The 72,089-nt window shown below is 38.1% G+C and overlaps 3 protein-coding genes across 3 annotated transcripts; 2 read left to right on the forward strand and 1 right to left on the reverse strand.

Annotated features, from left to right (window-relative positions):
• Positions 1 to 2,017: 2,017 nt before the first annotated feature.
• Positions 2,018 to 20,710, reverse strand: LOC139729601 (palmitoyltransferase ZDHHC6-like). The gene is made up of 10 exons (XM_071640529.1): positions 20,656 to 20,710; positions 17,298 to 17,553; positions 16,183 to 16,274; positions 15,204 to 15,369; positions 14,190 to 14,333; positions 13,373 to 13,426; positions 12,433 to 12,591; positions 10,982 to 11,023; positions 9,824 to 9,969; positions 2,018 to 2,952 (listed from the first exon to the last, which is right to left on the reverse strand). Exons 2-10 carry the CDS (start codon positions 17,544 to 17,546, stop codon positions 2,808 to 2,810), a joined length of 1,197 nt encoding a protein of 398 aa, XP_071496630.1. The 5' UTR covers positions 17,547 to 17,553; positions 20,656 to 20,710; the 3' UTR covers positions 2,018 to 2,807.
• Positions 20,711 to 20,925: 215 nt separating this feature from the next.
• LOC139729672 (protein LTO1 homolog) lies at positions 20,926 to 25,276 on the forward strand. The gene is made up of 4 exons (XM_071640598.1): positions 20,926 to 21,039; positions 23,777 to 23,962; positions 24,603 to 24,717; positions 25,164 to 25,276. Exons 1-4 carry the CDS (start codon positions 20,960 to 20,962, stop codon positions 25,230 to 25,232), a joined length of 450 nt encoding a protein of 149 aa, XP_071496699.1. The 5' UTR covers positions 20,926 to 20,959; the 3' UTR covers positions 25,233 to 25,276.
• Positions 25,277 to 46,645: 21,369 nt separating this feature from the next.
• LOC139729673 (uncharacterized) lies at positions 46,646 to 59,350 on the forward strand. The gene is made up of 2 exons (XM_071640599.1): positions 46,646 to 47,150; positions 54,997 to 59,350. Exon 2 carries the CDS (start codon positions 55,834 to 55,836, stop codon positions 56,584 to 56,586), a length of 753 nt encoding a protein of 250 aa, XP_071496700.1. The 5' UTR covers positions 46,646 to 47,150; positions 54,997 to 55,833; the 3' UTR covers positions 56,587 to 59,350.
• Positions 59,351 to 72,089: the final 12,739 nt, after the last annotated feature.

Genomic DNA, 72,089 nt, shown 5'->3' on the forward strand with positions numbered 1-72,089 from the left:
ATTCTTATATAGACCAACTAATATGCCATGCATTATCATTCGTATTTTAACACTGTACACAACTAGTGATGGTAAACATTACACAGGGGCGGATCCAAGGAGGACCACAACCGGCGCATGCCCCCCCCCCCCTTTATTTTTTGTTGAAACAAAAGAAATAAAAAGAAAAAAAATGGGAGGGGTGCGTGCGCCCCCCCCCCCCTTTAATTTTGTAAATGCGCCCCCTCTATACGAAATTCCTGGATCCGCCCCTGTTACACCATGATCAACACTTTCAGTGGTACTGAATTTCTCCATAATTAATGTAAAGCATGCATATGAAAGACATTTTTGGAGAGTGGTGGATTATAAGTGGTCTCTAAGCAATGCTAATTATCATGTTGATTATCATGAGTTGCAGTAGTGTCATTATAATCATAATTATTGTGTTATCTTATGATGTATATTTCTAGAATTCAGAGCAATCAATCTGACTAATCATGATATCAAAAGAATCAAAGCTTCCTTCTCCACAGAGCTTTCCTTCATGCAGTGTGACATTCTTTTAAGCATTGAGACTTCAGTAATACTGACCACTGTTTGAATCTCAGAAAGGATCAAGGTTAAATCTCGTGCCCTTTTAAGTATTCATCAAAATATACTGGGGTAGAAATGTTACATCATAAAACATGCACCTAGTATTGAATTTTACATATTCAAATTTGTAAGTAATCTTCAAGGTGGACCAAAAATGGAAGCTAATTTTGTATGCTAAATTACTTTATGCAATACACTATAACACCAACACAAGTGAGAATAGAAAAATAGCTCTAACCTCCATCTTGTTTCAGTCGGGAAGCATGTGCAGTGATGCTATTCTCCATCTCTTAGATAAGATTTCAAACTTCAGCTTCATACATAGGGGATCAATCATTTACCATATTCAAACATTAATGTACATTTTGCTTCCTGCTACTAGTATATTGACTCAGGAAATGACTGGGGGGAAAAAAAAACGACTAGTGAGATCATAGCTTACATAAACCTATGCAAATGACTGATCCCCTACAACAGTGGCAGATCCAGAGGGGGGCGCACCAGGTGCCCCATCTTTATTTTTTGTGAAAACAAAAGAAAAAATGGGGGCATGTGCACCTCACCCCCATCTCCGAATTCCTGGATCTGCCCCTGCTACAATGTACTGTACAAGCTGTTGTTTTCGAGAAGATGTTATTTTCGCAAATTGAACAACAAGCGAAAACGTTGCTAGGGTAAGAGTGCAATCAAAATTTCCTTGGTGTCAATTTGCAAAAACAACATCTCACTAAAATGTCTGTGACCTCCTCATTTTCGAAAATATCTGTACATCAAAATAACAGCTGATACAGTATATGAACAGTATCAACAGTACAAATTGCAGTACAAGAACTGTGACAGTAAAATATTGTATTGATTACCAGGTGCTTGAAACATAAGATGGTTCAAATACTTACTGAAAAAATAAAACAAAACAAGAAACTGGGAAACATTTCAGAGGAAAACTTGCATGTTAAAGTGAGCAAACATGTCTTGCCAGAAGCCATGCAGAAACATGAATAATTACTAAGTCTGAATGGAATAGACATAAAAAGGCTTCAAGTCTGCAGAGTGCAAGGTCATCTCTACGTGCATGTTTTTAAAGTGTCACATGTGTTCTCTAGTCATAAATGTTCTCTTCAACGTGGCACGGGATTCTTCGAATGCCCATCCTCCTTAACACTCTTTTGTTTCAAATGTGGCTTTATCTTTTGTCTGTTATCTTTAGGTAAAACTATGATTACATGCATGAGCAATAGGGTCACTGGAAGAACTGGCACAAAAGACTATTCCTACATCAGCAACCAGCAAGACAAGTATTCTTTGTTTAAACATTTGCTATCAATTACAAAAGAATTTTTAGTGCATAGAAGTATGTCATAATCTTGTCCAAAATAAAAATGCACGGTATAAATCTACACATAACATGTAAAAATTCAAATTTGTCTATAAACTGTCAAAGCATTCATTTCCCTTCACTATATACCAAACCACCAGCACAGAATTGACAGAAAAATAAGAAATAGAAATAATCCAAGAGACCCAGATTCTCATGCTCACCCGAGTTTCGCAAATTCACCTTCAACACATTCTTTACTCAAGACAAACATAGCAAACAAGGGGAGCTTTGGGAGACCTCAATAGGGGCATGATGGTGTCCATATATATACACATATTCTATCACATTGGCAATAATACCAGCAAAGTCTGTAGAAAATTTGCAAGTTTGTAAAAAGTTTACCACAAGTGATGGACAATGCACAATAAACGATTACAAGAGCTCACATGAGCCTTTGGCTAAGTTGAGCTAGAAACCCAACTTCTATCCAACCTCATAAATTTTAATCTAATCTCAAGACTATCATTGAATATTTCAGATGTATCAGCAAGATACTTAACAGAAAATATATTTATAAAAATTATAATCTGCTGAAAATCACTTCTCATCAATTCTATATTGCCTATTGTAAGAATGCTTTTAAGAATGCAACGTAGCAGACCACACAAGCAAAACTACTCCAACAAAATGCTATTGCTCACACTCCTGCTACAGCAGCCCAGTTTGGCCTTGGAGGAAAATTACCTGCATACAATGACATCAAAGTGCACAAAATGCAGACTACCTTGGAGTTCAGCACCACACAATCAACGTTCTATGGAGTTTACAGACATCTTCATGGAAGGTGATGTTGTTTCAGAAGACAAGCACTGATTGGCAAATTTGGTGTTTCTCTCTCTCTTTCTAGGAGACCTCAGTCTTCTTTGGGTTTGTTTGTGCCATTGCTGCAGTTATCTATCACAAACTCCTCTGCACAGTTGCTTGGAAACCAGCCTCGGACACGCCCCTTAGCTTTCTCTTCGTCCGTTTCCAGCACCTTGTCACCATACAGCCAGTATCTACATGTACCACAACATCAGAAAGTAGAAAGCATTAAATACTAGTCAAGTTTTCAGGGGCAAAAAGAAGAATTATGCAAACCAAGAGTGATATAACATATTTAAACATGTTGAAATACAACACATAAAGGAAACTTCTGTTTTCATAGTTCTGTGCATACACCTTGCTGTCAAACACACATCTGCATAACGTACCAGCAAGTCTCTAAGCATGCCATGTTGATCAATTTTTTCTACACTGGGAAGATGGCCAAAATTGCACTACTAAAGCAACACAAAAGCTCCTTTCCCAATGGGCACATACCATACAGGTAGCTCCTAATGCAGTATAGTCCAGATTCTGGACGTTTTCTTATCATTACGCATCCACGCGCGCTCCACAGCTTATCGCGCTATCCCCTGTAACCGCTCGATATCGATGAGGGCGCCAACAAACCTGTCCGAAAAAAAACGTCCAGAATGGTTTGACAGTGCGTAGGGTCAAAAGTTCATATTAGGTATGCTGACGTAATGCCCTATCTCTCGCGAGCTCATTGCGTATGCATGAAAACTAAGGGATCGATCACAGAAAAGAGTTCTGTGGGATCGATCGATCTGCAGCCAGCTGTGTGCATTGCACCGTGAATACAGTGCGATGTACAACAATTACTAATTATGTGCACAGAGATGCCTGCATTTTTGCACAACACACATTATCACAATCAAAGAGCCAACTCTGTGATCACAATGCAATGCGAAACTCAGTACTTCAGTGATCCGTACCATGCATTGTTGCACAGCTGATTCGTGCAACGTTTTTGACTGGCTGAAAGTTATGGTTGCAGTCATCTAGGACCTACTTTCACGTTGTGTTTTGGACTTTGTTGTGCCCAGATTCGATGATGACTTGAATATTATTCTTGAGATTGGAAATGGCTAGCTACAAATCGCCAGCTCGCCGATGTATGATTTGTGATGTGCCACTTCTAACGTCCAAACACTACATAAAACTGCAAAGAACTCTGTGAAGGTCGTGAGATGTGGACCTCAAGAAAAGTTGGAAGATTTGTTTGGCGATGTTATTGTTGGTAAAGGGGATCAATATGTTTTTTTTTGGGGGGGGGGTTTTTTGGGTTTTTTGGGGGGTATTGTGCCAATCATGTTCATTAAAGGAAATAATTTTGTCATTAATTATTCTTCATTAATAATATTTCATGATGAAATATTCAGAAATTAAAGAAATTCTTTAATTGACATAGGCACTTGTATGCATCTGTTTTCAATATTATCTGGCCCACTAAGTAACAATGTAATTTTGGAATGTAAGCTCAGGGCTGTGAGATGTGGGTTCTATGAACCGTACTTAGCTATGGTATACAAGATATCAAGCATATTCAGGGGTGGAGAAGGTGAAGGGGATACATTACACAATTTGTAGTGCAAAGTTTTGAAGTACATGTAAGGAACCAGAAAATGCCTTTTTTGTTTGTTCTTTTCCCCAAATGTTAGTAGAGAGCAGTCTAAATTTAAAGAATTGCGCTAAGTTTGTAAAACTTTTATCATTTTATTACCACTTCATGTAGGGCCTACTGGGCAGTTAGACCGAAACTATTTGCTTTGATAAATTCTGTAACAGAGACAATCAGACCAATATCCCTGTTGTAAGAATACTCCGTCATTCAGTCTTTTGTTTGTTAGTCTTCATGATAATAAAGCTAAATTTAGTAAAGCAAGATGAAGACGCTTAAGGGCATTTTTGCTACAGAGATATTGGTAGATTGGTCTCCGCAATTACAGAAGTGAACAGTTTTGGTTGAACTGCCCTTCTGCATATGCATATATACATATATAATATATATGTATATATATATATTTTATATATATATATATATATATATATATATATATATATATATTTATATACATATATATATCCAATCATATCTTCCTTTTTTTTTTTTGCAAACCATACCTGTATTTGCTCAAAATAGTAGCTCCATGTATATATACATTATTAGATAAGTAGGCCTATTCATATCAAAAGACTGTATGACAGAGCAACTTGTTTGTTTCTAATTCACAAACATTTAAGGGGGATATCAGCATGAAATTATGCTTGGGAAATGTGTGGACCATGCACACAACACACACAAATGCATACACGCATGTGCACACACACACACACACACACACACAAACGCATACACGCATGTGCACACACACACACACACACACACACACTCACATGTTAGCAATTTGAATAAACCCCCTATTACAATTCACATCCAAATTAAAACATTGTACATATACTTTGTACATACAGCTGTAATCACAATGTAGTAGACTTTACTTTTTTTCCACGTTTTTATGGCGGCTGATTATTGGTAAATAAGTTAAGATTTTTTTTTTCAGTGTTGAGGTGTGGTCAGGAAATACGTCAATTTATCACTGTTGTACTTTGAAATGTACAATGTACAGTGTACATGTACATTGTACATGTGCAATATATGTTCTGTTAAATACACTGTGTAGTCTTCATCATTTCATGTCCAGTAAGAGCAGACAGCAAAGTGAAAACAAATGGACTACAAGTAGTGTAATTTGAACATATAATTTGTACATTTTTTAATCACATTACTTCTTAAGCCTTCATTATAAAAATTTGGCCATGCTGGTAAAACTGTTAATGTTGTACCAACTACCAAGGAAGTTTCAAAGCTAGCATCCCACTCCCAACTGCCAATAATGAGTTCAAAAAGTTGTCACTCTGGGAAGGAAGTTCAAAATAATTCCTCAGGTGTATAAGTGCCTTTAAAGTTGGATATTCTGTGCCACCAAGTACTCATAAGGAACTGAAATTAAATGTTCTATAGTTTCTCCATGCTCTTGAAATTCCTTCATTATACACTTTCATTTGTATACCTGGTATGTACATGTACAAGTACTGTAATATACAATACATTTACTGTATATTCATGATAGTTCATGATTATTGTTCAATAATAGTGCATTATTTCAAACAAAATACATTGTAAACTGTTTGACTCTGAATTTTGATGTCAGAGAAATAATATGACATGTCACATTTCAGTCTGATTACCATGTGTAGTAGACTCTCATTACACATCAAAAACACAGGATTAACACAAACTGGTTACAAGTTATGACAAAGAAATCTTCCTGGTCCCACTGTAGATTTTGTTTTTTCATTTGTTGTGTTTTACAACAATACTTGGTAAAAAAAAAAAAAATTGCTTCGAAGTTCAAAAAAAGAAAGAAAATAAATTCATTGCTACACAGTTCAAACTACAGGTACAAATGTTCATGTGCATTAACAGAACTAGTTTTATTTTTATCAAAATGGGCCAAAGAACATACTGCACTTCTCATGAATGATTTTGTATGTAAAGAAAGTATATGTAAACAAGTTCTTGGTAGTTGTACAACTCAAAAACATACCGTACACATGTGTACACTTGTATGTACATGTATGCATAGATGAATATGCGATGTACAATTACATGTGCAGACAAACGGCATAACAGTTCAATTTTCAAACACCCACCCAAACACCCAAAACACACAGCCCATCCCCACTTGGCATGGTCTGTATGTACATACGTACGTACATGTAATCCACTACATCACAAAAACACAACCTTGAACTAAAATATTTCAACTTTTCCATAATCTAATCACTTGTAATTACGATATGTACCCATCAACATGTCCAATGAAATGAAAATATTCGTGCCTAAAAAACAAAGTACAGTATGAAAAGTAGGTGTGTACAAATGTACATTGCAATTGCTTCTATGAATAAGAGCAAGGTACAGTAATTGCAGTGATAAAAAGAAAATTATTGTATATGTAGTGTAGAATTGCAAAAATTTAGGTGCACCAGAAACCATTGCACCAACCACTCACCATTACAAACCTTAAGGAGGAAAAACACCCACGGTGGATTCTTGTTTTAAAACAATCATATGAATTCTCTAAAAAACAATTTTCAAAGCCCAAAGGTACAAGCTACATGTACACGTGTATATGTAACATTTTTCAGTTTAAAAAACAAAACAATCTTAGCTACGATGTACAACTGTACAGCTGTACATGATTCTTCATGTTACCAGTATATCTGATAAGGCCTGAAAATTGAGTGCTTTTAAAAAAGTGGATATAATCGTCTAGATCACTTGGGCATCCACACAAAACCGTACTGTGTACGCTGCTTACGTCAACACCCAGGCCAGACGCAATGCTAGCTATCAGAACTCTGATTTCACCATCTGTTGCCAACATGCTGTCAACAATTTCCTTTTGGATATCAGTTTCCGTGTTCCAGTGGTACATATAAACTTATTAACATACCTGTGGCAACCTTCTGGAAGCAGTGCCATAAAGGTCGCATACACATTACTGCACATTTTTCTTATCATCCTTTCACAACATGCACCATGGGTCTTCAAGTCATCTGCCAGCCACTTGAACATTGTATCTAAATCTCTTGCAGCAGACTTGACAACATGTTTCATATTTTGCTTGTCCGGCAACTGATTTACCCACACATAATTGCGAAGACCAAAGTTTTCGATGATACCGCTACGCACATCTCTGGTTGCAGTGGCTGTCAGGGCAACAGCGGGACTGACTGACGACTTGAGTTTCGATCGTTATTCACCCAATTTTCCATACGCTGCTCGAAATGCTTCAAATTGGTTTCTCCAGATGCGCTCCCCCTATTTGAAAAATAAGAAGAAAAAAAACAGTAAGATAAAAAAAGGAACACTACATTGCACATAAGTGATTTTAATAATGCCTGCAGTCTCTACGATGCATATCACATAGCCATAAGACTGCATAATTTTATTCTATAGATGAACAGATATGAGTACATTTGCATACTGAAGCATGTTCCCATTTGAGCTTTTTCTCAATGTACATGCACATGAAGAATTAGTCTGTGGGCCACAGCGTGTGTCTCCATTGCTCCTCTGTGTAGAGGAGCAAAGCCGACGAGGCACAGGCTGTAGCTCACAGACTAAAGCTATGAAAAGGCAGTAGGCCTATGTGTAATTGCAAATAATGTATGCGAGAAAGTTACAGTAGTTACTGTACTGTACAAAACAATTAAACCAGTGCAGTTACGGTGTTAACAATTTATCATAATTACACAGGATTTAACTCAGTACACCTAGTAGGAACACTCACAAGATATAGTACTGCAGTAGAAGCCTGCCATGTGTTTACCCTACCCGGCCCAGAGGCCAGACATAAATAGTTTTACAATTATTTTTTGTTGTTCAACTAGGGGCCTACAGTTACAGTTTGTAATTCAAGACAAGAGACACGTAATGAAAGTTGCCTTGACGAATCATTTTTAGAAACTGGATAGATCTAAATTGATTAGCTTACCGCTAGACCGCTTGAGTCTTTCACTTTGTCACGCAGGCCAAGCAAGATCCATAGCCCTGCTCATCTGGTCCGAAATTAAAGAGTTCAAAGGCATGACAACAAGAGCCACGGCTTTCGGAGAGTCTGGTCCATCATGTAGATCTAGTTTGCGAAGAATATCAACGCATAACGGTGCAGCTTGGAAGTTGGAACACCACACTATTGCCGAAACCAGTCGGCAGGGAGATAAACAAATATAAAATCATGACCACGCACGGAGAAACGAGTACGTGAAGTAGGACTTCTGAGTTCTGGTTCTGCTGCTGCTCCCCATACAAAACCGTCAACGAATCCAAGCTTCCCAGCAGCACATTGCATTGAATGCTCTTCTCATTATCACTGTCAGAAAAGCGACGCAGAGACGCTGATCTTGATATCCATTGATCATGTAAACAAGATTTGGAGGAAATACTTGAAATGCTGCACAGATTTTGGTCGAAAAACGCAAGACTCGGAATCAATACGAAAAGCACATTGCACAAGCTGTATGCTGTACACGCGATCCGGGGATCCCCGATCGAGAAGTAAAAGCCACCTCGAAATTGACATGTACGATTGGTCACGATTCTCTAAATGGGCGAATATTTTTTTCTATACGTATTTATCAATTTTTAATTTTTAATTTTTAAATTATTATTTTTTGTCGAAAAATAGATTCACAATGTTGATAATTGTGATATTTATAATTTAATTTGTAACAGTTATGGAAACGAGTAGCAGTTAGTCTTAATCTTACGCACGGTTTATGTACGTTCTAATTTCATTCTCCTCTTATGATCTCTAAGATATACAATTTAAGCAATTTTTAATAAAAAGAAAAATAATTTTGAAATGCCAGTAATATATGTTGAGATTAAAACAAATATTGGCGTAAAATACGTATGTTATATTGCTAAATGCAATATACCTGTTTGCAATAAGACTACAAGATTAGAGATCGATCGACTTTTTTCGATCCCGCAAATTGCCTGCTGGACGCGATCTCATCGACCAATCAGGATGCTCGAAATGAATGAGCGGGTGGGGGTGGGGCCAATTTTTTCCGAAATATTTCGGGGAGACTTGGCAAACCAGACTGGACTGTTTTGGAGGTCGAGATGCGTGCGCGCGTGGCAAATAATACACGAGCGTACGGTGGGGCATACGCGTGCTGTAGCGGTGTGTGCGCGCGGTAAATGATCACACAAAACAGTCCAGGCAGTGGACTAAATGCAGTAGATAATCTGACAACTTCATTTCAGCCATGTTTCACTGCACCATTTTTCTCACTAAAAGTCACTAATTCTTGGGAAATATGATAAATTTGGTCTCACTTAGATTTGAGCATTAAGCATTCTGGTGCAGTACCTCCCTGGCAGCATTAAACTTGGAATATATCTTGTTTTAATCACATCCCAGTTTGGATAGACTGAGAATGGCAATCTTAACGCAGACTTACTTTTTCCACCTGGAGACCATGATGATATCTCCAATCTCCACTTTGATCCTGGGTTCGTCTGACAGCGGTATCCTGATGCAGGTACAGATACCATGACCAATAGCGCAGACAGAACCACTATAGTCATCAGTGACTTCATATTCCACCTAATGATACCATCATAACAGAAATCCTCATTACTCCACCATTGGTACTGTGAGATTCCAGACTTTTCTTTCATGAAAACGTTCTGACTATAAAAACTCATAAATAAATTGCATCTGAGGCTACGTCCAAGAAATAACTGACTTCCTAATGTCTTATTCTACAACCTTTAAAGGACAAGTTCACCTTCATAGACATGTGGGTTGATGAATGCAGCAATATTAGTAGAAAACATCATTGAGAGTATGAGGAAAATCGGACAATCCGTTCAAAAGTTATGAATTTTTGAAGTTTCTGCTCACTCAAGGCTGGATGAGAAAACTACTATAGCTTGTGATGTCACATGAGTACAATGATATAAAGAAAGAATAAAGAAAATTTAACATATTTTCACTTTTCTCGCATAACAAAAGAACACCTGACTTCTCTCTTTCAGAAGGCAAGGGGAATAATATTACCCTTAACATATATGTCAGTAACAAGTCAAAGAAATGCACACTTTATTCAAAAAGTAAAGTTTTGTGAAATTCTCTTTTTATTTTCTCTATATCGTTGTACGCATATGACATCATACACTGTAGTAGTCTCCTCATCCAGCAGTGACTATGCAAATACTTTTAAAATTCATAACTTTTGAACAGATTGTCCGATTTTCCCCTAACTTTCACTGATGTGGTCTACTAATATTGTTGCATTCACTCAATCCATATGTATATGAAGGTGGACTTGTCCTTTAACCTCATGCTGAACTGGGCTATATATACATATAATCATTCCAATGATGAATAAGACATCTCTTGCATCTAATACCAAGATAAGTATGATAATGCTGAACTGGAGTAAATGACATATTTAATACTAGAAGTGAAATGCATCAACACATGATTCATTAAATTTCAGCTTCTAGTATCCACTGACAATTTGGTAAGAAACACCGCTCATTCAATAACTAATAACGATTTTAAGAGCAGATCATTATTTCTACGTGAATACACTGAACAGGGTGTCACTCACCAAACGGTGTTTCTTCTCAGCCTTTTGTGCTAACTGTTCTCTCTGCAACAAATGTGAGAAGTGAAATTGATTAAACATGTCTCACATCAACTAACAAATACAGTCAAACCTGCCTCAGCAGCCACCTGCCTATAGTGGCCACCTGCTGTATACAGCCACTAAAAACAATTCCCTCGAAAGAGAAGTCATGTCAAAGACCCTGTCTTTAGTAGTCACCTGTCTGCAATGGCCACTTTTTGCATCTCTCTTTTGCGGTAGCCGCTATAGCCAGATTTGACTGTACTGTTTGCACAGCAGGCACCACTACTGTACAACAAACTACTTTATGACAATTTATAAAATGGGTTCAAGAATGTAGCCAATAGGAAGCGCTGAAATGAGTCACGTGTGCTTTGGTTATTCTAGTCCCATCGCACTGCGTGTTAAATCCTATTGCCGATCGTCTGTGCGCGCGGCGGCTCCTTTGAATTGCATGCATACAGTACGCGCTGTCAATCCTGTAAACAACTTCTAGTTCGGGCTGCCGGCGGGCGGGCTTTCTTCCCTTGTGCATAACATGTGTGGCGTACTACGTACAACGTATACTCTTATACGTACACTTTGCACAGTACAGTAGACCAAGCGTTGTGGGACCGCACGCGTACATGGAGTCACTTTGAAGGGCAAATCCAACGATTTAGCAGGTTAATTCTCACGCCGTTTTCAGAGTATGTTGTCTAGTAGGCCTATATGAGGAGTCTATATCAAGTCTTTAAGGTAAAGGGTGCATATTCTATGTAAAATAAGTAAGTTTTCATGCGGGAACTTAAGTGTCCGGAAACCCAACCCCCCATCATACTTATACTGTATGTGCGGGATTTCCGAGTGCGACGTGCGTAAATGTTTGGGACGAACATCTTCGGACGTCTTGACCCACAAAGGTACGTGAAAAACGCTGAAAAATGCTGTTAGTTTTCGAATTTTCGACCCATTTTATAAAACAAATGATGCACAGGATTATTTTGTGGCGTTAGTGGAGGCGTAGCTCACTCTCGGGTATTTACAATGTAGTGCAACATGCACTCGGCAACGAGTGCACTATACGCCTTCACTAACGCACTCTATCCTGTGCATCATTTGTATACTAATAATTAAATGTAAGTTCGATAATACATGATATCCTTCACGGTAATGAGGCTAGCACAATAATCTTAATAAATAGCACTTGGAATGTTTCATGATTCTTCACTGTACAGTAACAGAACACAGGCACAATCAAAGCAACACTAAGATTGGTAGTATCAAATGACAGTATTTCTCATGACCACAGATGTTGCAATGCTTCTTCTGTTCTGACTGCCTTGTTTTTTACATATTTTCTTCTCAGTATACACTTGCAAAATACTTGCAATCAACACACATTTGGGATGATATATTTGTCTCAATCTCAAGGTGATGTTATAACTACTTACCGTCAATGTGTACTGATCACAGCCTTCCCTGACGACCCACTCCATGCCATCACCATTAGGTATACCAGACCAGGTGAAGACCTCTGCCAAGTTTTTCTTCCAGCCCAGGTGGTAAGGATAAATGAACTCGCTCCCTTTTCTTCTATGTCTTGCATTGGCCTGTTAAGAAAAATCCAAGGGATGGTGAGCATGATTTTAGATCCATTCTTTCTCTGCCTCCATCAGCCAGGAAGAGATAAAATAGAAACATTCACTTTGACAAACATTTCTTAGATTCAAATATCTGGCTAACTAACAATGTAGAGATGTACACTGCCTAGTTATTTCACAGCCAAGAGACAAGTATACCAAAATGTTTGTGGCAACTTGATACTAAGTATTAAAAAAAAAGTTGCCAGTTTGCTGACTGCAAATGATGTAACACAGCATCAAATTTGAATACTAGAGCATATCAATTCATTGTATGAAGCAAGTCCCACCACTAAGACTGCACTGGTATAAAATGAAAGTGCCATTACAGTCTGATTTGTTGCCATACAAAATTTTAGCAGTGCTGTGTAATGGCATGAAGATGACAGGACCCATGCAAAAACTGTGATAACAATACCAAGTCTATTAAAGGTGGAACATACAATGGTTTACACATGCGGTGTAATTAGCAAGAAATTTAGAATACCAGAAACACTATCTATCTAAGTAGAGGATACTGCTTCTATACAATCACTTCAGCATAGCCTCAGCCACAAAAAGGATCAAATCAAGGGTATAAAAATCAAGCTGAGGGGATTTTGACATTTGAAATATACACTACTACGTACACACTGTGGTAAAACTGAAAGAAATGGGTACTACCAGGCTACACATTCTGCATTTTGAAACACGTCTCAAGACTACGATTCACCTACAATTGTAATCAATGAAGTTAGCAATTTATACTCACCTTGGTTTTAATCCATGTTTCAATACCAGTTTCATTCTTGAGGATTGATTTCATCTGCAAAGACAGGGGGAAATATAAAACAATTTGTAAGAGAAAACTGAAACATGTGATAGAAAGATTAGAGTTCCTTCTATCTACATCTGTTTTCTTTCTGACGAAAAAACTGTGTATTGCAGTATTATTAGCCTAATTTGCCTTTTTTTCCAATGTAGTAACAGTAAACTTGTTTTGCTATTTTGTGCATAACAAAAGAGTTTGTGGGACCATCAGCGCACGCTCTATTCATGCCTCGAGCTCAATCGATACTTATATAGTTTGATGGCACATGTAGTTGACCGTGTAAAGGAGATATATGTGCCACTTGACTGCTTTAGCACAGGTGGATTACCATCCTGACCATTCTCTTTCGACCTGATAAAACAACTGCGTTAACAACCAGGGGTGTTTTTTGCTGCACATAGCAACTTTGTAGACATTTCAATGACACTGTATATGCCTGCACCATACCTGCCCACACACTAGTACACTGATATGCATTTAGTGGACTGTACTACATGGAAGAAGAAGAAGAAAAAGAATCTCATTTGGGGGCACTGAAGGCTCTCAGAGAATTGCATGAGGAATGGGTTATTATTCAATATTATACAGTAGAGAAGAGAATCGCAAACATTATTTCAGAATTAATAGTATAATGCTGACTATCAAAAAATAACAAGAGCTGTGTTTATGACATCACATGTTTTTCATTATCTGTTTTGCTAATTTGCAGTAACCATCCAAGCTTCATGATGATCTGAAGTTTGGCTTTGGGCCTTACCTGTATAAAGAATAGTATCCCAACAGCTATACAAACTCCAAGAGCAAATCCAATTGCTAGAATGGAACATATAATGTGTATAATTGTAAACTCGTAGTACGGAGACTGGCGGATTTCTTGAACCATGTAACGCCGCCTAGGGTACTGGAAAGACAACAAGAGATAGAAAGAGAGAAAGTAGACATGTTTAATATGAATGATGTACGTATGCAGAATGCACGCAATGAGTGCATCTCCTATCTCACATAACTAATGCTCTCCTTTTCAAGGGGAGAAGTGATTAAAGTTCTAGGGAGGGACAAAGAGAATACACCAGGGCTAATCAAAAGAGCTCAATTTTGTTCTTTCTGTCTGCCTTTATTACTCCTCCTTACATATATTCTTTATTACATAACCTCAAACATTACATTTACTTTGAAGTGATTCTTACTTTGGATGGGAATTCTAGATTTATTGACTTCTGTCTTTTCAGGCGAACAAGGCCTAAAAAGAAAGAGGCTTCAATCACTGATGATTCTTAAACACAACAAATAATGGAAAAATAATGAGCATGTCAATGAAGTTATATGGTGCAAAGTATTGTTCACAATCCCTTTATTCATTAAACTAAGCTTCAACATGAGAAATAATAATATTTCTTCTCCAAATCAAACCTTTTGATAGGTGAAAAACTTTTATTTGCTGTAATTCCAGCTAGATGTTTTGGACATTGGGTTCACATTGGTACTTCAGCCTTCATATATATGCCATGCTTGCATCGTGATAGCAAGGCACTCTTTCACTGCAACATACACTTGTAAATAATACATTAATTGAAACTGAATCATCCAACGCATAATGAGTCAGACCGATCACATCAGGGAATTCTTTTTTTTTTTTTTTTTTTGGTCATCTTCATCTGAGATACGCTATTAAGTGTACAGTATGTCAGATGAAGATGACAAAACATAGATTTCTGAGTAAACAGCATGATAGTTAGGTTGATTTCTGTTTTTTATGTCCTATTCAGCTTACCAGGATTAGTTGGAAGAGTTGTAGGTACACTGTGTACATGCAGACAATGGCCCCATGTGCACATCCCAGGACTGCAAAAATGAGGAACTTTGTAAAGTAGGCATGGTTTCGGTGACCACAGCAGGCATTTATCCAGGGACAGTGATGGTCCATCTTCATCACACATCTATCAGACAAGACATAAAATCATTACTGACTACAAAATCAGCTAAAAAAAAAAAAAAAAAAAAAAAAAACCTAAGTCACAACTAATCAGTATCTCCAATATCTGAATACCAAATAAAGATTAACAGTATGATATCTTACAATGTCTTATTCCATCGCTGAAAATTTTATCACATATTATTGCAACAGCTATATCATTTTCCCTCTCTTCACTGTGATTTCATTTATTCAATGACTATAAACCAATATTATGTAATGTTAGATCTAAGCAAGCTACACTAAAACATCTTCAAAATCTTTCTTAACATATGTATTCTAAAAGTAGCTTGATACCAATGTTACATCATGAAAGAGGTAAAAGTTACTGCTTTATAACATACATGTATGCCACTACAACTGCAGGGATTGTATGCTGTGCCACAGTCTACTCATTGTCTTTATATGAATTGCACCATTTTAAATACAAATGGAGCACTGAGTGCACAAACTGAGCACAATCTGACCAGGTACATTACAATGTACCTGGTACCTATGTGTTCATTACACAGGATCTGTTGTAAGTAATAATTGATAGTGCTTATATAGCGCATAACACAAAGTGATAATGTCCCTATGCGCTTGTATTGTAATCTGCCATCATTACATAGATACAAATAGGAATATGACTACAAGGCAATGCAAAAAAAAAAATCACAGCTAGTTTATAGACATATGATCAGAAGAGGAAAATGTCACAAAGCATAGGGTATACTACACAAAAACTGCACCCATCAGTAGAGAACATGAATCACTCTCTTTCACAGCACAGACCTACCGTTTACAATATCTACAGTGATGGGCCCTGGGCGCTTTGTATCCTCCACAAGGCTGACAGAATTGCAAGGACTTTTCATCCTCTAGGTTTGCCTGAGCAGAGAAGAAGAGCAAAGCACATGTTACTGACACTAAATACATTTCTTAATCACTACCTGATCAATTAAGAATTAATTACATGTATTCTGTTTTATGAAATAATAAAGAATTCAAACATGGATGGGAAATAAGAACAAGTTTGTTTGTTGTTCTTTTTTTTTACATAAATTTGTTAATACACAGTGAATATGTACACATGTACAAGTTGTACATCAAAATACAGGCTGAGCATCAGATATCATTCATTTAAAATTGAGGTTATTGAAGTAAATCAAGTACACTATGTATTGCTTATTCTGAATTTCACAATGGTTACATTTGGAATCCTGGAACATATTCTTATCATGATTAGTGCATACATCACCACTGTATGTAAAGAAGAACATATTCTTTTCAATAGAGAAATGAACACTTAGTCAGTGTTCAGGAGCAAACTCAATGATTGCAAAAATTCCGTGTTTGTTGAAGTTGCAACTAAACTATCAAATTCCAGTCCACCTCATAAATGAAATAAGCAATCTTTGCTGATAATTTTTGATATTTTTGATTTTTTTTTTTTTTTAACTACATTAAAGGGACTGTACAGTACCGGTTGAGGTGAGGATTCAGCTTGTAACATTTTGCGAGATATCTAGAAACCACTCTATGAAATGTTAAAGAGCATACAATTCTAAGGGGAATTAAAAGTTTATTTGATGAAAATCGCTTTTGAAATGACCGAGATACCTAAAAACAAGGTAAAACAAAGAGATCCTAATAAAAGTCTTGGCCTGTCAATTTTATTAGGATTGCTTTTTTGGATATCTCAGCCATTTCAAGGTGAATCTTCTTCAAATAAACATTGAGTCCTTCCTGAAATTACATGCTCTTTCATATTTCATAAGAGGTTTCTCATTATCTCATCAAAAAACATTGTAAACCTGAATCCTCACCTCAACCAGTGCTGTAATGTCCCTTTAATTTGTGTAACTTAGAAGCGAGTTCACATTATGATCAAACATGTGAATGAGTACTCACTGGCCTCCATCCCTTTGGGACAAAGCCAGGTCCAAGGAACACAGCATGGAAGTAATTATAGAAGATGGTGAGACCCCAGATGAGGAGCATGGCACAGTGAGCCAAACTGAGAGGGCTGTCCCTTAGGGGAGGCCATGACGAAAGGTCACACACAATGGCTGTTGTCGTGATGTACAGGATGAGGAAGATGGCAACAAATGGCCCCCAGTGACACAGCTGCCGAAGAGGGCGAAATGGCCCAAAGCACATGGTGACTCTATCAGTAGATCAAATACACAAATAAAGCATATGAAATATACATGTACTTATTTCGGTATGCTTCAAAATGAGAGACCTTTCTGAAATCACTAAGATGGGAGATGCGTGAAACCTCTATTCAATTTGAGATATACAGTTTGTACAATGTCCACTTGCTTTTGTAGTGCTGTCTGCATTTAAAAAATTGAACGTAAAACAGAATATATGTAGCTGACAAATTGTTACATAGTGATTCCACAAGTCTACAGAACTTTCTCTGACATTCCACAAAATACTGTTTGATTGCAACTCTTTAGATGACAGAATTTATAATCATTTTCAACTTTCAAATGCAAACTTTATTCCTCCATTCTCTTCTCCATCATGCTATTTACTATACAATAGCAATGTATTTCACATACACTCATCATGCATACTGTATGTTGTAAATGTTGGTATGATCTGCAAAAGGTTGTACAAGCACTAATAGTCTTACTGCACATTCTGTAAGCCAAAATAGAGTGTCTAATAACCCTTGTTCATATATTGGTATGCATTGTTAAATCATTACTCAGGGATTCAGAAAAAAGTATGAATGGGGGTAAGATATTTTCCAAACATCGTTCTAAATTATTGCCGTGAAAAATGTGAATCTCTGCCCAAATACTACAATGCTCGTACTAATAGCAAAGCCATGGCATTTTTTTTTTCCAATTCTGTGATGACAAGTCTGGTAATACTTTCAGTAACATTCTGTATATCACCTGACAGTACCTTGCTAACATGGTGATTTTGTTAGGTAGATCTAGACCCACACTACTAGTATACAGTATACAATAAAATTACAGATAGTATAGTACTGTATAAAGTGTACTACTCATCGCACACCTACAATTTGTAAGTACTGTATATTTTAATTGACCACCATCAAGCAATGGCTTTCTTGCATAATACAATTTGTGAAATTAAAAAGTATGAGTGGGACGGGGCACAATACACTGGAATATTTATTTCAAACATAAATACAAATCAAGAGAAATGAGGAGGGTACAGTTGTTGAATAACCCGAGACAGCAGGAGGAAGAAGAATTGGATAAAATCCTCACTATATTTTTTAAATACACCTGATCTATAGTTAAACTGCTGTTAACACGTCTTCGCCATTCATTAGATAAACATGCTTATCAATAGAGAACAGACCGACTATTAAAATGTGCTCACACCTGTGCACAGTAGAATTTCATGTGCGTTTTTTGCCGAGAATTTCGCACGTACAATACGAGTCGACAAGCCCATGATATGAATCTGCAATATTTTCTGCCACCATGCATAACTGTAGTTACATGCATGAAATCAAGGGTAAAACTGACTAATATTTTCTATTAAAGATACAAGGTATTTCATTTTAAAAAGGCTATCCTGGGCCCCGTCTGATAAAACTTGTGATAGAAATCAATCAATCACAAATCTCTTGAAAGCTGCAATATTGCAACCTGTGGTGTGATTGATTAATTGCAGTTCTCCATCTTAATTTCAATTTTTTTAATCTCAATTTTTTTTATAAAATGGATTTGCATTCAATCGAAAAGTTGCGATTGATTTGAATCAATCACAAGTCTTTATAAGATGGGGCCCTGGACTTTAGGGGGCTAAATTATTTTGGGCTTCTAACTTCAGTACAGCCCCTTTAGAACCTAACCCTAACCTTAAACTCTTAACCCTAATCAGGCTGGGCTTTTTTGGCTATGCTATATCGGGGGGGGGGGGGGGGGGGGGGGGGGGGGGGGGGGGGGGGGGGCGGATTCCGCCCCCCCTTCAGATCTCGCCTATGGAACGCGCGATCGCACCGAAAATCAGCACACGCGACGCCCGCAACGTATTCTATCAAAATGTATGGTTGCTTTCTCCGAAAAATGTTTCTTATATTTTATATTAATTAACTATTGTAATTTATGCATAAACTCAGTTTTGGGCCCTAAATCACTTATTAATGCTCCAATTAAGCTAATTTCTTTTTTAAAATGTTTCTTGTATCATTCTTCTGAGACATAGGATTAAAAAAAATCTGTATCGAAATTAATTTCTTATGTATTTTATTGTTTTTTTAATTTCTTATGTATTTCCTTGTTTTTTGACCATTTGTTTTTGTTTGTTTTTTGTCACAGACATTTTTCAAAGCATTATTATGCTAAAATAAATTAATTTCAGCCATTCTAAGTGAAGATATGAATTTTTATGTGAATTAATTGAAAAAACACAATTTGCATTGGATTTGTACACAAAATCACGTTTAGGAGCAATTTTGGGGTTGACAAATTTTTTTCGAACGGGCGTCGCGTCAAAACGGTACGCACAGGCGCACCAATTTGGGTCTCAAAAGTTGCACGATACTTGAAAGAAAAAAGTCATGAAACATCGCGGCGCGAGCTTATCGCGTTGCGAAGATATTGCGCGAAACGTCGAGGGGGGGGCGGATTCCGCCCCCCCAGCCTGATTAGGGTTAAACCCTATCAAACCCTAAAGCCACCTAACTGTAATCAAATTGGTTTGATACATATCACTTTTTTTTTTTCAATTTTAGCAGAAGTAAATACATAGCCCCCTATGGGCCTAGTAAAACATAGGATTGCCAAAAAAAAAAAAAAATCACACAAAAACAAATAAAAAAACAAAACAAAACAAAACAAACAACCAGTCAATGGCCATGCAGCGGCAGATCCACAGGCACAGGCAACAGTCGGCCCCCCTTTTGTAGTTTTTACTTTTTTTTCCTTTTTTTAAAAATAAAATAAATAAAGTGAAAAATGGGGGCGCGTGCGCCTCCCTTAAATTTTGTAAAGGCACCTCAGCGCCTCCCCTTTACAGAATTCCTGGATCCGCCCATACAGTTATTATAGTAGGTCCAACCGTACAGAGGATGTCGGAGCGTTCATTTCACAGTAATTTTCAATGTGTTTGCTATTGCCACCACACCTTAGCTGAGACAGCACAGATACAAATACGTGGGGCAACGCTATTACTTTGCTCTCAGGATACTAACGTTACCTAGTAATCATCCTCTCCACATTGCACATTCAATGAATTCTCCATTAATTACAGCTGATTAATCTAAATATCTCACCTATTACGACACTTTGTGACTTTATAGGAAACAGCTAGATCTTCTTGGAAATGTCCCTTTTTTTTATGCCTTTCGCCGGAACAAGCTGCTACCACCAACGCCGGGGACTTTCTGACCGTATTAAACCGGCATGCTACGTACACTACACAAACGTATTGTACCATGCACATAACACACACTTCACTTCGTACGTACTACACAGACAGCTCGACGACAGACCCATCCGCCTTGAAATAGGCCTTGTGTTGACTACAAATTGTCTATTGTGTACGGTTACTGTTAATAGGGCTGACAATAAAGGAAGATGGCTGAATTGCCAGGAGAAGCCGACCCTATTCTTGACAATGAGGACATTTTCGAGGGGGTGGTGATGGCTGACGAGAGGTATGTTCTCAGGTAAAACGCGGTTTACGCGTGGCGTTAATTACTGCAGTCGATGAGGAAAGATTCTGCTTGGCCTGCGATACTGTCTAGCTGTAGTCCGGTACATTGATATTAGTGTGAGTTGTGATACTGAGCAGCTAACATGTTGTTTTGTCCTGTCTTGTCTTGTCTTGTTGAAATAATCCCAAAACTGCAGCTCCGTTGAAGCTATACCTGCTCTGCTCCAATCCAGAAGAGAAAACGCCATCAAAATCATGCTCTACAAGATATCATTATCACACAACCTCATTGCAATCAATAAAGACAACTACTGCACTAGACTATCTCTCTCCAATGTCCAACACGAGATTGAGAAGTTATCATCCAGCTAGATTTCAGCCTCTAACAACATACTCTACCAAAGATGTGTTTAAATACTCTTTCATGCCTACAGCTGTAAGGCTGTGGAATGATTTGCCGGTAGACGTCATCACAGCTCCATCCGTGGACGTCTTCAGGGCACTCATCTCATCCAACTAACTCCAAGGGATGGTTTTTTACTTGCACTTATACATATTATGCACCACCGACTTCACATGCACTCAAGTTACACCTCGGCGTAATATATCCAGTTTTGGACGTTGCTGAGTATCCACGTAGAAGTAGAAGTATACCGGGATGAACAATCCTTGCTGTGTGTCAACAAGGGTGCAGAGTTGTTGTTGTTTTGTGTTTAGTGGCGTTTTCCATTCTCTTTAGAATATTTACGTCAAACACATATATAATTTCTTTTCCTTTTATCATTTTTAACATAGCATAACATAACATTTTGTAACTAGTCTAAATACACCACAGCCCAGGGCCCCAGTCGCTGTACTCCTGTAGCACAGCGTCTGGTCTGGCTAAACATTTTGTTGAACTACAACCCTATACACTCAGTACTAGTAGTATGTAACGTTAAGTAGTGTATGCTATGAGTGTTGTGAGGCTTGTTGCTTGGCCAGAAATGAACCCCAGCATTAGTGGCTTTAGAATGTAAAAGAATTGTGTAAATTTTACGTAAAGACTTCAGATGTGCCCCAACACTGTTATGTTGTGTACATCACTCATCACTGACATCAGCTACATGTAAATTTTTTGCAGTAAATTACACTAATTGTTGTTAACTGAGTGTTAACTGCGACCAACCCGAATGCGAAGCATTCATACATTGATTGTAACTGTGTTATGGAGTGCCCCATTGTTAGCAGTCCACAGTATCTGGTATGTGAATTCAATTAAGACTAGTAAGATACTCACTTTGGCCTTTTGGATGGTTGGGTGTCAAACACATCGACCATTTTTAACTGCGAGTCACTGCGACCAGCCCCATCCAACGCGTAGCGTAATGGGGCTGCGCATTGTAGTATTCAAATCATGACAGGGTTAGTATCGCGGTTAATTATCAACTTAAAATCGAAAATTTTTTTCAATTTGAAGACTTACAGGTGAAGTTGAAGTGTTGACAACAGGTAATGTGCAACGTTTGGTTCTGCCATGGCATTAGTCCCTTTCTGTTCGAATTGATTACTTAATGTGACTCGGTCGAAGAGGAAGCATGCAGGAGGATGTACATGTACACACTTGTAAGAGGGGATAATCCTTATTCCCCCTCCTACATGAGGGAGATTCTGAATTTTCTGATTGCAGTAAAACATTTTGGTGCACACATTTTGTGGCATATTTTGAAAACTCAAGTGTAGCCATAGTCTGCTTGTACTGGGGGGGGGGGGGGGGGAGGCGAACAGGGAGAAAGCGTGGGAAAGTGCTATCCCCACCCTTCCCGTACGAGGGAGCTTGAGAATGTGCTACTTTGCTTGCTTGAATCCTGACCATGGCACCATATGGTCCATGTCCAATGGACTATTATAAAAACACCCACACCGCACCATGAGCACCAGGTGCCAAAAAACCTCCAATGCCAAAATTCAACCTTGCGCAGAAGCATCTATCCCCCTAGATCCGTATTATGTTTCTACAAATAGCCAGTGGTCAAATTTTTGACGGCATTACGTATGGTGGAATTATTTTTTTGTGCATGTGTGTGTGTGTGTGTGCGTGTGTTGGATTTTTTTTTATTATTACCTGTGCCAAGGGAGGAGGTTATGTTTTCGTTACTGTTGGTTTGTTTGTTGTTCGTCCCTGTGCAAAATAACTCAAAAAGTAGTGAACAGATTGGAATGAAACTTGCAGGAAAGGTTGAGAATGACACAAGTAACAAACAGTTAACTTTTGATAGTGATCCGAGAATGTTTTGGGAATTCATGAAGGATTTTTTATATTTTGGCAGGTAGGGTCAAAGTACTTGGGAGTTCAGGCTGTGCGTATTTGAGTTTTGCATGCCCGCACTAAAGTGCATGCTCTAGTTCTGCTAGGGAGAGGCGTGCCGTTCAGCTGAGGGTTTATGACGTAACAAGGCTTCTACATTGGGAAATCGGGCGACTTTCAGCACACAATGCTACAGTGTATATATAAGTATGTATGGCTGGAAATCACTGATATCTCTATGGAAGAACAAGATCAGTGGTGGAAATGAGCTGCATGCTTGGCAGAGGTTTGTGCTCTGAGAGTGCTTTTCTAGTTTATTTTCGTAGCAGAATGAAAGTTTATTGAGTAGAAGGTCCAGGTACAGCACTCATAAGTCAAAGCTCAGCTCTGTTTGTATAGACCTCTAGTTCGTCAAAATAATGTGATGATATATTCATGTTGTATCATGAAGGTGTCATGAAAGAGGCTACGAAGAAGGCTTCAAGAAAGGCAAGGAGCTTGGACAGGCTCAAGGATTTGAGATGGGAAAAGCCAAGGGACAACAAGTTGGAGATGAGATTGGATTCTACCTTGGCTTTGCTGTCACATGGAAGGCATTTATGGAACACAGAGTGGATGAAGATCCAAGTGCAAAAAGGTGTGATATCTGATAATTCTAAACACTTAAGTACAGAGTACTACATCATGTATGATTTTCATTACAATATACTGTATATAGTCACATGTAATCTTGTGAGAGAACAGTTTTTAGAGATAGGTTATTGTATGCATATTTGCTGTTTAATTTCAATCTCTTTTCTTTCTTTCTGTATATAAAATGTAATACTGTATGTTTCTTCTTTTTCTGTTTATATATGAGATTATCTAAGACAAAACAAAACTCATTTTTGTCCAAGTTGAAAATACAGAAATATGATATATTTTTTATGGACAGTGATTGAGATTTCAGGATTTGATTAAGGAGAGCTTCAAAAGAGAGTGTAATCAGTTCTAATCATACCCATGTTTGTGATACTCCTACATGGGAATGCAGAAGTTGATTTAGCTGTATGCTTGCAAAATCTTCCTGAAACCCAGTGACATTCTGTTCTATCTCTTTTACTTTTTTCAGTGTTCTTCAAGGAGGATGCAAGTCTTTTATCCTAGTTCATCACATCCTCCATATGACTGAAACTGTGATAGTATAAAGCTCATACATTATCCCAGTACAGTTGTGCACTACATCTGACTTACAAATGTTATGTTTGATCTGTTCATCTGGTATACATCCACTTTAGGTGTTTGAAGGCACTCGAGGGGTTGGTTGCAGCAATGGACAAACTTCCCACTGATGAACCCAACAGTGTCAAATACTGGGACACTGTACAGAAGATAAGATCAAAGTTCAAACAGGTATAACCAGCCTGGTGGAAGAACATTAGTATACCTTACTTTAAAGTTATTAAGACCCTAGATTTTTTTTAATAGAGGCAGTGAATTTCAAATCGAACAGGAACTTCAATACATGTATTTTCCTATATAGGTACAATGTATACTCATATCATTTTGAAATGAAATGCCTATTTGAGTACATTTTGGGGTATTTCTTTCCTGTTGCTGAAAATCCACTCCCTGTTTAAGTTGAATTCAACAGAGTCAAATCAAACAAACTGCATGGTAGGCATTTCGTTTAAAGCAGTATGAAAACACCACTACTGTTCTTTTTGTTTCCTTTTGCACTGTTATTAAGCCACTTTGAATATAATAGCTTAAGGATCACTGGAATGAGTTTGACTGTACTATTTTCCAATTGTGCAAATTAACTACTGGTCTCTCCTTGTTATGTCATGTTGATACAGGTTGGATCATTGCTAAACATCACTGTGAATTACAGACCACAAACCAGACAAAAAGGACTGTCTTTCTGAAGTTGTGATTGCTATTGAAACAACTGCAGGACATGAGAAACCTTAGTTAGCATCCTACAACAATGTGTAGGTAATTATGACACTTTCACATTTCATGCTATGTGATGTATGTAGACTTGCCTTCTGCCAAAGATTTGGGGTTCATTGTGGCCCTACTTTTGTCTGTAGCCAGTCTATCATGGTTTGCTCCTTACAGCCAATAAGCTGTAGAGGTGGCATGTTACTATTTCTTGACATGTGCAAGAACATGCTGAATGAAAGTTATATCTATTTCAAAAGAATCTGCCAAACATTGGTGTACTACACTTCAGTTACATATGATACAATGTACATGTATGCTGGTTTGATGGAAATTGTCTGAAATGTTGAAAGGAGTAGACAGTCCTCAAAAATGTTTCTTTTATCAGTGAGTTCCTATTTTGTACAGCAGATCTTGCCAGTAGACTGTACATAATGACATGATGGGGCAGGAATTTAGTAACCCAATGCTATGAAGTAGATACCCCCCCCCCCTCTCTCTCTCTCTCTCTCTCTCTCTCTCTCCCTCTCTGCATATCTATCTGTCTACTTATCTCTTTCTTGCTGTCCCATTTGTCATGAAAAAAAAACACTAAAGTTAAGACTAGTTTTAAGAAGATTTCTGTGTTGTTGTTAGTTTGTTTGTTGTTTGTTTGTTTTTTCATGTCGCTCTGTATATTCAGAGAGACAAAGTATGTGCCAGAAAATACCACTGAGTATATGATGAGAACATGTGTCTATGTACCACCAGGTGGGCAGAATACCTCACCATTGATTTTTGTTTTTCTATTTCAGGAAAATGCTACTAGAGCCAGCTGAACTTGGAGACATTCGGCAGAAAGAATGGCTAGAGAATCCTATGGCTATGAGTTTTGTCATGTGATAGGCAGAAGATCTGAAAACTGTGATGCGTGAGAAGAGGTGTCAGGTACATTTGTGCAATGTCCAGTAAGAAATGTTTGTAGAAAGGGAATGTGCAATAGCCTATTGGCCTGACTTTTTTTTTTCTGCAACAACGAGATATAATTGATGTCCAGCATATTATATGCTGAACACAATTCCTATAGGGAGAGTGGAATAGGTGTTATTAATTGATTGTTATACATGGACAGAGTGTGCAGAGCTTGGTTATTCCACATTTCTATTGAATGGTAAAGTTTGCGCACAGTCATTCTTGGTGTGCTAAGGACATCTACATACACCTTTACTCCATCACCTTTACGCAACACCCCAAGACACATTATTATGTAATCATGAATGAAATGCCAGTATCACTATGATGGTGACTACAATGATGTTTAAGCAGTAGTTTATGAGCAAAATATACTCAGCCTTTACTGTCATGTTTCAAATATTGATATGCCATGCTCTTTCATATAAACAACAAAATTATTTAACTTTTGTGCATTAGAGAGTGATGATATGACTTGTATAATTCCATGAAGCTACTTTTTTTTTCCATTAAGGCATTGAAGAGTTGCTTTCATCTAATTTCCTGTATGCGCCTGGTGCCAGAATTTGTCAACTAGTGTTCTCTCCCCCCCCCCCCCCCCCCCACCACATAAACACACACAATGTTTCACTCATGAGATGTATTATATCACCAGACTGGGTTGAAGAACAAAATCTGTTTGTTTGTTTGTTTGTTTGGTTTTTTGTTTTTTTGTTTGTAGATGTCCCCTGTGAAGTCAACAAGCAAAATTATATTGTGTGAAAAGTGGCATCTTTTATATGTCACACATCATGGCCTTTCATTACCGTTTTCACACCTCTGTCAATATGAGGTAAATCTTCCTGTCATTGGGGGTACCAATTTACTGGGGCTAGAAGCGTGCTTGAGAGCTCAATTTATAGCAGATTCCAAAAACATCATTTCTTCTAACCCCTTGCTAAATTATGGCATTGCAAATGCATGTCAACTGTGAACCTGGCAGACATGACTTTTTTCCCCCCGTGTGTGGCTGCCTTCTACTTTCAATGCCTTGACCTACATAGCAGAATAATACTAGTAATTCATTATATATTGTATGTTGCTATTTTAACTTCAGAATCAAGTATTTCTTGGCCATAGGAATGTTGTTAATATAAAAGGTGTCTTATTACAGTTTGTTAACATTGGGGTTGAACTGAAGTTTGTAGTTTGAGAAGTGATAGCAGGTAGGTGACACTTCCCTCAGATCACAGGTAATGACTGAACATATTTCATGAGATGTTAACACATATTTGATCATGAAAGATATGTGTGAATGTACCTCTGTTACAGAAGATAACTAGTAGCTAAACCAAAGAGATTTCATGGTAAAGTTTGCTTTTAGGTTACTGAAAGAGAGAGATCCAGTGTTGGCCCATTGCATATAATAGATCAAATCACGGGCACTAATCATGACTGTTTGGTACAACTGCTATTAGAAAGTACATTTCAATATACACTGTATTAACCCAAGTGCTGCCTATGATTTTGGATTTTGCTTCATCATTGGCTGTATAGAGAAATGATAACTGAGCTGTGTAGAGGAATGATTGTAACAATACATGTATAGGAATGATTTTAACAGTACATGTATAGGTGAACAATACTGAGGTTCACATGGTGCTACACGTACAAATTTTTAAAGCCATTTGTCAGGTGAAAGCAAGATTTATTGAGGGGCAAGTATGCAGAAGGAAACTTACTTGTCAAATGTATTTGACACTCAAATGGCTGAGCAAGCAAGAAGGGAAACCTTTTTTATAGCACCTTTGTTCATTTGTGGCAATTGTTTAAAGATCATTGAATTAGCAAGAAAGATTGAAGATGAATGCATTCATCCAAAACGTGTCATTTGAGGTATTGCATTTGATTTGAAATTGATACATGTGCATACATTGTACTCACTGAAGACAATGTGTCTTAACACAATGATTAAACTAGTGACAATGCCTTTTGTTACTCAGTAGGAACAGACAGGGTGTAGGTACTTTGTCTATACAACATGTGAGGATATCACATTAATGAACTTGATTCTTACCTTCATATACTGTTGAAATGATAATGTGAACCTGAGTTTTTGAAAACACTTGTACAGTATATGTCATGTTTTATGAAAATGCAAATGATATTACTACACTTCAACACATTAAGGAAGTAATAGTCTGACTCCATAATAAAACCAAAGTCTGAATGAGTATTAATAACCGCATAGCAATTAGTATGCATCAGATTACTTGGTATACATTTGAACACTGACCAGTGGCTGAAATATTCAGTCTTAGTACATTATGAAAAAATGAAAGTTGTTTGTAGTCATGTAACAGTCTTTAGATATCTACATTATACATATGTACCAGTATTTCTGTCAACTTCAGTTTTCTACTTTGGATATGATGAGCTATTAGTAACATTCCATTTTTTTTATTCAAAAGTGTGTTAGTAAGACATGGGATTGCATGGAGAAAAAGAGAAGAGTGCCATCGTGTGTTACTTTGACTGGTTGATAGCCAGGTTGAAGTAACAACTTGACTCACAATCTAAGGCATCTTGTTTCTAGGGTGGCAATGTGACTCAGTTGGTACCGTGTTGTCTCGCAATCAACTGACTGAGATTCAATTGCCATTCAGGCTAGCTGAGCAATGTTGGTGTGTCATCATGCTATCCCTCTAGTAAGAGGCAAAAACATGCATTCCCTCAGGACATTAAATGGAGGTCTCCTATGTGAATGGAATCATGACTCGTGCATTTAACAGATCCCACTTCATTCATTCATTGCAAAGAGCAGGATGCTAACCCTGTGAAGTAGTCCACTATACATACCTTCACCAGAAAAACAGGTGCGTGATGCCAACCACTTCATGGTTCGCCCCAGGTGACTAGCAATAGTCAGCAAATGGTATCAACCAGGCACATTGTGCCCTGTGAAGAAGAAGAAATTGTTCTTGTTTCTCACTTTAGCCACAACTTCTGAGGAATTGATTAACTACATGGCATAGGACAACCTAACATACATTGTATGCATTAGCAGTACATCTGTATCTTGGATGATAGGTAATGGTAATCCTTGATGCAGAACAAACTTTGCAGACACAATGTCAACTCTATGATGAATGCCATGTAGATAAATGAATCTCAATGTAGTTGGAAAATTACTACGGCCCCGTACTTCTTTGAATCAGTAACCTGCAATTTTGTCTTGAGAAGAGAGGCTGACATTCAGGACGGTTACACAAGTACCCAGCATGTTGGCTGCTACAGTGTCTGGAAGAAGCTTCTGTGTGTAAAGATTGACTGGATATCATATAATGTGTCCATTGATCATAATTTTTCTTGTTTTACATGTATAAAGTTGTACATAACCACAACATTGTTTCATGCCTTGTTTGTTCCACAGTCAAGGTCGAGAATGAGGTTGAGGATGAAAGTTTGAGAATGAAAATGTATTATGCACTCATCTACAATTGCCAAGTGATTAAGATAGTAGGGGAGAGAAAGACATTAACAAACTGAAGTTTATATGAATAATTAAGTTCACAATCACAGGATACTGTGATCAAATTTGTACATATATGTAGCTCCAACAGCCTAGAAGTGTGTGAATTTGTGTGTGTTTAGTAGTGTGTGATTGTTTACGTGTGCATGTTCATGATGTGAGAATATATTCGTGCATTACTATTTGTACTGCAATGCCTCTATAGGGTAATGGAAATATAATAGAGAAGTCTTGTATAATATGACTCTGGATCCAGCTTTTGGGAGACTGGGAAATGTATACAATTGTACTGATTAATGTTAACAGCAAAGCATGCAATTGAAAGGGATATAATATGGTTGAAAATGTTAAGGAGACACACATTGTCTCCTTAAGACGGAATGTCTCCATAATATAGTAATCAAGACCATAATGTTTCCCTATGGCTGAATCCATACTTATAAAATACATTTGGGGAGAGGGTGTTAGGCCATAGTGGTAAAGATTGTACATTTTTACCATCATTCCATGGATCCCCTTAATGTGCTTTATATCCACATCTCCCTCTGTCCCATCCTATATACAATCCAGCCATTATTTCTTTGGTGATGCTATGGTGATATTGGGGATACACTTAGAGAACATATCTCAGTTTTAAATACAATTTGTATCAATACTACATAATATGTACATGTATTATGCTTTAAACACACAGTTGTACTGTATTAGAGTAAAGGGATGGTATAATAATAATAATAATAACAATAATAATAATGATAATAATAATAATAATAATAATAATAATAATAATAATAATGATAATAATAATAATAATAATAATAAACCGTATTTGTATTTGTATTTATATTTGTATTTGTACTTGTATTTGTATTTTGTATTTGTACTTGTATTTGTATTTGTATTTGTATTGGTGGAGATGAGGATTGGGCTTTTAACTTTTTATACCAAGAAACCACTTATGAAATAGTACAGAGCATACCATTCTAAGAGAAATTTGAAGTTTATTTGATGAAAATTGGTTTTAGAATAGCTGAGACCTCTAAAACCAAAGCGAAACAAAGCGATCATAGTAAATGGTAGGTCCTGCCTTTAATTAGGATTGCTCTGTTTTGGATATCTCTGCCATTTCAATACCAATTTTCATCAAAATATGAAGAGTTTTTTCGCAAAAACCGATAAGTCCATATTTGCCAAATGGAGATATTTGCGATTAAAGGTCAAGAAAAATAGAGAGAATAATAAGAAAATTTTTGCTTCTTCAAAAATTTTTGCTTCTTCAAAAATGTACCTTTATGTGTAGTGACCAATATATCATTTAAAAGGTATTATTTTGTACTTTATGACAGAGACCGTACTTCAAAATCTTCAAAAATGGACTTATCAGTTTTTGCGAACAAACTCTTCATATAAACATTGAATTTCTCTTGAAATTACATGCTCTTCCATGAGGTTTCTAAATGATCTCACCAAAAAAGTAAGAAACATGAAGTTAGGTCTCAACCAAAACTATATACGATCCCTTTAAAGTGAAATGTCACATTAAAACACAGTGCAGAAAAAAGTTCATTAAGGAGTCACAAAAAAGGCTGAAACAATGTAAGTATATAAAAGACACTGAAAGACGCTGCATGAGTATAACTTAGTGATGGGTATGAAAACAAATACTTAGTAATAAGAATTGTGTTTTGAGAATTCAGTCATTTGTAATTTCCTTTTGATAGTCTTCGTATGTCAGTTAAAAATGATTATAATGACTACTTGGATAACCATCACAAACAAAAAGATTAACGGGGTAAAAACTGTCGGTCTTAATGGGGAAACGGTGTAGGCCTATACTATGGCTTCAGTTTTATGTGTGAAGTAGGCTGTTGGAAGGAATTAGAGAGCGCCCTCTTTTGTTTTGGTTTAGTTTTATTTTGTTTTCAACTCATTCGTAACGTACACGCAGCAACTATAGTGAGTTTACGTGGTAGCACAACTTTGCTTGATTGGGATAGTGGCCTCTGGCGACATGGCATTTTGTAATAAATCCCTCGGGTTTTTTTCTTTTCTTAAACTGAACGAAAAAAAAATATTTATAAACTACAATGTTAGACTTGGAAAATCTTAAAATAATGAATACAACAGGCTATTTTCCGATTAAAGGTTTTTGCGCAAAGTTCACAATGAATTTAAAGAAAAAAAAAAGAAACGGACCAGGACCTAATTTCAGACAAAACCTGTTAACTGGAATGATGCCACATACAAAAGAATTCAATGTCGACATCACGATTCCCTTTCCTAAAACTGTTTTGTTTTGAATGTTAAGTGCTTACGATTTCTCACCCATCATTCAAGGCACATAATCCTGTATAATCAATACTAGTGTATAACTTACACAGAGGTGGGGAGGATGTGTGAATGAGACGCTTATTAAGTGCAGTGAGTCAGCCCCTCGTTGATGTAATGTGTAGAAATGTCACGTTCTACGTGCTGTAGAATTTGGACCGGATATTAGTGCTTGCCTATAATACGGCCGTAACCTACATTCCAAGAAAGACATTTTCCCCCTTAAAGAGCGACAAAAATTACTTCTTATTCCCAAAGTGAATGCGAGCCGGACAGACATTCTACAGAGCATTATAAATAATTATATATGACACCTATAGTCGCGACGTCAACGTAAATTTTTGAAGGATTTATATACTTCTGAATGCAACCCGAGGAAAAATAGCAATGCAATGCGCTCGCTTTCTCACTCGCGAGGACACTTCAACTTTCACCGACAGTTACTAAACTCTTAAATTAACATGGGGGAATCGGATGTTTGCCTCTTTTTTTCCAAGAAATGCTTTGTTTGTTTTAAGCTTGCCTTCAAGATAATAAGGGAAGAGTTAAGATTGTGATCAACAGACAGATCGAGGAGAAAACGGTGATACATGTATCATCTTGCTTCATCGAATCAAGCACACACATATAAAATCTTTTCAAGGAAATTCATGAACATGGTTTCTTTTTCATATGTCACGTCACCACCACGAGGAGGAGGCCACGTTCACTAAAGCTCGATAAGAGGGATGCCCACTTACGGAAATGATAGTGAAAGCTGAGCTGCTAAATGTTGTGGACAGGAAGTGTCCTGGACACGGGATATCAATCAGAATGACCTTTGCACAAACAGAAGCCAATGTTTGCTAAACAGCTGGACGATTAGTATAATGAGACTTATGCCAATGTCACATTTCGTCAGGAAAAATTAATTAGTTTTATCCTTGTAGCACGTAACATTAGTAATATTTAGGCCTACGTGTTACACTCCCTTTCTTCCCTCATAAAACAGACTTAGGACGTTGATTATTGCATGTTACTTTGATGAATATATCGAAATCGAAATCTATGGCATTTCAAAGACTTTTCACAGAATCGTGAAATCGACCGCAACTGTATTTGCATGTTAGTTGAGGCAAAGTGGCAATAGCTCATCATCTTTCAGCAAGATCAAGGGAGAATTTATTTCAAAAGCGCAAGGGTTATTCCCTTTGATTTTTTTTTTCTTGGGGGGGGGGGTGGACATTTTGAGAAGGTTTATGTATAGGCCTGCATCGAAGGATAAAGAAAGACTTGTATAAGTGGACGTCTTTACCTTGATCGTCAAATAGACCTGATATGTAATATGGTAGCAGTTAACGTCATGCAGAATTTTGGCAACTTTCTAATTTAATGTCCTTTTTTTTTAATATAAAACCGTCGATTCTATCTGCTTGTCTTTTTGTGTGTGTTTACTCAAGCCAACATGAATATGAAGCAGAATATGGAAGTGCTATAAGTCTTCACTTAATACATTTCTTGACATAGTGAAGATGCTGGCCAGATTCGATTTTTACCTTACGAAAAGTCCAGATTATATAAGCAGCGATCTTGTTTCTAGTAATAAGGAGATTATTAGTCATTGAGATTTTCAGGAAAACAAGAAGTCGAAATTAAAAGCAGTGCCAAGCTCACATTCGAGTTTTTCCAAGTGGCGGGGAGGGGGGTATGGCAAATCAGTCGCAGCCAAGAGAAGTGATCGCAAAACCAAAATTAAAATGACATAATATTTTACAGCATGGTCTGCGAGAGACTGTCTGTGATGGCAAAGTATAGGACCAACACGAACCGAAGTGGCATTACACCATCTCTCATGGAACATACAGGTAAAATCTGACAAACACACCTTTGATGTCAGAAAACTTCATAACCTCGAATAAAAAAACCAAAACAAACATAAGTCTCAAACACAGTGGGTGTGTTTGATTATCTGTTTATTTGGTTGGTGTATTGTTTTGTTTTGTTTTTATCGTTTGGTTTGTTTCGTTTTGCTTTGCTTTGCTTTGCTTTGTTTTGCTTTGCTTTGCTTTGCTTTGCTTTGCTTTGCTTTGCTTTGCTTTGCTTTGCTTTGCTTTGCTTTGCTTTGCTTTGCTTTGCTTTGCTTTGCTTTGCTTTGCTTTGCTTTGCTTTGCTTTGCTTTGCTTTGCTTTGCTTTGCTTTGCTTTGCTTTGGGGACGTTTGGCGCAAATGATCCAAGCTGCCGATCTATGACGTCATTGTTATAAATACACCACACGCTCGCTCTCACTGTGTTTGCCTTGCCTCCAAGAAATTCATCTCTTTCATGTCATAAACATGTTTTATCACATTCCAAGCACTCTCAGTCTAAAAAAATGCCATTCTTGACCTAGTCCGACACATGTATTTTAGTGTATTATTCGGAGGTTAATCGCACAGCAGGTTGCCATCAGGTCAAACGCTCGACTCCCCGAAGTGGTATGAACGATCCAGGTCGTCGCCGGTGGTTTGATTGACAAAAGGCAGGACAGTTTGCTTGTCGCTCCGAGCTTGATGACGTCATGTTCGTTGGTATTTGGCTTTTGAGGCATTTTTGTGATTCTGGCAGAGAGCTACCCCACATAAACAAACCACAAAATACCCTTTACCAATGTCATGTATTTTAATTCAAGTGTCCTTTAAATTCAGCCAATCAAAGGGAGATGAGATTTGTCAGGCCTTACAATCCTTGCCTAATAATCGAGGCGAGAGATTGTTACTGCTAAAACTATGACATCCTAAGATGTGTCAGCAAGAGACGAGTGCGCATGCGCTGTCTTCTCGTATGAAAGTCATAATTTGTTACCAAACCCTGTCTGTAGTATAATTACGCATTTAATATCTGCAAATAACTGTTATTATTATTATTACAATGTATTTGGCTAAAAGAGACTGCAAGAGTTTTCAAAATTAACATGAAGAGTATCATTCTTATTGAGAAAAAATTGCAATTATTCTGTAAACATTATGTTTAATTGGCCTCAAATCTGAAAGATATGCACCGCGTGATTAAAGTCATTTCTGTTACTGCGATTGGCCTCATTTCAGATCGTTATAAATACCTCGTTTCGTTACTTTCTACAATGCAAAGACCTCATTGATTAGCCTGCTCGTGTCTCGAAGGTGAAAAGAAATTAGATACAACTTATTAAGATAGTCAAACCAATACATTACACACACACACACACACACACACACACAAACATGTATATATATATATATATATATATATATATATATATATGTACATACAGTATATATTTTTCATATATATATATATATATATATATATATATACCATTCAATAATTATATCAATTACACACAGTAGGAAAGGTTTAGGGATATGGGTGGTAGGCCCGTATGACAATAAATCGAAATACTTGTATGACAGACATGAACATGTTTACAAATATTTACAAACAAATTATATGAAACTGCTCTTGTATCGTCACCATTAACTCAATTGCAAATTTGACTCCGTCTTGCGCGTCTTTACCGCACCATTATTATGACTAAGCATGTAGTTGTGCATTGTGTTTGCACTGTCAAATCCATGAGTATATACACATGTAGTTAGCTAATGTATAGAAACAGACAGAATGCAATTCTGACAAATTGTATCAATGGATACTTAATGGAAAGACCGCTACTACTTTTGCTAGTTGATTTCATCTACAATGTATATCCTATTTTGATCAATGCTGATCTTTCTAACTATTCTAATTTGTTTGTTTGCTCGCAGGGGAGGTCATCATTGCTACAAATGTACTACATTGTATAATCATTCTCATCACCATCACTTTTGATAAATATTACCAGTCTACTACGGTAATCATCATCATCATTTTTATTATTTTCGTTATATGAAATGTTGCATCCGTACCATTTTTTCAGTGTTCCTTTAAGTGCATCTGAAAGTGAATGACACTTTTTGTGAAGAACAAAAAGAAACAGTGAGGCGAAGGCGGGCTATGCCCGTGGCTGTGATAAATAGGCTGGAACAAAAAGATATGAAAGGAGAGAAAGATAGAGTGGGGGTGTGGGGGGGGGGGGGAGGAGCGGGCTGGGCGAGGAGGGCGAGGATACCTTGCAGTAGTGACCCGAATGACCCGATGACTCACGCTTCGTAATCCCTTCGCTACGGTAATCACGGATAATTGCAGACGACAAGAAAAAGCAAACTCGCCGACCCAGCCCGTCCTCGGACGCACTCTACGTGTTTACAACCGGTTCGACACCACAAGCATTACAATCATCCATCAGCTATCAATAATGAAACCAAACACCTGTCATTTGTTCAAGAAAAACGACTGAATAATGTTTGGCTCTCTGTTGTGTGATTTTCGCCGTGAGTATAGAGAGTTGAGTTGATCTATCTGTAAAAGCTACATATGCTAGTTCCCATCATGAGTCCAATGGAAACTCAAAGTGAATTTGGTTATCAAAAAAATATATATCACTTTAATGGCTGGGGAAACTCAGCCTGGCATTGTCTGAAAGGAAGAGGGAATGTCTTCGAAATATAAACAAGAGTGGATTTCTTTCCTTTTCTTTTCTTTTCTTTTTTTAGAGAGTTAACACAAGTTAACATCTCCTTTTGCTATTGCCAAACTGGGAAGCTGGCAGCGTTATGTCAAGTTATTTCGATTTTATTTTCATCATCATGAAGTTTATATTCTATGGTATTGAAATACTAAAGCTTCTTTAAGTGGGAGATGTTTAATATTAAAAAAAAAACTGAACAATACACAAAGCTCAGGTACATATATTATATGTACCTGAGCTTTGTGTGTTGTTCAGTTCTTTTTGACTAATGCGTATACATAAAAATTATGGCCAACATAGTACATTAATTGGAACAATGCTTTGATAGAGTGATATCACGAGCCCAGACAAAGTGGGATATTGTGCTTAATGGCGAACAAAACGGAAAGGATGCTATTTTGTTAAACCTGCGTGGGGTCAATACGTCATCTAAATACATCTTCAAATGCCAACCCAATGCCAGCTTCAGATAGGGCTCATAGGAATGATTTCAAGTTGTTTATGTAACACTAACAGTGAGAGCTTTGCATCAGCATCAAAAGATTGCTCATTTGCTGCCCATCTCGCAAGAAGCGGGTTTTTTTTACATCTCAGTGATGTAAAACTCTGAAGCACGCTTACTAAAATGCATTGTGAAATTATTTACGATTCCTTGCCCCTTTCCCTCTGAAGGGAACTACAAAGGCACCGAGAAGGAAAGTATAAGGGTTGAATTAATGACATCATCTCGTGTCATCACACGGGGAGCTTTATTCTACCAGTATCTCTTCGAACGAGATGCGAAATAACCGGGAGACAATACGTCATAAAGTCTCGGGCAGCGATACGCACAGTTTAAGAGCCCGGAGACATTTACAACCACTTCTCGTAGGTTAGATTGGGCGACAAACGTCACGGGCAAATGGACCTGATTACTTAGTCTATTCTACAGAGTAAACAAATCATCGCTCTACACTACAACACAGCAACACACCACAGATTACAGTTCAGAAAATTCTACGAAATACAAAACCATCCCTGAAGCATATTATTCTGAATATTGCAGTGTTCATAATCGAATTTTGTCTGTCAAAATGATCTCTCTTTTTATGCAAAGTTTACATTAAAGTCAAAGAATAATGTGAGCAGGAAAGTTGGTACATTTTCAGAGATAGCTGTGAGTGTTTTACAGTACAATCTCTTTCCAGCTTGAAGGATTGTTTGTCTTGTCAGTACAGACAGCAGATGAGCTCTCAGTGATAACGGAGAACTCCAGCATGGTGACGTTTGGAAGAGACCTACATACATGTACATCTATAAGCATCCTGTAACTCAGCTCACTGCCTCAATCAAGGCATCACAGCCCTCCCCCCCCCCCCCCCCCTCAATTCTGCCATTAGTTTTATGAACAGAATATCATTCGTAATCTTTAAAGGGATTGTATAGTTTTGGTTGAGACCTAACTCCATAGCAGGTTTCTAACATTTTGTTGGTGAGATAATGAGAACCCTCTGATGAAATATGACAGAGCATGTACGAGGAATTCAATGTTTACCGATGAAAATTGGCTTTGAAATGGCTCAGATATCCAAAACCGAGCATTCCTAATAAAAAAGTGGGACCACCTTTTTATTACGATCGCTTTGTTTTACTTTGGTTTTGGATGTTTCAGCCATTCCACAACCGATTTTCATCAAATAAACTTTGAATTTCTCTTATAATGGTATGCTCTGTACTATTTTATAAGTGACTTCTTGGTATCTCGCAAAAAGTTAAAAGCCCAATCCTCATCTCCACCAATACTATACCATCCCTTTAATGCATGGTAGTGTACTCGAAATCTTGACATTGAAAATTAACTCAAAACAAAACGAAAGTTTATGACCAGACTTCGGCTTATTACTAATTCCAGGCAGGTATATTTGGATGTCTTGCATCCTCTCTGCTTAGAGATTGTTGAGCGATTACATAATCCACTATGGTGCTATCAAACTGGTTCCTGTTTCGGTTTTCATGATGTTCCTCATTTAGAAGATCTTAAACAACTACACTATAGGCTTGTGATGTCGAACCGTCGGTTTGTTAAAGAAAAATGATATCAATTACAATGAAATAAAAACCTTATAGCAAATGTTACCAATTGATTTTGTGCGCTCTTTGACATTGTTTACATCGCACCATGTGATGAATGATCTGATCAGAGCTTATGTTTTGTTAGCTGATATGTTAACGGCGTATTACCTATTGTGTTTACTCGGAATCTTCCTTTGTCGTTTTGGCTTGGTTTGTTTTGTTTTGTTTTGTTTTGTTTTGTTTTGTTTTGTTTTGTTTTGTTTTGTTTTGTTTTGTTTTGTTTTGTTACACACTGTCAAATGTAAAAAAGAAGAGTCATGCTTGCATTTCCTATCATTTTGTCATATGATCGCATTACCCGCTTCTTATCAATCATAAAAGCTAATGATACTCAACACCTGTTTGCCGGTATTCAATCACGAAGGTACTTGTACCTCCATGATTCTATGTCGGGAATTTGCAATTTACGATCTGTACTCACTCGATGGGTTGCAAAGGACTCAGTCAAGCATAAACATGATAAAGGTTTAAAATCATAATCTTCTGAAGTCCTCATAACATTTAATGCGTGTGGACAGGAGCTGTCATAAAAAAAAATAAATGAATAAATACAATTGCCTGTTTTTCGCGCCTAACAGAATTCTCTACAAAGAAACACGTGGCAGCAAAGGTGAGGAAAAACGTTATCAGAACGGAAAGCCACTTCGGGCAAGGTAGCTATTTCACTCTCCACTCACAGGCCTTTTCGAGCTACCCATCGTTCTCTGGCACGTAAGGTGTTTAGAATTGATAGACTGAAAAGGAAAGTCTAAAGGTGTCTTTCTTCACTAAACGATGTGATATTTATTATATCATCGAAAGGAAATAAAATGCCAAAGGAGATGGGAAGGAAGCAGTGCCATTATCATTATTGTAGAGTGTAGGAACATTGGGGAAAAAGTTTTTGCATTCATTTTGACTATAATGATATACAAAGAGATAAAACAAACACTATAAAAGACGACGATAATAACAAAAATTACACTAAGAATATTGCAAAATATTCCACCTATGATGACCCCAAATTCGTATCAATACTCTGGTTATAGCATGAATTGATAGATGATTAAAAATTAAAAGTTTGATTTACACTGCTTGACATACTTGTCGAACAGATCTATTTTGTCACAATTATACTTTCTATGGTGATGCTATCCTATAGGACGGTCTTGCCGGTGCTCTTCTCTTTGATTCACTATCTGTACATGTGTTGGTGTGTGCACGTACGCTTGTCTGTGTGTGTGTGTGTGTGTGTGTGTGTGTGTGTGTGTGTGTGTGTGTGTGTGTGTGTGTGTGTGTGTGTGTGTGTGTGTGTGTGTGTGTGCGTGTGTGTGTGACGACTTCTTTTCTGGGGACCTCCTAACCCCAATGCATCTGCAATTATGTACCTTCCCCAAACATTATTTCAATTCCAAGTATGACAATTACATACTCAGTGGAGTGATCTACACGTGTATCCGTTCGATAAATACATGTACATAGGATTTTCAACTTGTTATCATTGTTTGATGTTAATTTGCGAAAGCTAAATAAATCATATAAATGAATTGGCATGAAATAAATACCTGGTACTTGACAAACTAAATGTACATGCAAAGTAAGTTTGAAGGAGTATTAGAGATCTTTAAAGTTTATTTTAAAAAGTGCTGAGGGACTCATTTTTCCTTCTTGTTTTGAATGATAATGTATAGTGACGGGGACGGAAAGAGTAGTGGTCTGCAACCAGGAAGCTATGAAACAAGCAAACCAAAAATCCGCCCCTATTGAATATCACTCTACATTTGACCTTTGATATACGTGGCTTTCCATTGGAGGACAATAGTCTGCTTGCCATGACGTCAGCTGTGTGGTATTTAGGTCGGGAATCCCCCGGCGTGGGCACGACGGGTCATCACACGCCATGAAGATTGCTGTGCAGTCAGGATACTCATTGTGTGTACATGCAATTGTGTGTGTGTGCGTGTGTGTGTGTGTGTGTGTGTGTGTGTGTGTGCGTGTGTGTGCGCGTGTGTGTGTGTGTGTGTGTGTGTGTGTGTGTGTGTGTGTGTGTGTGTGTGTGTGTGTGTGTGTGTGTGTGTGTGTGTGTGTGTACATATTGACTCACGTGACTCGTAAAATGCATATTGTCCTTACTTCTATCCCGAAGCACTAATCGCGATGTATGATACAACTGATTTATGTCATTTTACTGTGTTTCTTTCCTGGTTTCGACGGCAATGAGTGTGTAGTTAGACTTGATTCTCTTTGTAAATGAATATGAATGTCCTGAAGAGCGATGCGAGCTTGACGCTTCTTCTTCTTCTTTTAACCCGTGTGGCGTGCCACTTGGAAAACACTGTATAGCACGCGGATGGATTTCTGGAGTTTTTCTCTTCACTTTGGGTATTATTTCTGTATGGCTATAATAATTCTGAATGAAAAAAATGCAATGGGATTACAATAACCCACCAACAACCCGCCATATAACAGTGAGGGGGGGGGGGGAGGGAGGAGGGGTGTTCTACCCTTTATGAGTTGTTCACTGTGGTAGATCCATCATATAGCTGCTCAGTCACCATGAAGCTTAGGTTTCTTGATAAAACCAGCATTTACCACACCAAAGGTAACAATATCTAATGCTTAGACAAATTATTCTACAGTATGCCTTATAGACGTTACTCATCACAATCATGTCTGTATAGATTATTACAAACAGATGGAATTTCTGGATTCCAGGAAATATTGTAGTTTGGTTCACTATAGACAGACCCGACAATAAAGAATTGTGACTTTCTGAAAGTGTATTTGAACTCGATCAAATCAGTTTGAATATTTGAATTGGACGAAAATACAAGAAATGGTATTAAGAACTAAAAGAGTAGCACTGTTGGAATAGATTACATATAGGTGGTCTTATTTTACCTGCATGTGTACCTGATCATTAATCGCCACATCGTATAAGTACAGTGTCTCAGTTGAGTTGATGATCATTGTCTAGCTTTTCCGAGGTGGAATTCATCGTGCATATTCTGATGTTAACAGTTACTGTTGACAATTGTGGCGGTGGATAGTTTGACCATTATTGATACTCATGTGTAAACAAATCAGGTGTGAGTGTGTGCAAAGTTCATTAGAAGACAGAGTGAGACGGAAGTGAAAATGAATTAGGCCTGTGCGTGATCTTCAACTAGCCAGCTAACAATATCTATTTGTTAATCTAATGATCAGTGTCCTGAAACTGTTTTCATTCAACCCCCCCCCCCCAACAAAAACGATCAGTCTTTCTTAATTACATTTGTCTATATGGAACTCATAAAGGACATTCTTACAAAATGACTAACAGAGAAATGGAAGTTACATAAAGGTTGTAGTTTCTTCTCTAAAAAAAGCGACCAAGGTTCCACTCAAAACAAGCCACGTGTTCTTCATGTTATACTTCGACGTGAGGATACCTTGCATTGAGAGGGACAGAGGGGATTGAGAGAGAGAGAGAGAAGTATTGAAATATGCCAACAGACAGGAGAGAAAAAGGTTGATATAGAGAAGGAGAGAGACATACTAATAGACAGACACGTGTAGAAAACGAGACAGACTGACAGAAAGACAGACGGAGAAGGGGATAGTTTTGCAGGACTCATCGACATGAATGTCATCGCTTTTCGGACTGTTTTCCAATCCAATCAAGCCTGCATGGTCGTTTAGAGAATGAATCATATTCCGTCTTTCAGGATGGCCAGAGAAGAGAGGGAGGGATGTGAGTTGGAACGCCTCCATAAAGTGTCCAGTGATTACTCACGCAATTTGCATTTTGCGACCTCAAAGGATATAAATGAGTGATTAACTGCCTCATTCGTTTATTTCCGCTTCCTCAACACCTTGTTCCGCATTAGTGACGTGTTACACAAAGAAAAGGCTGCAGCGAAAAACGGGGAGAATGTACACTTATTTTCATATCATAAAATGCATGTCATTAAATCTTACTGTATTCTAACCCTGGATTCTACTTACTTGAGCATCATGAATACTCAGTCACCAGTGTGAGCAAATCTATATGGGATGATATAATATCCTCTCTTTTTTATGAGAAAAGAATGAAATAAAATGGACCTAAGTAAAGCAAAATATGCAGAGAACAGTAGATGAGATAATAGTGTATTCAGAAAGTTGAAAAGCAGTGTGGAGACACTGAAGCGATGAGGAGAAACGTACACTGATTCAAGATTAAATATTAACTTTTAGGGGAAAACCTGAGCTTTACTGAAAACAATCCAAATCAAGTACAATGTAGGCCTACCAGCATCGATATATCCTTGGTGACCAAAATCCTTCAGCTTCGCAATAATAAGTGGCATTTCAACATCATTTCGCAATGAGGTGGATTCAAATATTGATATTGACGAGCCACGCAAACAGCACATCTACATGTTCATGTTTTGTCTGCTAAACATTCCAACAGTGTTTTTGGTCATTAATTTACCGATATAACAACTTCCTCATTGGGCGACAACTTGAATTACACAGTGCTAGGGAATTTACTTACTGAGGTTATGCAACCACTTTGAATAGGCAGTTGTTTTCCTATCTCAACCTTTTTCCAATCTGAAACTTTTGGGGTTTATTATCTAAGTCTGGTTGCATAGTTTATCCCTTTTGTTACATGTATTCCTATTGGTTACCTACATCATAAGCAGTGTGAAAGCCATTTGAGAAGAGAAGTATGTATTTTGTGGTTTAGTACTGAGAGTAAACACAGTCTTTGAATAAACTGAAAAAGCTCATTGTAATTAAAGCATACAACTCTAACAATACACCTGCACGACACTGAAATGATTTGACACTAACCAATTGCTAAACAAAGTCAATAGAGCTCTTGTCATTTAAATGAGACAGTTATTAGACACTCACTGCTTCAGTTCTTGAAGTATCTTTTTTTTAATGAGACAATGTACAAATAGTGTACTTTTCACTGTAACTGGGATTGAAGGATTCGGACAATGAATAATGAGAGGATGTTTTGATAGAGCTAAGAGCAGCTCTTAGTCTTTGCATTCATTAGATATTTCACACGAGTAGTTCTCACGCTGGAGATATTAGTGCCAGAAATTGAGGTATAGCTAAGCCAAGCTGTGTTATGAATATGCTTTGACAGACTCTATGATCTCTATATCCATCCCTTACCACGAAAATAAAAAAAGGAATTTTCTTTATGTATAAAGAATTAAGAAGTCTACCAAGAAAGATCCAGAGGAGACAAAACTCCCAAGACAGACTGCCCTGCTCTGTAGACTTATCTAGCAGTTATGACAGTCAGTAGGTTTCACGCCTGACTATTCCGCGTACCATCACACAGTTACGATGAGAAACACCTTTCACGTGATTTTTCTTGTTTCTCGGCTGAAACTTGTATGCCGATATGATATTGATATACATTTCAGAGTTCAGACTACCAAGCACCCAAGTCAGTGGTCAAAGTCTTATAGATTATCATCAGTGCCTGTGATAGTAAGCTAATATACTAGGTCATGGCCTACAGAAACAAACCAGGTACTGATGAATTGAACATGGCCTATATGAAATAGGAAGAATAAGAGGCAGCAAGAGTGAGTTTCCACTTAATCAACAGTATCATGACAACTCATTATTCATAATGAAAGTGAAATATGGATGATGATGCTACTCAACCACCAGAGCATTAATGAAAATATTCGACTCAAACCTCACAAGGCTTGATTGGCTTCGTTTTCTGATAACACCAACTCCCACGTCAACATGTCAGACCTTTTTTTTTTTTAAATATTATGATTAAGACCTATTCTCATTTGATTCGAATAAATCTAAAATCTTTTTTTCTGTATTTTGACATTTATTCTTTCTCATCTTTGTGTACATGTGGAGCAGATGTGCTTTCATTCATATCCCAATCCAGTTCTCTGTTACTCTCTTTCGTTGTGTTTTCCAGTCACCGTATTTCTCGTATACAGGCTTTCCTTTTTGTAATATGTCTTTAACGGAAATATTTGAATTCAGAGCCAGACGACCAAGTCTACAGCGGGATATCGTGTTGGGTCTATGGCGCGTGACGGTGCGAAACGTCTGTTAAAGCAGTCTGTAATGAATGAAGCCAGCAAAAGGCGCAAGACTGTCAATTTCAGACAGGCTGTAATGAATATGACTCACTTAATGCTAGACACACTGTTATTCATTCACCACATGAAATGTGTTTACAGCATGTCAAATCATCTTTACATAGACTCCTCATGATTTTGCAACCATGGGGTGTTTAGTTTTGTTTGACGTCGACATTGGAATTGAAGACTTTAGAGAAAACCTCGAATCCGAAGAGAAATGTTATAGCTATATGTTGTTGTTTTTCTGTTATTTTGCTCTCATTTATTTACTGCTGAAGAATTCAATGGCAGCCAAACGACATCTATGCTTGATATTCCATCATAGCTAAGACAGTGAAGTATTCAGCTTGAAGGGAACATCACTGTGGTAAGCAAAGTATCTATAGTAAGACAGGAAAGCGGAAGGTCCAGATCCCTAAAGTGACTCACAAGTTTTGATTACAGGTGGGAAGGTATGACCGTGGGATAGGAGTTTCTTTTTGTCTTCGCCATGCTTGATCTCTTCAGTGGGTTACGCCAGGGAAGTGGGACCCACCTCCCTGGTTACGCAATAGCGGGCTGTAGCTGGTATAGGGCTCACACGGGTAAATAATTCCCCATAGAGACGTGTGTTAAAATTCAAATTTCAAAAAATTCTGTAAAATAGCTGGGAGAAATGAGGTCTTTCATCTTCACTAACCTGAATAAGTGAGATATTACCTTTCGTCCATCAGATTTCCAGGGTGGGTTGTTCTGCTCTAATTCTGTCCAGGAGTCCGCAAAGCCAGACTACGAGTTCTTGTCACTCAAAAAATCACCTATTTTCCGTACACGCACCCAATGAAATATAGTCCCCTCACATTCCATCAGAAAAGCTTTCATCTTCCAACCAAAATGCAGTTTGTAGAGGAATTCATACTCAATATCTACAGCTATTCAGTTTTTTGCCAAACTACATTATTGATTTTTAATTAATTTTTTCTTCATTTATTTTGGTATCTTTGGTACGAATTTGTGAAGGGGTCTGGGACAGTCCATTTTATTTACAGGTGTGAGCCCTAAAGAGGACGCTAATAGGTTAAAATGGTGTTCTGCACATGCGCGTTTCAACTGTTTCCAATGATTAACCCAGAAGGCTGCGTTGTCTTAGCGTTCGCGTCGCAGATCTAAAGGTAGCTCGCTAATTAATGTTTGCTTGTTAGTGGACGCAGTCAATGTGCCATTTAATCTGCCGCATGATGAACAGGGACTTCATTTTTCTGCATGTAATATATTCCTTAGTATCAGTAGGATTACGCAGTGTAAGTTTACGGATCCATTTTTTTTTTCTTCTTTTCATGCTCCTCCTCTCAACGTCACAATGGGACTGCGGGCATCAATATAGATCTTTCATTACACAAAATTCAGTATTACAACGTTTAGTGCTATAATCATTATTCTTCATTATCCGATGTAGAAATGGTTGTACATGTAGGTTGTTGTAATGACTCGACAATACAGTGTTTATAGCACAACCATAGTACAAACTCTGTAGAGAAACACGAGTCATGAAGAAATATGGGTTAACAAATTTTCAAGATCTCTGTCCAAGGAACAAAACAAAAGATAACAGTACAGCATAACATGGCGATGCGAAGCAGAAAGCTATTAGAGCAACATGACCTGATGATGGAGCTAGTAGTGTGATCACCCTGGCTGGCTGAGTGGCTGAAGACGTAATTCACCTCGGAGGAGCTGCAACCTCTGCTGGATTCGTCAGCCAATGAAAACTTCCGAATATTTTTTTCGTCAGCGCATGCGTGTGACGAGAATTTTCAATGCGCAGTGTTATCCAATGCAGCAAGAATAGGTCATATCATCATTCTCGAAATAGATTCTGCGGACTGCTCCGCATCGCACAGAGACATAACATCAGTACCTCGCCGGACTGTGTCCATACGCGAGACTGGTGGCGAAGAGAGGACAACGCTGCCTGATGCCTGAATATCTTGCAGGATTGCGTCCCAGTCAATGAATATCTATAGACTACGCATGCATGATTTCCCGTCTACATCTGGATGAATGGACTTCATAGAGGTTTTATTCTTTGAACGGATTTCACTCTGATCTTCATAAAAAGGATTTATTTTTAGTTGATCTTTTGCTAACTCTCGTTTCTCTGTGCGCGTTGAGTTATCTCTGTAAAATATGAGCTATACTCAGTTGTAACATACCAACACGATCTCGGTATCAGCGTGCGAAAGTTTTGCATTTATTGTCTGTACAAGTAAATTATTGTCGTCACCACGTCCACACATGGTACTTCCTGATTTCAACTAGACACAACCGGATTACTCTGAATATTCGCACCTTGATTAACTTGTCACGCAGGTAAGCCCTCTTTCGTTGATTTAAAATACATTCTTCTTGTATTCCCTTTTACTGACTTTTTTTTTTCGTGATCAGGTAATTGGTTGCACCATGGTCCATGGTTGCACAATAATCATCCTGTACTCTTCCACCGTTGAAGTGATCACTGGCTATCATTTGCAATTATTCGACTGAATGTGCTAAGAATGACACACCGAGGATCTACGGACCAGGATTCCAAGATCCAGACCCGCCCCCCCCCCCCCTTCCCACCACCATGACCACTACCTACCGGCTACCACCACCAGTACCACCACCACCACCACCACCATATACCTGTTGTAATAAGGCCCACTTCCACATGACTGGGAATCAAGAGGTAAAAGAGGGACTAAGTCGTGGAATTTGTGGAAAATTTATTGTTATCATTTCACAAGGCTGTTCATCTGATAGGCTTTTTTTTTTTGTAATCTGAGAGGCATTTTGGTCGTAAGATATCACTTGTACTCTCCATCGATTATCGCCGAGGAATTGGTCAACCCGTTCTTTTATGAGAAAACTGCCAATCTGAGATATGAGTTGTAAACGAATACCAAATTCAACGTCTTTGATAAAAATTGTCACGCTGTCCTTTATGTCGAGATGTGAATGTTTGAGGAACCATGGAAGAACATATCTTAGTGTGTGTGTGTGTGTAATGTTGCCAATCAGACTTCTCTACCATATGCGTACGGGTGCGTTTGGTTAAAAAAAGAAAGGCATAGTTAAAAAAAGAAAAGTGGTTGAAAAATAACTCTTTCACAATATTTCCTTTGTTTACCCCTTTCTGTGCCAGGGACTTAGGACAGTTTGTTCAATGCTATGTGGTTTTCTGTGCCAATCAGCACTCAAAGCACACGAAGGGTTAAACATCCTAGCGTAATTTTATAGGTTTCATCTTTTTGATGAGAGATGTCCCGGCTGCATGGAAAAGGGACTTCCCCAAACCACATCGTTTCTCAGAGTCAGAACTCTACTCTCTCTCCAAATCAGTGCAGTCAGTACAGTCAGTCACAAGGTTTCGTTTTACGGGTACCCTTTTGTAATATTTTCAGGTTGGAATTTGAGATGCAATCATTGACGGAAAGGTTTGTAAGAATAGTTCGCACAACTGTTCTCAAATGTTGCTTTCAATAACAAACTACACGAAGTCTAATTTCTTTGGGGAGCACAAAGAGGTAGATGGCCCATTCTCAGTAAAAGCGTTCAAATACGGAATTTTGGTGTCGCCGACATTCCATGACAGTTTGCGGTTCCCTGAAACCTATTAGATACTATTTAAATGTTTATAATATATCACGAGGACTTTATTTGTTAAAAATAAACACGATCAAATGCGGTTGTCTGCCTTTTTGTATAAAATTTTGCTGTTAAACTTCGTTAAGACCCCAAAAATGCAGTGTCGCCGGCTATTTCAGAATTATGTTTTATTGCTCCTCTCCGTCCACAAACACACTTTCCAAATATCATTTTCATGGACGATGAGCATATCATATGTGCTAATCACAATACTCAAAAAGTTCCAAAATTTTTATTGACTTCTTTTTTTATAGCCTTTTACAACCTGTCGCCAAGTTCACCGCCAGATACGTTACCAGTTTCTTTAGTGTTACAGCATTGCGAAAATAACAAGACTATGCAATGACCCTGTGTATATGAAACCCTGAGGATATACTTCATACATTGCAAGTACTTAGATTTTTTGTGCAACAGCTCTTTATTGAGAATACGATACAATGTTTGAAATATCGGTTTTCTACACTTTTATTTGGACAGATACGTTACATACTTTTCATGCCACCCACTGCGACAGATATTGCAATGTCAGACAAATTGTATATTATACATTACTCCTCGGAATGACGCATCAATTCAACATTAAAGTTTAGTACCGGTGAGAAATATTTGGTAGATATCGCTCTCATAATAATATGATCGACCATATACGTTACCACAGATACGTTACCCCAGATACGTGACCGAATTTTGCTCATTCTTCTTGTGCTTTCTGGGGATCAAATCTGGTCAAAATTCATCCCTACAAATTACATGCTTCGTTGAGTTGGACCTCAGGATTATATTCTTACACCAAAAGGACAGAGAGGTGAAAAAGAGCAACACTTCCACATGGCTTTTCTTTCTGCGTCAGTGTCTCACAACTTAATGCCAAGTTTTCCGACAGATACGTTACCACATAATCAAAATGCTGAAAAGAAATTGTAAATGTTTTTACAAACAAATCGTTGTGTGCTCATAAACTCCAAAGTTCTATTCTATAAAACCCAGCCACTTTCATATTCTATGCAACAACTTTGAACGTTTATTTTACAAGACGAAGCTAAGATTCAGCATATCAGTTTTTTGCTTTTCAGATTTAGCAGATACGTTACGTATAATTCAGGGCACCCACGGTGACAAATAATGTTATGTAAAACAAAGTTTTCATAAAACAATACTGCATAGAATGACGCTTCCATAAAAAATTAAAGTTATGTTCAAATGAAGAATATTCAGTAGAAATTGCTCTGTAACTTCACCGACAGATTCACTTACGGTACGCCAGATACGTTACCAAACTTTGAAAGAGTAAAAAGTAGTTTATGAAACGCTTCCGAGAAAAGTTTCAGTGTTCTGTTGCATATTTATTCTAGTGTTTTTCAACATATGAAGAACTACTCAAGATTCATCGATAAGTTGAACAATTATTTATTCATTTTCATTAAAAGGGATGAGCCAAATACGTTACCATAGGTCAAACAACTGTTTAGCATATCGAGCTCATAGAAACTGTACCTACTTCCTTCTAAGTGCCTGCAAAAATATATTTTTCAAACCTTGTTTGCATTATCCATCAAAACTTAATGAATATTTATAGTCAGATGGATAAATACATTCAGACGTAAGATGAGAATATTCTGTGAATGAAGAACTCAGCTTTCACATTTAGGGCTCTTTTCCACTACATTTCATAGTTTAGATATTACGTACAATGTTTAAAATGGTTAATTTGGGCTTACATCGTTCATTTTTACATCAATTCATGAGGTAAATAATTAAACAGGTGATATTTATTAATTCATACACAACTAAAATTATTACTTATATTTTACCAGATACGTTACCAAAGTCGATTCGATGTTTTTCACTAGTTATTTCCCCAGGAAAGCAATTCATATTTGTTTCCTGTGGAAATTCCAGATCGGATCGTTCCCTTTGCATGATTTGTGGGATTCGAAACTTTATTTGTAAGCGAAATTTGCTAAAAATACAAAGTGGATCTTAGGGTTATATTTCATTTCAGCAAAAAGCATATTTCAACCTACCACACAGAAATAATTTCTACCAATTAGCAAGGGATGACAACATCTTTACCTCTTGAAAAACCCCAATATCTTTAGGGGGGACAGATGTCTTTTCCTGAACAGAAATTGGATCAAAACAATAAATTTAATTCAGAGTTAGGAGTCCATTACAACATGTAAATTTGCGGTAACGTATCTGATTGGTGATCAAAAATCATATGTGATGCTCTATTTCAATTCATTTTTACTCAATGAATGGCCATCATTTAGAATGTTCCACTTTTTGTTTCGTATTTGACCGGTTTTGAAGTTTCCGAAAACACATCTTTGAATGTATTACTTTGTGGTTGATTTTTCGGTTTTACTCACATGGAATTGAACACTTAATCTGAGAATGGCCCAGATAAGGATGAATGCTCACAGAAAGCGAAGTTGTGTGTACGTGAAAAGTCGGGCACTACAAACGCAAAAATGTTCATCTTGACAATCAAAACACTCAGAAGAAATGAGAGACATCACCTAAACATTTACTTTTATACACAGGAAATTTATACAGGAAATATCCTTCTTCAAGACAAAATAAATAAATGAATGAATGAAAAAGGTCCGACCCAGTAAAAGTGTGTAGATTGACAACGAGAGTTTCTCTATTCACGTCATTCATGGATAGGAATCTGTAAGATGGTCTGTAGTCTAGTCAAGTTAGTTTGACATTGCCACAGATGTAACTGATTCCTCAAGGAGCAGAGATCGTCATGAGATATATAGAGAAAAGAAATGGAGATTGACACTGGTGCCAGGTAACAGTAACCTTATGCAATGACGTCATAGAGAAGGGAACAAACATCTGAGACATTCATCATATTGTACTCTTATGATCGGCAACGATTGTGAGCTCAGAACAGAGATCAGAATGTCAGTTAGAATTATCTGCGAAAGACACAGCGCGTGAAGGGCCTCAGACAGGGACTGGTCATAATCCCGTCGTCTTAACTGAGCTACAAACATAGAAACTATCGTTGTACTCACTCGCCCCTGGCTGAGGTACCGATTCTTTCCAGGTCATAACTACATTGTATGTATCGTTTTGGTCATTGATATGAATGCCGCTGCTTAATAAGCAGGTGTTGCTGATGTACTCTCCCTGCAACAAAACCTACTCCACAATGATCTTCAAGGTGTAGACAGCCGCCCGGCCGCTGATTCAAAGGGCGGCTGCCTATTGACTCTCGCGGCGGTCTATGAGTCAGCTTTGTGCTATTTTGAGGAGAGAAAAGCAAAAACAGGACTGCGGTCGCTGTTGTGATGTTCTCCGTCAAGCTGATGTTATATACAATGTATGCAATTGCAATTGTGTACCATTTTTGTCTACAATGAGAAAACCTTTCACTCCTTAGTCCCTTGAACCGCGCTTTATATTTCCCCTCAAGCGTTCGGAGTTTGATAAAGAGTCTGATGCTGTGAGTCTCATCGACCTCGATGGATGAAAGGTGTGAGAAGTAAGATGATGTCTCAGTGACTGACACTCCACCGATGGCTCATTTCCCTCCTGATCGTCGCACCATCTCTCTGCCGAGATGGCTCCTCGAATTCCCACACGTCTGACAACGCTGTCCCACATGACCTGACTCAGGGTTCCCTCACACACACACACACACACACACACACACACACACACACCAGGTTGTCCCCGGATGACGGTTGTTACAGAATATTGTCTCCCGGGTGACGTGAATCTTCAGCTAATCAATATGACGATATATCTTTCCAATGGCCATGAACTTTATCAAATTATGTATCGCATAATAATGTGTCTTATTTTATTTAGTGTGGATACAAACCCTTGCTGTCTATGATATTTCCGATTCAAAAACTGAAAGCATATTCATAGGTAACACGGCTGTATTGGCGTCGTATCATAAAATATTCAATTACGACGAGTGATTCCCATCTAACAACTGTGCTGTGAATTATACAGGATAGCAATGTGTAGCATTGTGATATAGCCAGTGCGTGAAAGGCAAAGTTACATCGCAGTGGAGCCCAACATTTTACATGCTATTCCGATTGTAGTTTGGTCTTTTCCGGAGCCAAACAGATGGTGTATCCGAGTGTGTGGGGGAAGAGTGCGTTGGCATTGGAAAGTCAGACAGTAATGATTATCGCACACTCTATCAACAACACAGGGCAAAACGCCATCCTTTCGTGAATATGCTGCAAGAGATTATACCTTTATAACAACAATCATACATTGGAATGTGCGGTGCAAGAGTTAATCGAGCAATTCGAGTCAAGCGAGGCACCCACGATAGCTTCCCACAAACTCTATCACTTTCACAACGTGCCTTTGCTACAGCATATACTCAGTCACATTTAAACGCAAATAAGTGCAAACGGTTGGGGGTATTTCTCACGAGCATTTCAGGTATTGAGTAGATATTTATGAGGATGATTAATTCCTGTGAAAAGTATAACAGTCTGAAATTAAATGATAGCAAATCTGATCCTATTCAGAAGAGATCTCTCGTCCTCATATAAAATCTCTTCGAAACCCTTTCTTGGTATTTACAGAAGTAATGATAAAAGCGAAACTGAACAAAAATATTTCTTGGCCACTTGGAAAGTCCATCTCTTAGGCATTCATTCTTGCAAAAACACCTCGTATTTAATCTTATCCTGAGTCTACATGGTGTTTGTTCAGGGGTTATGTTACAAAAGAAATGCAATTAACTTCACAAACGTGGCGTTTTATTTCAGTGTGCAGTTGCTTTTCTTGCACAGATGTTCTCCAGAAAGCTGCTTCTGGGATGACACTCCTTGATGTGTACCGGCCAACACTACACAAATACAATTCTTACAATCGAGAGAAATAGCACAGTGTGGAGAACCAAGGTAGCCCGAAATTCTCTCCAGGATCCGCGAAGATTTCAGTTTAAAGAGAACCTTTAAAGAGCCCTGACTTAAATCGAGGCTCAAAAGACATGATGCGTGTTAGTCATACCGAAGTACTCGTGCACTTGAGTTTCCTTCCCAGCATGTTTGAAGTGCTCAAGAAGACGAGTGGCTAATGTGGTTACTTTCTCCAACCCGGATATCATGTTACTTATCTCACTTGTTAGAAGGGTGCAGGGTAATGAGCTATAATTACATAACGAAATTTAAAGTGGTAGTCCGTCATGTCTGTTTCGAGAAGACTGATTACTGTTTCATGATCGATAGTTTCCTAAATAGGGCTTCAGTGTTGTGTATGACAAGGAAATATAATGAATTCAGTGAGTAATATATTTTTTTGAAATTAAGTGCAAAATAATCCGTTGATCGTCATGAGACATTTACTCAGATAGACAATTACGCTACATGTTCTGCCTATAGTATCGTGTCTGTATTTTTTCTTTAAGTCTGGTCACCATTCTTTTAGTATATAACTATTTAAAGGCGCTAATTGATCTATACCATCGCCCATAATGCAAATACTATGATTTTTGTGTAGTTTTCGTGTTTTTTTTTTCTATCGGAAAGGGGGGAATTAATTAGACAAAGAAGTGAAATACTTTATCATGCACCTGCGTCTTTAGTGGCAGTAGGGTTACTGACACTCATGTACGCCGATTACTGGTACACTGTTGCACTTGGCTGGCGTACTTGTGCAGCAGGTGGCGGGTTTTCAGCGGCAACCACCACATCACCGCAGTGGAGCGATGATCTCCGAGATAGTATTCTAGTCATTCTGTTAGCAGCGTGAATACTGACATGGTACACCTAGAAGCAATAGATAAAACCAAGAAGGTACTAAGCTCGCCTAGTACCTACTTAGTTGACTGGGGGTACTGACGTGGTATTATAGGACTCTTGACTTTGTAACAGAGGTCCCCGACCTCGAGATGCTTATTATATGTCCTTTTGTTTCAATCAAAGATGTCAATATAACATTAATTTCCTTTATTATTATCATTACTACTAATATCCTACAGATTCTACGCATGAAGTGCTTGATATTTTTTTTTTTGGGGGGGGGGAGGGGCGTATTTTTTTCCTCTTTTTCAGCAAGTCATCTGCCAGCATTTTCTATTTTCCTTTCTGTCGTCAAATTACTTTTTACTGTCTTACGACCTTGGGTAATTAAATGATACTTAGGAATTAAAAGAACCGCGTAGACATGAATAGTTTTATTGCAAAGAATGGATGGATAATGCAGTTGCGGTTCCCAAATCAAAATACCACACGTGACAAAGACGATGACTCTTACTCACTGTAAGGATTCAAATAATTGATCCAGGGAGTGTCTATGTATGCATGACCATTTTCTGACGAAAGCTCCTCCTTTGTACCAATCGTACCATATCACAATATTATAATACATGTATGTGAAATGCTATTCAATCTTTCCACAATAGCGGTATTTTGTGGCACAAAGAACCCCATAATTTTCTGCTCCGATTCTTACACACTTAAAATGATGTTTGTTCTTTTCCAGTATTCTAAACATTCTGTTTTGATTTCATATTCCCTTTGTTTGCACTTCACAGAATATCCCGGCGTGCTAGGGTCTTGATGACGTCACGGTGACTGTCTGGCCAAGTACAAACGCGGGAGAGGAGGATGCAAGGTCGAATGACGACGATTAATGAATATCGCTCTGAAATCGCACGTTTCAGGATCTGTGTGTTGAAAGGATCTGTATGTTGAAGTAGCACACACGCAGCTTGTATCCAGTCTGTGAACTAAACCGGTTGGAAGAGGACGTTACACTCGCGATGTGCTCGGGGCAAACGTGTTTTTTAGTCAGTGACATCAACGCGTCTTGGAACTGGGTCCTTATTGTGACTTACTTTCTGATATAGATATTTACATTTTAGATAGAACAAGACCACTTAGCTGCATTCAGTGTGACTTACTGTCAATTACTCGAACCAATCCTACGAAATCATCAACTATCGTACATGATAGTGAATCACAATCACCCTTCGCGATATTCTCGCGTATCATCACTCGAAGAGCCATCGTGAAACGAGTGAGATCGACAGCGACTGACTGTATACGTACATGACCGTTTTTATTCTGGTGGAAGGGTTCTCTCCTCGCTTTCTTTGAATTTCTAGCATTGAGGCAATATTGAGAGCAAACTTCCCTGTCGCATTTTACCATCTTACCTCATTGGATCTGGACTGTGTAACCTTTAGATATGTGCAAACATCTCGTTTTTTATATTTGGAATCCGTACATATAAAATCGTCGAATGCAAACTTTCGCTTTACCCCGTGGAACCATATGAAGGTACCCCTATTTCTGTAACAGAGTTTTGTCAAAAACTATTGTTGTCGTCGTCGTTTTCAATTCGGGAGAGATATTCTCACACAAGCACGATGTCGGTAGACATGGATCAACGCGTCGTCGAAATGTCGCCCCCTTCGGTGACCTCAGATGACATCAGACAAATCGAACTTTTCTTCCAGAGTCTCAAAAGCAAAGTGTACGTGTGCCCAGCCTTATGTAATCTCTATTTCTCTTCCTTGGAAGACCAGGCTAACCTTAGCGGTTGGGAATTACAGACAACGGGATTCCCGACCCTGATTTTCGACACGGGTGCGCTTAGACGTGATCCAAGGCTGCAGTTATGTATCGCCGAAAAAGGTACGGGTTTTGTTAAGTGGAAGGAAGAGCTTGTGAAAATGAATGCGTACAAAGCTCCTGGTAAAAAATTCCACACTATGTCTCTTACAACCGACACGAAGAGGATCGCTGGACTGAGTTTTGACGATGAGTCCGCAGCCCTCGAACTTTTCCGCACTGTACAAACCTGGTTACAGGAAAAATGCCAAATTGACATTGAATCCACAGACGATCCGAAAAAGAAAAAGAAGAAGCAGAAATCGATGAAAGTCATTCTTCCTAGAAAGGAAACAATATCGCTTCCGTGTCAGTTTGAACACATTACGAGGATTGATCATAAGACTGTTAACCGCAAGCTTAGTACATCGAGTATGCCACCGATGGACTCTTCGGAGCAAGTTTATGACCAACATGCGCGAATTGTGACGTACGGACAGACAAAGCAGACCTCTTTTGGCTATGCAGAGAGCACATCCACTGAAGATTCAGGTCTGGATGAGATCTAGCACAAGAAATACCAACTAAACTCGACATAGAATTGTCAAAGAGCGATTATCATCCTGGATCTAGAGGAGGACGCTGTCCCGTTGATATGAACCTAAATCAAAGCCTTGCTTTGTATTGCATGTGATGTGTGTAAGGCAAAATGTAAAGCTAGCGAAATTTTCGAATTGAAAAGAAGAAATTGTCTGTTGAACCGTATGTTATGTACATGTTATTTCTTCATGAATTGATTGTTGTCACGTGATGCCATACTAAGTTCAAAGGTCAGGCACATTCACCCATTCTGCCAAAGGCATTTGAAATTCCAACATGTGCAAATGGAGTCAGGACATTAATAATTTTGACAGGCAAAATAGCGGACATATCCTGTATATCTGCTTTTGTTGACGTCTTTCCACAACATTGATTGATCAATCATGATTTAATATGAAAAACAGTGACCGTCATTGACAGAATTGTAACATCTCTGTTCATATGATTTCCTGAACACACGAGTTCTCGATTATTTGGACAATGTTCTTGAATTAACCTGCTCAAAAAACTGTGATCTTAATCAATTCAAAACTAGACATGTAATCAACAATCAGGAGAAAGTGAAATAAAAATCAAATTATTCATTTTTAAAGTCCCTTTTGAGAGAACGACACTGCAGCACATTTTATGACTTAAATATTTCGAAAATACTTTGTATAAATGTTTTGTGGTTAATTCTTAAAGCCAGAGTGGTTAAAGAATGCTTTTCGGGGGTGGGGTATACTACGATCTCTATTTCTCTTCACTTTGTCACATTCTGACAAAGGACTCTGCTATTTTTGAATGGGACTGCAATGACTTTAGCAATATGACCTAATGTGCCAAATATTTCATCCTTTTGCATGGTGCCTTATCCGCTATAAAAGTCCTATTCTTGTGTTCAACATTGTTGATACTGAGGAGTGCCATTATTTTTTTTTTAGAGACTAAAGTGTTCAAACATTTCCCCGAAGAAAACACTACATGTAATTGTATTTTCAGTGAAATCAGTGTGCTCAATATCTCTTTTTAGTCAACATTTGACCAAGTGAAAATGAAGATAGAGCAAAGTCTCTTTTCTTTTCTTTTCTGTTTTTAAGAAGAAGCAAAAACTAGTCACCCAAGCGTCGCTATTATATTCATCTCTGATTTTCCTGGGAATTGCTCAAGGCACCCAGTGCATTGTTCGTGGTTTGGAAGTTTAATGCTAAGTATTTTGAGATGAAGAAATCCTGGCAGACTTAAGGCAAGCTACACCATCAGGAACTATAGATGTATATTAAGCACAATGTTTCGAATAATTATTGATCACGCATTTTTGTATGTAGAGATATTTGTCGCTGTTTCAATACACGTTTGATTGCTAATGGGCAGAATCATAGTGGAGTTCGTCTGTGCAATTTGTAATACCAGGTGAAGTAATTTTGCCGATTATTTAGACGACATGTTTATTGTATTAAACCAATGCGCATCGAACATGGTATTGTGTTCGCTTTCATTCACCAGTAGTATCCTTGTTCATCATACATCCGTACCCGAGTATGAAGACAGGCAGTAGTCTTAATTGGCAAACTTATGAGCTGTAATACTGTTTCTACACTAATTTAATAAGCCTCTAGTCGTCTTGCACGTAAGGCTTGTCAGGTAATTAAGACTTGTGAAACACGACGAGGAGTACGGAGATTGGTCGGCTGGGAGGGATCGATAAGAGGATGACATCCTAAATCACACTTGATCATGTTAAGATAATGATTTTGCTAATTGCTAGTGAAAGTCGGCCTCGTATGCTCTTTGCAATGATGTTTTATTTGGGTTAAGCCAATGTATCAAGCTGCGTTTACAGAGGCACTTTTTATAGAAGGCACGGAGCGTTTGACGCTGTGTCCCTCAATGATGGTATCTCATGTTTATCTGTTGGTTATAATTGCAATCCAAATGCTTTTGATCCAGTAGTACATATATTATGTGTAGCGATCTGTTCTGCACGCCTTGTTTTACCCAGGTGCGTCATATAATACTATTATGTCTGGAGTATCGGGAACTGCATGTGACATGATGTAATAATACCCTCCATACTATCAAACTATGTCCTCCTTTACTTCAGGGTTTCGACCGCTGGCGGTGAGCAGTACAGAACAGAAGGGTCCATGTTGCTGGTTACTATAGTCTAGACATTGTTGGTGATTGTACAGTGGTTTTAGGATATTATAGCAAAGTGATTAAACATACAAAGTACGCCTCCTTTGTTCAACTTCACACAAGTTTAATAATCCATGCCGATTGATTCCGTTATTCGAATAGGGCTGGTAAACTTTCTTGGTCAAATGTTTTGAATGGATACCGATCTGAATTCTTTATCTATTTTTCAGCGCAGTCGTGTTTAGAATAAAATCCAGTTCGTCTTTTGTCACTACGTCTTCCTCTTGGACATGAATACATTAAAACACAAGACACGTACTTTTCTCTGACAAATTACCAGACATGAACTCTATAATCCTCAAGGAATTTACCTTACAAAATATACCAAAAATGTTTGTCAGAGATACTGTTAGAATGTGGTGCATGAATTCCGTCTTTGCACGAGATGACTCATCCATTTTTAGGAAGCAAATATTTCAGGTTTTGCACGATTTCAGATTTGACCCAGATTACTAACCCAGTGAACTTGGCCATTGACCGCTGCACGGGCCGCTCGGGATAGCCCACGGGACTCCGGGGAGCTGACCCCGGACGTGAGGAGGATCTGCCCTTCCCTATAAGTGCCATAGTCTTCCTTTTTTTATTTACGTTTTATTGAAGAATTATACAGAATCACACAATTTACAACAATTAACATGATTGAAATAACACAATCACAGAACAATGTAGAGTAATTGTAAAAAAAAAAAAAAAAAAAAGTCTCCTTCTTGTCGCTGTAGTTCTACAGAATGATTTTTTTTCCCTGACATACTAGAGTAGACACCGGTTTGTCCAAGGAATATTTGCAGCGTTACTGGATGTTCATTAAGAGAGCGGAAAATTTAAGTTTTACAATGACGATATTTCAATGAATGTATTGCAAGCGCAGTCTTTTGCAACATGATGTTATGCTCGTGTCACTCTAATGAATCTTTAGTTTAACAGGTAGATGGTCATACATCTATCGGTCATCAGCTGTCATGAGAATCGTAGTCCTGGTTTACCAGGAAAGTCCATCTTGACGTTGAAGTCTCGTTTTAATGTTAAAGTATAAAAGAGGAAATTATGTTATATACTGGTATACTCGTATGTATCCCGAGGGCATTTCTTCCTCTAAAATTGATTGGTTATTGATCATTCAGGTGAAGTCTACAATCTTGTCCTAACCTCACAAACGTCTTCGATTAGCCCGTCAGTAATAATGATGTCTTCTTTTTTGTAAATATATGAATAAAATCTTATTGTTCTCAGTTTAATTTCATTGCCTAAGAGTTTTTCCTGTCATTCCGAGTGTCAATAGTGTGGTACTATATTTTCGTCAGAACATCGTGACCATAATTATTACACATGTACTTGTATCTCCTTTAAACCATGCCTGTAACCAACCATTACAATTCCATGTAGAAAAAAACAGAAAGAAGAAGGAGAAGAAGAAGAAGAGAGATAAAGAAAAGAAGGTGGGATGAGAAGGAGGAAGAGAGAACAAACTTGAAGCTTCCAGGCCTACCTACCCTCAGAAAACGTTAAAAACAGAGTGACGAAACGCTTTGTTCTGTCAAGAACATCACTTACACTCACATACACAATCACATACTCACGCTCATTGTCACACTCACACTCACTTTCGCACTCACCCTCACATTCACACTCACACCTACACTCACACTCACACACGCACACACACACACACACACACCCGCACACACACACACACCCGCACACACACACACACACACATGCACACACACATGCACACACACACACACACACACACACACACATGCACACACACACTGCCAAGGAAACATTTACGGCAACCACAAACTTGAACTCCAATGTCAAATCATGCTCTCGAGCGTGCATCGCATAACCGAGCTGTACAAACATCCATGGAGTGACAACATGTAGTGAATGATTTTATCTTTCTTGTCATTTACGTTGCTCCTTTCCAATAAGCCAAAGCTCGCTTGATCATGTGTGAAAGCTACAATGTTAGATCATGATTATCGAAAGAAATAATCACGTAAAATATTCAAGACCGAATTCCTAATACTTGTAATGAACCCATTCATTAAAGAGGAAAATGAGATACGACGTTTTAACTACTTATGACTCTAGAAGATGATTGGGTAAGAAAGACTGCATGAGGTTTTTACAACGTGATGCTCGAAGTGACTGGACGGAAATTTTCAACTTTTTACTCTGAATATGCTGACTATAGAGCATTAGAAATAACTTATAAAAAGTCATGTGCAAAGCAACACCTATATACTCTCCATTATCTTTTTAGATGAAAGTATGCCTACATTAATTTGTTTCTCTGTCTATTTAGATAAATAGATAGATAGATAGATAGATAGATAGATAGATAGATAGATAGATAGATAGATAGATTGATGATTGATTGATTGATTGATTGATTGATTGATTGATTGATTGATTGATTGATTGATTGATTGATTGATTGATTGATTGATACAGATGCACCAGGACTCGACACCAACTTTTTTCCTGGTTGCCCGTTAGGGCCACTAAAATCTTTAAATCTGAAATCTTAGTGGCCCGACATAAAACAAACATAACAATCCACTTTAAATCTTAGTCTCCAGATCAGACCAACAAAAGACAGCCGTTTTTGAAATTTGGTGTCGTAACATCAGTTTTTATAGTGGCCCCGGGCCACCGGGCTACCACTATTAATGTCGAGCCCTGTATGATATAGGGCCTATATCACAGTTGTTCATTGTATTCTTTGCTGTCTTGATGTTTGTAATGTTTAGCCGTATTATCATACTTGGAGTTTTAAACTCCCGTCGATCCTGATTCCATGACGACCACTCCCTTCAGGCCGTATAATACTCTCGGTGTGTTTCTCATCTTCCCGATCTGGATGACTTGCACGTTACCTGTCACCGGGCTGAGATTTGTAAAACACCCTTTCCTGTGCGTCACCCACCAATTCGATTCCTCTTCTCCTCCAGAGGAAAGGAAAATGACAGCGATACAACGAGCTGCTCGTCGGGATATCCTGCTGTATTCCCGTCGAGGACAGATGACATTACCATCCCACAGTCAAAGAATAGGAAGCATCATTTCAAGCCACAACTTCCTTCCTTTTCTTCCTACTGGCTTGGGAGTTTCCTTCTATGACGTCATGTTATGGAATTGCTGTTCATAATTCAGAGGAAACGAAATCAATAATAATTTCAATAAAGAAAAAAAAACTTGGAATACAGAAGATGCCATGTATAAGACTTGAATCGGCAACCATATTGGTGAAAGTGATATCTCTACCACGTCTGTGGCAGGCAGTATCACAGTATCCTGTAGATGATCAGAGTAATGTGTCATGTGACGTTAATGGTGGGTCAACTATAGAGGATGGAGAGCGAAACTATCTGTACACATTGTACTAAATTAAAACGTGTTTAGAGGTTAAAAGAATTATAGAGGATGGTAAAACCAGTGTGGTCAGGTTTCGTATCATTATCCTGTTCTGTTCTGTTAGCCGATAAAGGAAGCGGTTTGGATTTCGTTCTTACACGATTCACAAACGGATTGAAAGCATGATAGAAATTACTCCACCCAATCCAACTGCCTGCAACATGCACGTTATGTTCCTTTCCCTTCTTTCCTTCCGGCTAATTTATCTCTTGCTCTTCATCCGGTAATGCGGTAAGTCAGGAATAGGGCGGCCCAACAACAATCAATAAGGTCGTGCACACCTTAGTGGCCTATATTTCATCTTATTTCATTTCATTTTACTTCATTTACGACAGACAAAAATACAGTTTACATTAAGACATTTATATACACATAATGGTACAATGACATTTGCTCCTAAATGACAATATTGTTCCCATGAAGTATATCCAAATCTAATGCTCACTTTGAACTAAACCTAAAACCCCGTTACAACCCTAACCCTAACCCTAAGTCCTTGGAGAAAATAAGACCGGAGCAATTGTCGCAGGAGCAAATGTGTCACCACATAACTACATTAATTAGTGAATTACTATAGAATAATTGTCCTATATATAAAGTAAATACAATATGTTGTACTCACAGATGTGTGAATACTGCTTTTCGATTCAACTTATTATAAAAGAGGCGGTGGCTTGCAAAGATTTTTTGATGCTCAACAATTTCACTCAGTCTTTCTTTCCCTTCACATTCTGTCTTCTACCATTTTCATGCAAGTTACTTTTTTTTTAGATGTCATTTCTTTTTTTGTTATACAAGGTTGATGGTGAGTATAGTATTTGATCTACTTTTCTTGGAGATAAATTTCCTTTTAATCTGATTAAGGCTAATGGATTGTAATATATAGTGTAGTGCATATAATGCTTATATTATTGTTTGAAGTGTTAGAATGAAACCATGCAGAACAACAAAATACCAAGCGCTGTATAGAATGGCGAGACTTTAATTTCAGTATTGTTTTGAATATGGGGCCTGGTAGTTAATTATACTGAGCCATGTTTCCTATCGTGTGAACTCTGTTCATCCAGTCATGTAATCCTATACGGGAGAAAAACACTTCACCACACCTTGCCGGTTACTTTTCCGGATGATGTTTCATTTCATTTCATGTTTCGCTTCCAGTCAACCCTTAGAGGGTAGTGGAAAGAGAAAACAATGTGTCGATCACGTCGGATCAGTTTGCAGGGAAAGAAAATATGAGAGAGCTCGATGATATCGTCAACAGCACAAAGGAGGGAATGGAGTCTTCGTCATGTCATGCCAGCCTGACAGCCAGTATTATAATAAGCTGTATAGGGAAAACCCACACGTCACATGAAATATGTACGGAGGATAGGAACTCGAAGCCCATGAGGGACAAACCTTATGAAAATAAGCGAAATGAACACGATAATCGCCGATGATTAGCTAACAAAACAAATGTGATCAGTGTGTGTGTGGATTGCGTAAATTAAGGCTTGAATGCATGCTTTCTAGCTTTCGTATCACATCTTTGTCTTGACACATTCGTTTTAAGTGCTGAACGTGAATGGCTTCTATCGAGTCATTAAATCTATACTTGGGGCTACGTGCCATATGGGACATATCAAGAGTATATGACTAGTATGTGATTGCATGCATTATACATGTTGTACGTAGGAGTAGTGTTTATTACAGGAAAATGTGCTTTTCCTTTGCATGAAGTGTGTCTTTTCAGGTAGCTCCGTAAGTATATGCACTTAGCACATTGGTTGTATTCTTGGATGCTGCATGGTGTAAACTCTGTTGCCTCTTTAATATCACGATAATGCCATGATCCTATAAAATGATTGTCTTGAAATGAACGTGTAAGTACCCCTTCCTTAAAGGACAAGTTCACCTTCATAGACATAAGGATTGAGAGAATGCAACAATATTAGTAGAACACATCAGTGAAAGTTTGAGGAAAATTGGACAATCGATGCAAAAGTTATTAATTTTTAAAATTTTTGTGTTGGAACCGCTGGATGAGGAGACTACTACAGCTTGTGAGTCATTATGCGTACAACAGTATAAAGAAAATGTAAAGAAAATTCAACATATTTTCACTTTTTTCGCATAATAGTAGAGCACTTGACTTGCCTCTTTCTAAAGGCAGGGGGAATAATATTACCCATAACATTTGTCGGTAACGAGTCGGGGGAATGTGTACTTTTTTCAAAAGATGAAGTTTTGTGAAATTCTCTTTATATTTTCCTTATATCGTTGTACGCATGTGACATCTAAGTTATTCACATACTAGTCTTCTCATCCAGCGGTTACTGCACAAAAACTTCAAAAATTCATAACTTTTGAACGGATTGTCCGATTTTCCTCAAACTTTCAATGATGTGTTCTACTAATATTGCTACATTCTCTCAATCCTTATGTTTATGAAGGTGAACTTGTCCTTTAAAGTGTCTGATGTGCTTCATATGTTATTTCTGACTGTCGATTCTCCTGTTTGCCACGTGTTTTCAGGAACACTCCTAATGGAAGTAATACTAGTACACGTATTCCTCATTATGGGCAGGATGTTATAGTAGTCCGTGTAACATGTTCCGTTACATTCGGAGAAATCAAATCTACTTCCTACTGTATTTTTTTTTGTTTTATTTTGCAATGATTATAAACAAAATTACCTTCAAATTTGTGGTTGAAATTAATTATGCTTGAATTCAACATCAATATCTAAACGAATATCAAACTTGCAAAAGGAACGGTTTCTCTAACGCACTTTCACCTATGCATCCAAAATGACGACTCTTATAGTGGCTATTGTCCTCGGAATTTGTATGATATTGCGAAAGAGCTTTGGACAGCACAAATTTTGTGTTTGCAGAATATCGTTTCTATTTGAAGATATTGGAGATATGTATTAAGTTGTTTTAAAACGTATCTAAATGTTGTCCACCATGACTGTGTTCCATTACTACTTAAGGCTTATTGGGTTACGTATTGTGTACGTCTTATGAGGAAATCAACAAATAAAGGAAGTAGAAACAAGGGACAATCTCCCAAGAACTCGCAGTATTTAGAGAAGAGGGGAGTAGAATTACTTGTGTCAGAATGTGCAGTTGCTGCACCACATTTAACAATTTAAGGTACACATTAGAGAATTGAAAGGAGTTAACCTTTGGGATGCTGTCTGCGTTGTCTGCATCGAGTAAACATATATCTAATCCTCCAGATTTTAGATGAGGTTGAAGAAAAAGGGTAAAATCAGGACATAATTTACCCCCAATCACACTACGACATTCAACTGTTCGCCGCGTTCATACCAGAAAAGCAGTATGTCGCCAGCATGCCTTCCATTACAAGTTAGTTTGTAACAACAGATTCTTCTGAATGCAAACAACTCTCTTTCTTAACGTGGATTTTTCTTTCCTCTCCCCACCATTTTCTAGATATTGCCATGGAAAGCTGGTATTCTCATTCACAACATCCCCTCTGCCGCAATTAGCTGATTATAGATAGTATCCTTTCACTAGCACGTGATACATTTCTTGCGAAAAAATTCTCTGTCAAAATACGAAAGTGTGAACCAAAGAAGAATCTTCTCCTGCCAGACCACTTCCACGGAGAGAAAAATGAGCATAAATTCCTCGAGGCGGTCACTACGGAATACGTTTTTTCTCTCTTTATAACTCCCAGATGAGCAGAGCAGAATTCATCACTACCGTCGCCTCATGGATGAAAAGCACACTTGCGCAAAATGTCACGGATGTTAATGCTCCCTTCATGACAGCTACTTTAAAGAAAAGTGGAGAGAGGAGAAAATTGCAAGGATTTGCGCGCCATTTATAACCGAAGTCATCTGTTTTGGACTCTAAACAGTCAAGACAATCCCTGAGTGATTAGGGCTATAAATGGCCAGAACAAACGCGCCAAACAGCCACTACAGTCAACATTAGTATCCGTCTCATGCCATTTGTTTTGACTCGTCTAGACTCTAGTCATTGACAATTTCAATTTTTGTCGTATACTGTCATTGCTTAACACTTCGTTTACAACAGAGTTTAAAGTACATTTCAATAATAGGAACAAAGAGAAATTGATGCTGATTCACAACAATGCATCTGCATGTATATAATTTGATGTGTTTTGACAGATCAATGATTAGGGCCTATATAGGGCCCATGCTGATGTATGCAAATAAAATTAGGTGATGAGGTAATTTCTTCAAGAGACACACATTAACCTGGATACAGATCTTTACTTTCCTTTGTTTAGATAAAAATCACCAAAGAAAAACTTCTTTATTTTGCATGAAACTCGTAATGTTGTAGAATTCAGCCATGTCCACAGGTCGATGCCCTTCACAACAGAGTTGTTGTTGCAAAATTATCGTCCAAAAGCATAATTGTCGTGGAGATACTACTTATTTGAAACTTTAATAGCCATCTAATCGCTAATTTTATGAATGTAATGAAATTTTTACCATTTCATAGATCTGATTTGACTTCATTAGATTAGATTTCAACATGCAATTGCGTTACACTTTGAAGGTTGTAAACTAATTAAAGGTGAAAGATCGAAAAGTTTTGGAATGCATTATATTGTAACGCCTGTGAACAATTGCTCTAGTGTATGTGAAATTCTAGTACATTCATGCAGTTATTTAATTTATTAGGTGTTGAGCTAACATTTTCCGCAACTTAAGCCGGTCGTTTGCCAAATTTCGGGAAGAGAGAGAGAGTTTTTAACGATCTGAAATCAGGAAATATGCATGTAAACTCCTTGAGTGAAGGGGATGGACCTTTTGCTTTGACCTGCGCGCTGTGCGGTGTTACAGCCTTCTATGACGTGCAGTACAACTGTGTAATAGCATTAACAGCAATACATTTAAAATAACTAAAAGCACAGTTTATACTTTCAAATTTGGCTAAGACCTACGACTCTTGGCATAATGTATTCAGGGAGTTCGCTTTTGTCGATTCTAGTATTAATAGGCCACTCTGGCGAGCATTGCTAGTAGGGTCTTTCCCATGACTATAGGACTAGCATTAGTATTGTTGAACGTAGCCAAGCCTTCATTAGGCACGTCGATGATTGAGGTGATAATGTGGATGCAAGCCCACATTTACATTGATTACTCGTGTCAACTGGGACGGGGATGCCAGAAGACATATCACTACGTGCTCCCGCAATTCGGGTCGACTTCGAACGCGAAATGCAATATGAGACAACGCGACTCAACGCCAGAAGGTACAAGAACGTGAGGAGGGAATTGGGATGGGTCGCGAGCCAATTTCTGGCACGCGAGCGTGGCAGCGACTCCCCGCGGACCCCGGGGCGCAGGCGACAGGCGCACTAGCTAGACAAGGCCAGTGTAAGGATCTCAATTCGCATACCACAACGCAACTATCATATTATTGATATCATTTATTATTCATACCAATCTGGATCCTCTTTCAAATGCAGGTTACATTTGATTGAGCTTTCCATCACATCAAAGTATATGGTCATGTTCTTATGACGTGAGGGTACTGAGGGATGCATGTGTCGGGGGGGGGGGGGGGGGGAGTGACCATGACGAAGGAGGTCCATCCACAGATAGCCATGCTTTGGGAAGGGGAAACCTATTTGGACTGTGTGCATGCTTTTCCCCACACAAAGAAAACAATGCCAAAGACAACAAACAGGGTGTGTCAATGAGTTTACCTCCATGATCACTATTATACTCTCGACGTTTGTAAGAGTTAACATTTTGTCACGTTTCCACTTCTGTGCATTTACAGTGATCATGCCTGCCTTTGCCTATGTGTTTGTCCGCATGTCTGAGTATGCTATATACGTTTGTATTTTGTGTTATGTCAGTAACTTGGTTTATTATTTGTGTGTCTGGAATGCTGCACTTGTGTTACGCATGTACGTGGTTCGTTAAAAGGAAATGTAGCGAAGAGCTAGCAATCTTATCACGTCCATAAGCCAACCAAACTTTGGCATTTCTCGTTAGTTCTCGAGATTAGTCGAGAAGGACAATACTTATTAGTGCGCGAGGTATTATCACATATTCCGGGAATGACAACAGTATCATATTTTGTAACAAAGCTTCTTAATTGTTTACATGCGTAACTTTACGGATGGAGTTGTCGTGTCACGTAGAAAAGAATACAAAAGCGAAAACGAAAGCGTGACATCATTTGCATCGAAATCGTCGAGTAAACAGGACTTTTCTGTCACAGTAAAAGGTCTATTTAGCAAGTCATTCCACTTCCGGGTATAGCATAAAGCTATGGTGGACCCGTTAGAATTGTGAAGGAAACTAACCATATCATGGCAAATTTGATATGAAAGTCAGTGAAGAAACAGCAGCAACAGAGGTAGCCTGATACTGGGATCCGACCTTAAAGAGGGGGATCTTAAAATGAGTACTGCAGTACAGCTTGTACGGTTACAAAATCTGATTGCCTCTTTTATTCACGGCTTTTATAGGCCATTGTTATTCAACGATTATCACCGAATTTGGGTCATTAATCTTGCTGATTCATCGTCATTACTTCTGACGTCATAAATATTATGGCTGCAGATGTTTTTATTTTTGATTAATATGATTGGGTTTCGACGACTGCAAGCATTCCAAATAGAGCAGTTACAGAGGATATACCCCGGGGATATACATACCACTCTCACATACAAAAGTCGTATAGGAAAATGGGCCACAGATGGCGTGGGATGTATCTCATGGTCTGAGATGGAGGTATCTCAGGCAGGGAGGTTACCACCTCCCTGTCTCAGGTGTGTGTGTATTGTAATGGAATGCTGGTGGTGGTATGACATTCAATGATAGCTTGTGTCTATCTGGACAAGCTTATTACCAGTTATTTCGATCATGCTACTGGCGCATAGCATTCATAGCCTTCCTACAAGACTTGTCTACCGCAAAGGGAGAACTTTTATCTCGCATTCTTTAAAGCATAAACCATGCAGACTTTGTGTTATGACCATAAATACAAGTCTATTCTAATTTCATTCATTGAATGACTGTTAAATGACACATAAGATATTACAAACAATTTTATTATAACAAGATCATCTGCAGGAGATATGAAGGTATTGTACAGTCTGGAAGTCAGACTAGATATCAGCAGTTATACCGGTAACTCGACGCCAGGTATACCAGTTTATGTTATACAGTACACAGAGGGCTCCTGAAGGTCATACAGAGATGTCGAGACGAGAGCTCTTTATAGTCTGGGTGAAGTGGAGACAGGGTTGTTCACAGTCTGACGCTATCGGACTATCTGAGGTTACTACATATTGAGTACACCGATGTTTCTCCGAAGCAGAAGCTAAGTACGCCCCAGCACTGATTGTCACTGGTTCAATAAGAGCACACCTCAAGAGCAAACCTCAAGAGCGTATACCTAAGAGAACAGGAACTTGAATAGAACAATGACATTAAAGCAGGACTACACGTTTGAAGTAAAGGCAAACATTACAGAGGAGAAGGAAACAGACCAGGGTCCTGTTTTATGAAGAGTTATAGGCCCTAATTGATTATATAGTTGATTTCTATGGTAAGTCTATGGCAGTCTGTGTGGTAAGGAAATTTATAATCGATTATATCTTTTGATAAAACGGGGCCCAGGAATAGTTTCATCCTATGTTGATGTAACATTCGTCATGTCTACATTATTCCTTTTGCTTTATCTCTCTTGGACTTATTTTAATCCCGGTCATTGACACTTCAGATGGAAATTTGTCATTGCGTCCACTATGATGGCTTCCTCAGCCCTGGCAGAAAACTGGAGTCAAGCCCACCTTCCATTTTGGAGTCAGCATGATTAACCTCATCGCTACACATTGTAACGTCATAGCTGTCAACGTGAAGATAGCTCCAGGTAGTATCTAGACTGAGATGCACACTGGTGCCGTAACTGGTCATTATGTCGGAACGCCTCGATATACGCTTCTAGTCTTTTCAAAGACCCTCACACCGATATTAACACTGACAGTGGTTAGTGTAAAGCGTTGAGAGCCGACTCGAAACATAAGAAACGGTCAACATATTTTCAGTTTTCATTCATAATGAAAGAACACTTGACTTTTTATCAGAAAGCAGGGAGAACATCATTACCCACAACATACATCATTAACAAATAGAGGGATGTGAACTGTTCATTGACAAAAAAAAAAACAAACAAACAAAACAACTGTTGAATTTTCTTCATATTTTCTTTATGATTTATTCTCGTTATCCTGCAGAGACGCCACGAATTGTTGTAGTCTTCTCCTCTAGCGATAGCTGCGTCGAAACTTTAAAAATGCATAATAATGCGGATTGTCGAATTTTTCCCAAACTCAAGTGATGTGTTCTTCTAATATTGCTAACACACATATTTAGGTAGCTTCTCCCTTTCTTATACTTTTCTGGCGATCTGAAACGATAGCAAATAATACTTACACAGTCATCTTAACCTTTTTCTAGTCGTTTTCAGATACTTTTGCTGCTCAATGTTGGCATACTCCCACCCACTCCACGCCCCCTCTCTCTTCTCACCCCCCCCCCCCACAACAACAACAACAACAACCCAAAATCGGGTCATATCATTCAAAACAGATTTTAACAAGGTAAAGGGAAATCATACTGAATCCGTAAAAGTGTGTCGCAAAGGCAAAACAACACACGAGTTTTACCAAGCGGAAAGATGCCTCATGCTATTCTGATCACTATGGCAACCAACAACTCTAATACAACTCTTTTCAATGCAGTAAAAAGGTCGTTTTCATCAAACAATGCCATGTTCTGCAAATCATGATCTTGAGGTTGTATTGTACTTTCCAGTGTTGTTGAGAGTCGCGGCCCCAGCGGTAGTATCCAATTAATATTTTGAGAGTCGCGCCAGACAGAGCCCGATCATGCTGATTGTTGGTGGAATAAAGATGCCCGTTGATTGATTGTTCTTGAGGCCTTCTGTCAGGAGAGCATCATTAACGAGTGAAACGATACCCGAAAGTCACGACATAGCAAACAACCATGTGAGGGGAGGGGAATCGGCTGCCAGTGCAAACAGTAACAAAATAGCGGTTTTACGTTTTTAGTACTGCATTCAAAGGAGGGAAACATTCTCAATGAATGTTGTTGAAGCAGAAGAGTTGAAAGGGATGATGAACAAGCCAGGATCAGAATCTCGTTGTTTTTTAAAGCATCGTGTCTAATCTTGTCAGGAACAGGCCTGCTCTTTCCTAGACGAGGGGATGCACAAATTTACAAACCTTCTATGAGAACAGATTATGAGAGCATGGAGCTACTGTCAGTGACTGTAGCTCCATGATGAGAGAGTAAAATCAACGAGGTATGAGATACCTCCTTGATAAAATGCTACACATGGTGGCATCTATTGCAATATTGCCATACTGCCTTAAAGAATGTCACTCTGCTAATCTCCTCAGTGTAATGATTCTCTCGATATATTGGCCCAAATTCCTCATTAATCTCCACATCTTATACTCCCAAGCATACTGGGTTGTCGCTAAGTACACATTTGAGATCAACAGCAATGAAAATGCAAAACATTATCTTTACAACGTGAACAGTGGACCTATCGGCCGACGCAGCAAACAACTTTCATGGTGTCAAAACCAGTGTATACAATTTCAGTAGAAGAGATTGAATTGAAATGTATTGTTTCGATTTTGGAAAACCCGGAAATTCCATTATACTAACAGCGACTGTTAAGTATAGTGCCGCTCAATCACTCAACATCTATATTTGTTAATATCAATACTTGGTGGTAAACGTTCGATCGCTTTATATATTTATGTAAGCTTACTCTGTGTAAACTTGTGATGTTCTCGTTTCATGACTAACACAAGATCATATCAAGTC

This window comes from Diadema antillarum, unplaced genomic scaffold, assembly GCF_040938485.1.
Source record: "Diadema antillarum isolate AM-2024a unplaced genomic scaffold, OU_Dant_1.0 seq00000248_RagTag, whole genome shotgun sequence".
NCBI lineage: Eukaryota > Metazoa > Echinodermata > Echinoidea > Diadematoida > Diadematidae > Diadema > Diadema antillarum.

Excerpts from the sequence above, each read along its gene's own strand:
- LOC139729673 (XM_071640599.1), top strand. The coding sequence starts at position 55,834 with ATGTCGGTAGACATGGATCAACGCGTCGTCGAAATGTCGCCCCCTTCG.
- LOC139729672 (XM_071640598.1), top strand. The coding sequence starts at position 20,960 with ATGGCTGAATTGCCAGGAGAAGCCGACCCTATTCTTGACAATGAGGAC. Across the intron at positions 21,040-23,776 it reads GTGGTGATGGCTGACGAGAG|GTGTCATGAAAGAGGCTACG; the intron begins GTATGTTCTCAG and ends TGTATCATGAAG. Across the intron at positions 23,963-24,602 it reads GAAGATCCAAGTGCAAAAAG|GTGTTTGAAGGCACTCGAGG; the intron begins GTGTGATATCTG and ends CATCCACTTTAG.
- LOC139729601 (XM_071640529.1), bottom strand. The coding sequence starts at position 17,546 with ATGTGCTTTGGGCCATTTCGCCCTCTTCGGCAGCTGTGTCACTGGGGG. Across the intron at positions 15,370-16,182 it reads CACTGTAGATATTGTAAACG|ATGTGTGATGAAGATGGACC; the intron begins GTAGGTCTGTGC and ends CTTGTCTGATAG. Across the intron at positions 11,024-12,432 it reads GTGATCAGTACACATTGACG|AGAGAACAGTTAGCACAAAA; the intron begins GTAAGTAGTTAT and ends CATTTGTTGCAG.